Below are 68,568 nucleotides of genomic sequence, written 5' to 3' on the forward strand. Positions count from 1 at the left end.
CATTAACAGGGCAGTGGTGCAAGGCCCCAGCACCCGTTACGGTGCAGGTGAGAGGGAATGGCCCCGTGCCAGGGAGTGAGCTCCTGGCAGTGTCACCAGCACCGGGCATTGCTCTGCAGGTAGCAGGGACTGCGCAGGAAGCACTGGGCTCCACGCCAGCCACTGGCACCATTAGGGAGTGTTAGGTACTGGGAAAACACCCCAGCATCACCCATGAGGCATCACCTTCTGCATACCAGGGACTGGGCACTGCACTGGGCACTGCACTGGGCACGGGTCACCGGATCCCAGTCTTCCCCAGTGCTACGCCTGCAAAATCCCAGCCTGTCTCCACCTCCCGAAGCCCTTCCCGGGGGCGATGCTGAGCCATCCTGCCCCTGGCAAAGGGACTCGGTTGTGTCCCTGTCCCCATCCCCACCCCCATCGCACATCAGGGGTGGCAGCCCCTGTATGCCCCCGGCCCCAAGTCCATGTGAGTGGCAGTGGCACGCGGCTGTGTCCCCGTGTCCCGAGGGCAGGGAGGATGCTGGCACCGCGGGCGGGGTTGCCTGGGGCGCTGGTGTTCCGGCCATGAAAGGGGCCGGGGGAGCCTTGGCCGCGGTGACCATTCCCTGTGGCGAGCAGCTGGCAGAGCTCAGCCCTCCCCAAACTTCAGTGCTCCGGCCCGGCTGTCCCCCAGGGCTGTCCTTGTCCCACCTCAAACTCACTCCAAGCCACGGAGTGGCGAGGTCACATGCGTCCCCAGAGGACCCCTTTCATCAGCTTCTCCTCCCTGCCTCAGTTTCCCACCCATAAGGAAAGCCAGTGGTAATTCCCCAGGAGGAAAAGATGGATCCAGCCCCCCTCAGGCTCTGCCCGAAGCTGTGTGACTCCACAGGGACCATCTCAGCCTTGTCCCCAACCTTGTCACTGCCTGGAGTCTCATTCCCTCCGACGTTATAGAGCCAGGCTGTGTCCAGATGGCTCCACATTCCCTTTATTCCCATAAATAACCAGCACAGGCTCAACCCAGCCTGAGGGAGCACCGGTGGCCACCTCGACCCTGTATTTGGGGTATCCAGGTAGGGATCCTGCTCTCCCAGCAGCCCATCCTTGCTGCCTGGGGGCTCCAGGCCGGGGGCAGGCAGGGGCAGGCAGGTGAGGGTGGCTGTTTACATCCCTAATCCTCACAGCCAGCGCTTTCCTCCGAGATTACCGGGGATTAGGGGCTCGGGGGCTCCAGGAGCTCAGCCCGGGCTCTCCCTGCCCTTCAAGGAGCAGCGCTGAGCCCTGCGGGGGCAGGAGGTCACTGCCGCCATCGGCTAGGTGTTCTCAGCCCGGCACTGCTGGGATGAACTGGATGTTCTCAGCCTGGCCAGAGGGCACAGCCCGGAGCAGCCACCCACTCGCCACCGCCTCGCTCCGGTAGCCCGGTGCCCAGCGAGGCCGGGGAGCTGCGACCCGGGCTTTAAATAGAGCATTAAAAGCTGAAGGGATCAGCTGTGGAGCGGCAGGAGGACACAGGGGGCTGCACGTTCCTGGCCGGGGGATGACGCAAAGGGGAGCGATGGTGACGCCCAGGGAGGGTGGCACAGCTGGAGAGGTCCCTGAGGCACCCCGGGGTCCCTCGGCCTGGCAGCAGCAGCGATCCCAGGTCCTGGCCCGGCTGGGAAGTCTCCGCTCACTACCGGGGCCCAGAGCTCTATAATTACCATGGGAGGCTGAGTTATTTTGGGAAGCGGCTTCGCTGCTGCCAAAGCTTTTATTCCTCCAAACCAAAACAAGATGGAAAGAGCCCAGCCCAGGATGCTGCATCCGGCGGGCGTGGGGAGCTTAACCTCCTCGCTGCCTGCACTGGGGGCTGCCTGCTCCCCCTGCCTGCACCCAGCAGCACCCAGCACTGAGACACGGCCTGGGTTGGACTGTGGGGGTCAAAGGAGGGTCAGGGAGGAAGATTTGGGGTCATGGAGAGCACAGGGTGTCAGGCAGGCATGGGATGGGGCTGGGGGTCAGTCCCATCTCGGCTGCTGCCAGGTCCAGAGGCCACATGCTCGGATGCTTCCCTGCATCCGCCGTGAGAACCTCTATTTTTAGCTCTTTTTCTTGCAAGGGGTCCAGTTTTGGGGCCTTCCCAGTGTGGTGGCCGGGCTGAGGAATGCCATGTGCATGGAATGGAGCACCTCGCTGCTGCTCCCAGTGACACATCCCAGGGGACAAAGCTCCAGGGCTCCATCCCAAAAGCTACCAAAGGACAGGCAGAAGCTCTGCTCTCCACTCTCCAAAGCAGCCAAACAGACTCCTAGCTGGGAATAAACTCATTTTGCACAGCATGGAAAGGATGAGGCACCCTATGGTGCTCCCTGAGATCTGCTCCAGCACAAGGATGAGGTGGCTTGGGGGAATCTGTGGGCTCTGGAAACTTGGGGTGTAACTCTGCCTTTGAGCTTCTTGTCCTTGATCTGAGCCTGTGAGGGCTGCCTGTGCCTGGGTCACTCCCTGTGCCTGAGGCTTATAGGGCAGCCCACAGATCCCAAACCCACAGTCTGGGGTCCCCCAAACCCAAAACTCACGTCAGGGTCTTCCAGCTCCCCAAACCCACACACTGGGGTCCCCTAAACTCACCTGCCATGATCCTGCAGCCCCCCAAACCCACATGCCAGGGTCTCCCCCTCCTTGGGTTGTCTGTGGGTAACTCCTGTCCCTGGTCAGTGTAGGGGGGTCTGGGGGTTCTGAGGGTCCACATTCCCAAAATCTGGGCAGTGCCAGCCCCTGGGAAGGGTTTGGACATGGGATGAGCTCCATGGGATGGTGGCACAGCAGAGGGGACAGTGCCACAGCCATCCAAAGCCACGAGCCAAGCTGGTCCTACCCCAGGCTCCCTGCCCTGCCTGGGCTGAACCTTCCCACAACTCACCCCAAATCTCTCACAAAGGATTCACCAGCCAACGCTGCCTGGGGACCTGGTGGCACTGGGGAACCAGGAGCACCCATCACTCACCTCCCCCTCTGGAGTCCTGGCGGGAAGGGGGTTGTGCCAGGGCTGAGTTAGGACAGCAGTGGGACTGAGGGCAAGCTGCTTTTCCCATCAGAAGCAGCTGAGGTTTTCCAGAGCCCCCCAGCTGCCCCCTCCCAGGTCCCTGTGTCCCCTCAAGACCAGCAGCGGGGTCAGGGATGGGCCCCACATGTCCCCACTTGGCAGAGAACTGTATTCCCAGTGCTGTTTAGAAATGCCACATTTGCGTAGACCCTACAAAAACTGCTGGCAAATGAGGTAGGAATGTGTGTCCCATGGGATTTCCCTGCCTGGATTTCCCCAAGGACAGGGACCCAAAGACACCTGAAGAGGGACAGGAGTGGCAGTGACAGCCTTTTCCCCCATTCTTATATCCCACACCCCACTCTAGTTAAAGGGGAAATTGAGGCAGGCAGGTACCAACCCCTCCCCGTTGGCCTCAGATCCCCACTGGGGTTTTGGGAGTCTGGATGTTCTCCATGGAGCCACCAGCTCCTGGTGACATGTGTGACCCAAGGAGGTGGCTCCTATCCCAGCCCAGGCTGCAGAGGGGGGACACAGAATTGTGACAGTGACACCAAATCATGGAGAGATGGCTCAGGCTGCACCGAACCACGCCAAGCCCCTGGTCCTGAGCCAGAGGATGGATCCTATACCAGGGGACAAGGTGGCTCTGGGGACAGGGCCAACCATGACAGACACCCTGCAGAGCCACGTGCCAGATGCAGGATGGGGGATCAGAGGGGTGGAGGATGGGGATGATCCCAGGATGGCTCAAAGCAGGGATGGGCTGGGGTGGCTCCAGAGGATCCCAGAGCCATCACCTGCTCACCACTGGAAAACTCCCATGTGGGGGTGAACCTTCCTGTCGCCAGAGATGGGGAGCAGACCCCAAATCCCCATGGAGCTGGACACCCCAGCCAGACCCCAGTGACCCTTCTCCATCCCCACACATCCCTGTGGAGCTGGGTGTCCTGATCAGACCCCTGCACCTCCTCTCCTTGCACATCAAGCCTCACGAGGACCCTCTGCCTGTCACCCATCACAGGATGTCCCCAGGGAGGGTCCCTGCAGCACCAGTGCCCACCCTGCCAGTATTCTGTGAGAACCTGCCCTTCTTCCTCTCCTCTGGAGCCCCAAACTTCCCCACTAGGAAGGTGACAAAACCATGGCTGATGGTTCATAGCTGGAGCTGGAGCTCTCAGTGTCCTTACCAGAGGCACTGGTGCCTTTGGCCACCTGTTTGGTGGGGACACCTGGCTCCCCACGTGCCACCATTCCAAGCTGGGGTCAGGTGCGGGCAGGACCCTACCAGGGACATCCCTGGGTGGGCACAGAGTGGGATATGGGGGGGACAGTGGATGGGTCCTGCTCTCCTGTGGCAGCAGGGAACTGGGGACCATGGTGCTTCCAGGTGTGATGGCCACAGGGGGTCCTCACCCCAATGTTCTGGGGCAGTGAGTGTCCTGCTTCCAGAGCAAAGACCTTTGGTGAGGTGTCACCAAGGGCAGTGTGGAGTCACCAAAGGCAGTGTGACAGCCCCGTGACACCAGGCAGTGTTTGTCCCTGTCCCCCCTGAACAGGCAGTCAGGAGCCACCCCAAGAGGGGCAACAGAGCCACTGTCACCACATCCCCCCTGGTCCCTCCAGGGCAATAAACCATGAGATTTCCTGATGGGAGTTCCAGCCTGGATCCTGGGATCCCTTCAGGTTCCTTCCCCAGCTGCAGCATCACTGGGGACATCCTTGGGGACATCCCCCCAGCCCCGTCCCTCCCCTGTCATTCCCCCACGAGCTCCTTGGGTTCCAGCTCTTCTCCTGCTTCCAAAGCTCAACATAGCTCAAGGATGGAGATTTCCAACCCTGGGGACCCTTATTTGGTTCAGGAAGCTGACAAGGACAGAGGGACAGCATGGACTACCACAGCATGAGCCACTCAGTGTCTCCTGGGGCTGGATTTACACCAAAGGCAAAGCAGCTCCATGGCACCAATGGTCACACAGCTCCGTCAGCTGCCTGTCACCACCCTGGGGTGACAGCGGGCATGGCCGCCAGGCCAGGGAGGGGACACAGGGCTTGGGGACCCTGGTGACACAGGCTGGGGGGGGAGGATCCACAAAGAGGTGGGGACAGCACGAGGGGGACAACAGCAATGAGTGAGGGGTGGCTGCCACCACGGCCGGTGCCACCGCCCACCCTGGGCAGAGGGACCATCCCCTCCTGCCTCAGTGTCCCCAGGAGCTCCTGGCCCCCCCGGGGGGAGGCGAGCGATTGCCAACAGGCCGGGCAGCGAGCGGAGAAGGATTTATTGACTCACGGCTCGGGGTACATCACAGTTTGAGCTCCCTTCCCGCCTCCGCAGAGGACGTCGCCTTGGACTTCCCGGGCAAAAGTGCGCGGAGAGGCTTCACAGTTTGATCCCTTCGGGAAAGCAGAACCGAGGCAGTGACAAATGGCAAACGCTACGTCGTATGAAAAAATAATACAAACTCTTCTCTTTAAATATCTTACAGAAAAATGAACCTGAATAAAGAGCATGAAAAGCACCGCGTGGCGCAACCCCCCCCCGGGGTAGGGGGGCTGAGATGAGCCGCAGCCCCACGGCCCTCTGGAGCACCCGGAGCTGCGTGGTCAGGGCTCAGCACGGGCAGCGGAGGCGTGGGGGCAGCAGGGACCGCTACGTGCCTGTCCCCACGCCATGGGGGCGTCCCCTGCGGCCCCCTCGCTCGGCCGGGGGTGCCGGCAGCCCCCCGAGCCCGGGGTGCCGGCGGGAGCAGCGTGAGGGGCCGGCCGAGGGCGAGGGCGTTGCTACGAGGGTGCCCTGGGGGGCCGCGGGGTCCCTCCTGTGTCGCAGTGCAAGTTCACGGAAAGCCAAGGCACCGCCGCGAGGCCGCGGCTCTGTCCGGGGGAGCCCGCGGGGCCCGGGCGGGGGCAGCCCCGGTGTGCAAAGGGGAGGTGAGCCGGGGTGGGGGACGCGGGGACGGTCCCCGCGGTGCGGCCGGCCGGGCTGGTCCTGGCGGTCAGAGCTACGGCGTGGGGGTGCCCAGGGCCATGCGGCCCCGGGGAGAGCCAGCTCCCCAGGGCGGGGCGGGGCGGGCGGCGGGTGCATCCGGGGACCCCGGGATCCGGCCCGGGGTGGGGTGGGGCAGCCCCAGGAGCGGCTGGCGCAGCTCCTTCTCCCGTGGCTGCAGAGGGAGCGGGCGGGGGGCTCTACCGGGGGGGCGCGGGCAGCCCCCCTTCCCGCCGGTGCGTCTCCCCGAAGGCTCTGTCCAGCTGCTCCAGCTGCGAGCTCAGCGGCAGGTGGATCTCCAGGTGCATGCGCAGCGTCTCCAGCCACTGCTCCAGCTTGGCGAAGGACGGCCTGAGCGACAAGGGGGACACGTGGCAGCTCGGCCGGCGCTGTCCCCACCCCGTCCCACGCCCCGGGGATCCCTCGGGGGTCTCCATCACCCACCGCTTCTCGGGGTCCAGGTCGCAGCAGCAGACGGCGATGGGGAAGAAGCTGGGGGGGCAGGCGGGGGGGCAGTAGCGCTCCAGGAAGCCCCGGACGTTGAGGCCGAAGTCGGTGGTGCGGGGCAGGTAATCGGGGTCAGCGCTCACCCGGCCGATGATCTGGGGACGGCGGGAGGGACAGGTGGGCTCAGCACCACGGGGGGACCCCAACCCCAAACAGGGACCCCCAAGCCTCAAGGGGGAGATGTCCAAGCCCCAGGAGGGAGTGTAAACACGATGAAGAAACCCCAATCCCAAGGGAGAGATCCCAACAGGGAGACCTCAAACCCAAGGGGAGAGGCCCCAACCCCAAGGGAGGGCTCCAAGCCAAATGGAAGAGGTTGCAATCCCAAGGGGGAGACTCCAAACACCCCAACACTACGGGGGACACGCCAACCTTGGGGGAGTGACCCCAAACACCATGAGGACCCCAACATCCACAGCAGACCCCTTGGGCACTTGCCTCGCACAGGACGATGCCGAAGGAGAAGATGTCCACCTTCTCATCGTAGCTCCTCCCTGCAGGGACAGACCATGGGGTCAGCCACGTCGCGTGTCCTGTCCCTGCCCCACCACAGGTCCCCTGCTTGGGGACACAGCCCTGGCTGGCCACACAGCCCTCACCATTGATCATCTCAGGGGCCATCCAGTAGGGGTTCCCCACCACCGTGTAGCGCTTCTTGCGGTCCGGTTTCTTCAGGTTCTTGAGATGTTCAGGCTGGTTCTTCTCGTCCACCATCAGCCGTGCCAGCCCGAAGTCAGCCACCACCACACTCTTGTTCTGGGGGGACAGGGAGGGGTGAGGCTTGGGGGAGACACACAGGGGGCCGAGGAGACCCCCAACAAGGCTGGGGAAGGACAGCACCAAGGTGGGACTCACCTCCCGCACCAGGCAGTTGTGAGAGTTGAGGTCACGGTGGATGATGTTCATGGAGTGGAGGTAGGCCTGCGGGAAGGGTGGGCTGAGAGCAGGGGCACCCCCACACCGTGGTCCCCCCACCCACCAGCACCCATCCCACCTCCCATCCCATGAGTGCACCCACCATGCCAGCGGCGATGTCCTTGGCGAAGCTGACCCGCTGGCTCCAGGGGTAGTGACTGTCCTGGGGGGCAGGAAGGGGAATTTGTAAGGGAATGGAAAAGGAAGAGGGGTCCCCCAGCACCACTGTGGCTATGGGATGTGGGAGAACTGACCTGCCCCCCAGTGCTCACCATGCTCTTGATGAGGCTCCTCAAGGTGCCCCCTTTGATGTACTCTGTGATGAAGTTGAGCCTCTTCTCCTTGTAGAGCACCCCAATGAACTTCAGCACGTTGGGGTGCTCCAGGCAGCGCATCACCTTCACCTGCAGGAGACCCCCAGCCCCATGTCTGTGACACCCCAAGGTTCCCACAACCCCTGGACAGAGCTACTGCAGCTGGGCAGGGCTGCACCCACAGGGCCCGGTCACCCCTCTCCTGGTGTTGTGCCCAGGTGAGAGCAGGACTGGACAGCCCCATCCCTTGTGTCCCCTCAACCTGGGGGACTGAGGACAGGGGACACTCACCTCTTTGAGGAAAGTCCTCTGCGTCTCCTCGTCGAAGCGGATCAGCTCCTTCATGACCATCACCTCACCCGTCTCCCGATGCGTCACCTGGTGAGGAACACAGGGACTTAGCCACCCCCACCTCTGGGGAAAGCACCCCCCTCCACCCCCAGGAGCGAGACTCGTGTCCCATCCCACCTTGATGGCCTGGCCGAAGCAGCCCTTGCCCAGCACCTCTCCGTGGATGAGGTCGGAGGGGCGGAAGATGCGGTGCGCTCGGGACACGACGCGCAGGGACTCGGAGCGCCCGATGTCCTTGCGCTGGGAGGCGGGAGAGCCCACGGAGCCTGAGCCTGGGGACTTGTCCGTGCTGCAGCTCCTCCTGAGGGAGACAGGCAGAGCTCAGCACCCAGGGGGGACCCGGTGGGAGCGGGGACAGGGGGTGGCCTTACGTGACGGCGCGCTGGCGCATGGCAGCAGGGTCCCCGCAGGGCGCGGGGGCCGGTGAGCGCAGGGGGCTGCACGGGGCGGGCAGGGGGCTGCCTGCCAGCCCTGGCTCCCGGCCCAGGGGCTCGTGGGGGTCGTGCTCGATGGTCAGCTGCAGCAGGCGGCTCGTCTCCTGGATCAGCAGGTCGATCTGCACAGGGAAGTGACAGTGGAGTGGGTCTGGGGACATTCAGGGAGCAGAGGGCTGGAGTGTGACGGGGGCAGCGTACCTCGTCCAGGGGGACGTGGCCGATGGGGGTCCCGTTGATCTCCAGGATGCGGTCACCCACGTGGATGGAGTTCTTCATGTCAGGGCTGATGCAGTCCGGGTCCACCCTGAGGGGACAGCGGGGTCAGACCCCCCCACACTGTCACAGGGGGTGTGCTGGGACACTTCTCACAGGGTCACACCCCTGTCACTATCACAGGGGTATGCTGGGTCACTGCCCATGGAGTCACACCCCTGTCACCATCACAGGGGGTGTGATGGGACACCGCCCACAGGGTCACACCCCTGTCATCATCGCAGGGGGGTATGCTGGGACACTGCCCATAGAGTCAGGACACTGTCACTGTAAGAGGGAGTTGTGTTGGGACACTGTCCACAAGCCATCCCCAGCCAAAGGGGAGGGGACAGGCTGGCATGTCCCCTGCGAGTCACCTCTGGTAACACAGTCACTGTTCCCACCCCTGCAAGATGGGGATGTGTGGACAAGATGCTCATGGGGTCACCCACTGCTGGCAGGGGACATGCAGACAAGCTGCCCTTGTAGGATGGGGACACAGGGGCACACTGCCCATAGGTCATCCTCGCTTGATGGGGACACGTTGCCATGGTTCCCATGAGTCACCCTCTGGCATGGGGACATGCAGTCATGGGGCCCACAAGTCACCCTGCTAGATGGGGACATGCAGGGACGTTGCTCGTGGGTCCCTCCTCCTGGACACACTGGCACAGTTCCCACGAGCCACCCCAACCACATGGGGACATGCATGGTACCCACCCCAGCAGATGGGACAATGCCAGCATGGCCAGGAACACACCAGCACAGTCCCCACAAAACCCCCGTGCAGTTGGGGACATGCCACCACAGTCCCAAAAAGCCACCCCTGAACAACAGTGACACCTCAGCTCCATCCCTCCTCCTCCCACCCCAAAAAGCGTCCCTGGGGTGGAACCCAGGGGCAGAAGGGGTGTGGGATGTCCAAGCCCCGGGGAGGGTATGAGGGCAGAGGGGACAGGGGTGCAGAAGGGGATGAGGGCAGAGGGGACAGGGACGCACTCTCGGACGCGCACGGTGCGCGGGTGCTCGGTGCCGCAGCCCTGGTCGATGGAGACGGAGAAGCCGCGCTTGCCGTCGGAGCAGGCGGGGATGGAGACGAGGGTGACGGTGTGAGGGATGCGGGACGCCGGGGACTCCGGCAGGATCTGCTCGATCACCGGCGTCACCACCATCTGGTAGTAGCAGTGGCCACTGCAGGGACAACAGCAGGAGGGTGGGTGGGGGTGCCGGGGGACGTGTCCCCCCAGTGTTCCCCCAGCCCAAGACGTACCAGTAGAGCTTGGAGCGCTCCACCAGCGCGTAGGTGTCGCCGTCCCCGATGAAGGCGCGGCAGTTGAGGCAGCTGAAGCACTCGGGGTGGTACTTCTGCTCCCCGGCGACCTGCAGGCAATGCCATCAGCCCCGGGACCTTGTGTCCGGGCACCGAGGGTGGGACTGGGGCTCGGATGGGGCTGGGAAGGGCAGGCTGAGCCAGGGTGGTGGGGACAGAAGTGCCACCAGGCTGGGGGTGGCTGCAGGAACATCTTCCCTGAGCCTCCCCCTGCACCCCCCAGCCCCAACATGACCCTCCAGGGTCCCCCTAAAATGCAGAGGATGCTCCTGCCACACTCAGTGGTGCTGGCGGTCTCTGCCCCCTTCCCACCTGTCCCGCTTTCCAGGAGCTCAGCTGTGAGACAAGGCTCCATGTCCCACCCTGGGGACCCCTGGGGACACCGTGGTGCTCACCATGACCACCCCACAGACCCCGTGGTGCTCACCATGACCAGCCCCTTGGTGATCTGCTCGGAGCAGCCGTGGCACAGCTCCCCAAAGCGTGCCCAGTAATCCTTCTTGCAGTACAGGCGTCCATCCTTCTCATAGTACTGGTGGGACAGGGAGGCCCCACACTCACAGCACCTGCAGGAGGGGACAGGGACCCCCTTGTCACCTCGTCCCCACTGTCACCCCGGGGCACAGCCAGTGCTCACCCACCCCAAGGCTCTCTAGCCAAGCTGTTTCCCCCGCTTCCTACGTGGCTGCAGGGCCACTGCATCAATGTGTCACCATCCCCAGGGTGGCAGCAGGTGACAGCAGGTGATTCCAAGGGTGACAGTGTAGGCTGATGCTGCAGGGACACGTGGGGACACCGGGGTGGACAGGGCAGGGGACGTGTGGCAGGGAGAGACACGGGCAGGGAGTGCCAGCCCTGCATGGATGTGCCAGCCTGGACATACACACACAGAGGGATGTGCCAGACTGGTGACAGACATGCCACCCTGGTGACAGACATGCCAGCCTGGCACAGACACACAGAGGGATGAGACAGACTGGTCACAAGCATAGCAGCCTGGTCACAGACAGAGGGACATCCCACCCTGGTGACAGATACACAGAAGGGCATGGGGTCCCTCTATCCATGACTAGGGTGACACACCAGTCTGGTCACAGACACACAGAGGGACAGCCCATCCTGGTCACAGACCTGTCACCCTGCTCACAGATGTGACAGCCTGGTCACAGGGTTACAGAGGAACATGTCACACTAATCATGGACAGAGGGATGTCCCACCCTGGTCACAGGTACACAGAGGGATGTGCCAGCCTCGTCACGGACATGACGCTGTGGTGACAGATGTGCCAGCCTGACACAGACACACAGAGAGATGTCCCACCCTGGTCACGGACGTGCCAGCCTGGTCACAGACACACAGAGGGATGTCCCACCCTGGTCACAGACATGCCAGCCTGGTCAGGGATATATACAAGGACGCGCCAGCCTGGTCACAGATACACCGAGAGATGTCCCACCCTGGTGACAGATGTGCCAGCCTGGTCAGAGACAGAGGGACGTGCCCTCTTGGTCACAAACCCCCTACCCTAGCACAGACAGCCAGAGGGACAAGCCAGCCTGGCCAGGGACATGCCAGCCTTGGGACAATGCCCAAGGGGCACAGGGGGTTGGGGAGCTGCTCAGGGCCTTGTTTGGTGGTGCAGGGGGTGACAGCAGCAGGGTGTGCCCGGGGCTGCAAAGGGGGCTGTCAGTTTTGGGGTGCAGGGGTGCACACCAGGCTGGGCAGGAGGGGACAGGGGGTACCAGAGAGGATTTGTGAGGGAGTGTGTGAGTGACTGGGCAGGGGCAGAAGGGGGGCTAGGGAGGATTTTCTATAGGGGGATGCTGGGAGTGCTGAATGGGTACAGAGGATGGTGTAGGAGGGGTGGGGGCTGGAAAGGGGAGTTCCTTTGGGGAGGGTTGAGGGGGTGCTGGGGGTGCTGTAGGGGATTTGCTGCAGGGGGCTGTAGGGGTGCAAGGGATTGCAGAGGGGGTGCTGTAGGGGATTTGCTATAGGGGATTTCCTCTAGGGGTGCAAGGGATTGCAGAGGGGTTGCATGGAGAGCTGTAGGGGGGCTGTAGGGGTGCAAGGGATTGCAGAGGGGATGCTGTAGGGGATTTGCTATAGGGGATTTCGTCTAGGGGTGCAGGGGATTGCAGAGGGGGTGCTGCAGGGGGGCTGTAGGGGTGCAGGGGATTGCAGAGGGGTTGCATGGAGAGCTGTAGGGGGGCTGTAGGGGTGCAAGGGATTGCAGAGGGGGTGTTGGAGGGGATTTTCTGTAGGAGGGCTGTAGGGGTGCAGGGGAAGCTGCAGGGGATTTCCTGTAGGGGATTTGCAGTCAGGGATGCTGCAGGGCACGGGGGTTGCTGCAGGACACGCTGCAGGGGGTTCCAGGGGGTGCCTGGAGACTGTCGCAGTCCCCCCCCCGTCCCCGGCCGCGCAGGTGGAATACCAACCAGCGGTGACGTCACGGCGCGGAGTTTCCCCACCCCATGACGTCACCGCGCGAGGACTCCCCCGCCCGATGGCGCAGCAGAAACCTCCCCTGGGCTGGGGGCGGGGGCGGCGATGGGGAGGAGGGGGAGGAAGAGCAGGAGGGGGAGAAGGAGAGGGAAAAGGAGGGGGAAAGGAGGACAAGGGGAAGGGGATGGGGGAGAAAAGGAGGAGGAGGAGGAGCAGGAGGAGGAGGAGAAGGGTAGAGGGAGAAGAGGAGGATGAAGAGCAGGAGGGAGAGCAGGAGCAGGAGGGAGAGCAGGGCGAAGGCTTTCAGCGAGCCCAGCGCTGCCGGAAGCCGGTCACCCGTGGGGGGGACCGGATCCAGCTGCGGCCCCGCAGTGGCTTTACTGGGGACGATGGCCTGGGAGGGGGAGCCAAGCATGGGGGACACAGGCTGAGCCCCCGGGGGTGCCTGAGGTGCAGAGCCCGTCCTGACCCGCTCTCATCTCAATCCCATTCCCGCTCCCACTCACTTGGCTCCGGCGCTCAGGACGCGGCTCTTCGTCAGCACCGCCGCCAGCATCCTCCTCCACGGGACAGGGACACACCCCGGGGACACCCTGGGCACCCCCAGCCCCACAGGGAACCCCGTCAGGTCCCGGGCACCCCCTGCGCCCCCCGAGCCGGGCCCTTTCCCCTTCTCCTCCTCGGAGCTCCCACGGCTGGAGCGGCCGGGAGGGCTCGAGTGAAAGAGGAAACGGGGAGGGAGGGGGGCGGGTGACATCAGCCACGCGCACCCTGTCACCCGGCAGGAGGGGACAGCGGGGGACAGGCAGCAGAGCCTCCTGCCAGGCCTGGCCTCAGCTGGGGCACCCCCCCCACGGGTGCCAGGAGCCACAGCCACGCTCTGGTGAGTGACACCGTGACAGCCTCACGCGTGTCCATGCCACGGCCAGAGCAGGGGGGAGCACCGTCCCTGTCCCTGCAGAGCCTCCCACTGTCCCTGATCTCGGTGTCTCTAAGGCCATCCATTCCAGTGTCCGTGACACCATCCATCCCACCATCCCTGATGCCATCCCGCCGTCCCTGATGCCATCCATTCCAGTGTCTACGACACCACCCATCCCGATGTCCCTGATGCCATCCCAGCGTCCCCAACGCCATCCCGATGGTCGCAGTGCCATCCACCCCCGTGTCCCCGGCGGGTCCCACCTGAAGCAGTCGGCATGCCAGTCAGCCTTCAGTGCCTGCAGGTACTGCCCATCGTAGATGCCCTGCCCGCAGCTCGCACACACCGGCAGGTCGCTCCCTGCACACAGGGGGACACGAGGGGACAGCGCTGTCACCCCACCGGCCAGTCCCAGCCGCCCCCAGCAGCACCCGGGATTAAATCCCTCTGCCCGGGGCAGTGAACTCCATCCCCCACCCATTGATCCCAGAACGGGTCAAGGTCGTGGCACCGATGTCCCCAGGGCTGGGACAGGGCAGGGGTGGGATGGGGGCACATGGTGGGGGCAGGATGGGGGCAGAGGGTGCAGGACGGGCACAGGGGACACGATGGGTGCACAGAGTGTAGGGAGGGTGAAGAGGGGCAGGATGGGTGCAGGAAGGGATACAGGGAGGATGGCAGGGTGTGGGATGAGTGCTGGGTACACGGGGGGACAGCAGGATGGGTGCTGAGGGGTCCTGAGGGACAGAGAACGGTGCAGGATGGGTGCTGCGGGATAAATGGGGGGACAGAGAGTGGTGCTGAGGGGTCCTGGGGGACACAGAGGGGTGCAGGATGAGTGTGGGGATGCAGCATGGAAAGGACACAGGGGTGCAGCAGCAGTGCTGGGGGTGCAGGGTGCATGGGGCAACAGAGGGGTGTGGGATGGGTGCTGGGAATGAATGAGGGGACCCAAAAGGATGCAGGATGGGTGCAGAGGGATGCAGGGGGCCACAGAGGGGTGCTGGGGGAGTCACAGTGCATGGGGAGACACAGAAGGGTGCAGGGTGGCTGCAGAAGTCGTGAGGGTGCAAGTTCTCAGGGTGTGGGAGAAGGGATGAGGGGTCCAGGGAGTGCAGAGGGGAAGGAAGGCACAGCAGGGATGTGGGGTGTAGGAGGAGATGCAGGCTGGACAGGGGTGCAGAGGGAGATGTGGGGTGCTGAGAGGGTGCAGGCAGGGATGCAGGCTGGGTGCACAGGGGGAAGTGCTTGAGAAGGGGTGTAGGGGGAGATCTGGGGTGCAGAGGGGAGAGCAGGCTGGGTGGCACTACAAGGAGGGCTAGAGTGGGGATGGAGGCTGAGCAGGGGATACAGGGAAGATTTCAGGGTGCAGGGGGGATGTAGGGTGAACGGGCTGCACAGGGACATTTGGGATGTAAGGAGGATGCAAGCTGGATGAGGGGTGCAGGGGGATATCAGGGTACCAGGGGGATGCAGGCCAGAGGAGCAATGCAGGGTGGGATGCAGGAGTGATGTGGGCTGGGAAAGGGGTGGAGGGGTAGATGCAGGGTGAACAGGGAGCACAGGGGGACATTTAGGGGTGCAAGGGGGATGCAGAATGAACAGGCACTGCAGGGAGACATCTGGGGGTGCAGTGGAGGATGCAGTGGGTGATGCGGGCTGGATGAGTGAGGGGTGCAGGGGGTGATTTGTGGGTGCAAGAGGGACGCAGAGTGGCTGGGAGTGCAGAGGACGTGTGGGGGGCACAGAGTGGATGTAAGGTGCGGGAGGGGGGGTTCAGAGGGCGATGCAGGGGTGCAGGGCGAGGCAGGGGGGCTGTGGGAAGGTGCAGGCTGGATGGGGGTGCAGGGGGACGTCGGAGTGCAGAGCAGTGAGGGATGCAGTGAGGGATGCAGTGAGGGATGCAGGGGGTGATGCAGGGGGTGATGCAGGGGGTGATGCAGGGGGTGATGCGGGCTGGCTGAGGGGTGCAGGGGGGAGATGAAGAACGAGCAGCGGGCGCAGAGGGACATTCGGGGATGCAGGGGGGATGCAGGCTGGGTGGGGAGCTCAGGGGGCATGTGTGGGGGTGCGAGGGGGCAGGATGGAGGCTGCCGAGGAGAATGCAGGGGCGCGGGGAGGATGCGGGGCTGCAGGCCGGCGGGTGGGTCCGCTCGAGTCGGCCTGCGGGGGTCTCGGGGCCCGAGGCCGGGCGGAAGCGCTGAGTCAGGCGGGGGGGCTCGGGGGGTCACGCACCTTCGTCCTCTCCCATAGGCTCGTCCCTCCAGGTGCAGCACAGCAGCATCAACCTCATGCAGCCGCGCTGGCCGGCGCCGCGCCGGGCCGGGCCGTGCCCTGTGGCGGTGGCTGTGGCTGTGGCGGTGGCGGTGGCGGTGGCGGTGGCGCTCCCCTCACGGGCACAGCCCCGCTCGGGCCCCCCCGGCCCTGCCGCTGCGGCTCGCGGGAGCGACCGCGGCGCCTGCACCGCGCATGCGCGGCCCCGGGGGCGGGGAGGGGCGGGGCCAGGGCAAGGGGCGGGGCCTGAGCTGGACCAGTGATGGGGCGTGGTCAGATTATGGGTGTGGTCAATGGGGCGTGGTCATCTTATGGGTGTGGTCAATGGGGCGTGGTCTTGCCATGGGTGTGGTCGGTAGGGCGTGGTCGCGGTAGGGGCTCGCGGGTGCACATCGGGCGCGGAGGGATGTGGAGCTCTCAGGGTGATGGGACCATCGTCACCCCCTCCTGACCATCACGGGTGTCCCCACTCACCATGGTGTCCCCAGCTGTGCCAGGCCACTCCCATGGGCAGGGCATGGGTGTCGTCTCACCCGCCACTGGCCATCACGGGTGTCCCAACGTGCTCCAGGCTGTCACTGTGGTCAGGGCACAGGTGTCCCCATCTGCCCTGGACTGTCACTCTGGGGCATCACATGGGTGTCCCTCATTCCCATGCTGTCACCATGAGATAGAGCATGGACATCTCCCTCCATCCCCAGGTCACCACCATGGCAAGGAACATGGACACATCCTGTGTCCCTGCTTTCTAACTGTGGGATAGGGTATGGATGTCCCCTTTGTTCCCCACACCGTTACCATGGGCCAGTGCATGGAGGTACTGTCATCTCCCAGGCTGTCACCAAGGGCAAGCACAGCCCCTTTGGTCCTCAGGCTGTCACCAGGGGACAAAGCATGGACATGTTCCTGCAGCCCCAGGCCACTGCTGTGAGTCAGAGCACAGACCTTTCCCTGGGTCCCAAGGCTGTCACACTAGGACAGGGCAGAGATGTCCCCCTGACAGCCCAGGACATTGCACAGACCTCCCCCTGGGACCACAGCACTGTGGGAGAAGACATGGGCAGCTCCTGGGTCCCCAGGCTGTCCCCCATCTCTCCCGTGTGTCCCAGGGCCATGACCATGCAGTGGGACAAGTGACATCCCTGGACCAAGGGCCCAGCACGTTTCCAGGCTCGTGCAGTGCCACGGGTGGGGTTGACCCCTGCATCTATGCCACCGCCACGGGGAGGGGACAGGGACATGAGACACGGGATGGAGGCAGAATCCTTTAAAAACTTGTCCTTTATTAGTCTGTCAGAAGCGAGTCCCTCTGTATAGGGCGTCCCACCCAGTTATAGCAAAGTGAGCAACGTGAAGGGACCGAGCCCCTCCTGCCCGCGGCCCCCCCCAGAAACCGGGGGGAGAGCGGGGAGCGGGCTGGGGGCCAGGCTGCCGGGGCCATCCCTCCCCGCACTGCCCCCGCCGCCGGGATCCCCTTCCCTCCGTCCCTCCCTTCCTCCAATGTGGGGTGCCCCTCATCCTACCCCCCCCCGGGGGTCAGCTCTGGGGCTGGGGAGGGGCGCGACAGCCCGGGCCCCCCCAAATCCCGCAGAGAGCGATAGCACCAAGGGGGACGGCTGCTCCCCGCAGTTTATTCCGCGCTCCCTGCCGGGACCGAGGGGCGGGGGGGACGGACGCTGCCGGGGAACGCGGGGTCCCTCCGGAGAAAGCGGCCCCGGGATGGATGGGGGGGTCCGGGGCTTGGGGAGGGGATGTTCTCAGCTTTGCTTCGGATTTACATTCTGGACCATGCAGTAGCACCAAAGTTCATGAGGTCATCGGTGACGGAGCGTTACTTCCGCTTCCTCCCGCAGTACTTCCCTGCTGCGCAGCCCACGCCGCCTGCGATGGATGGGGATGCTCGGGATGAGCTCTCCCTGCAGCCCCACAGCCCGGCCAGGGAGGGGAGAAGGGCAGCGGGGCGGGAGCAGCCCCTGGGAGCGGGGGCCGTGCTCACCTCTAAAGCCCAGGGCACCCAGGGCTCCTCCGTAGGGCTTGGGGGGCTTCCCTGCGGGGCGAAGGCACAGCGGGGTGAGCCGGACCCCGTGGGGACACGGACCCCCCCACCCCAAAACGCCCCGGGGGGGCGATGGACACTCACCACCAAATCCCAGCTGGCCGCCGACCCCACCTGAAAGGAGAGCGAAGCCCTCAGCCCCCAGCAGGCACCCCCAGTTCTCTGCCCCGCACCCCCAGCCCAGCCCCGGAGTCCCTCCCCGGTCCGTGTCCCCGTGAGCCGGCCGGACACCGGCTCAGGGTGTGTGCTGAGGTGCCGAGCCGAGGCTGATACCTGGAAATATCGGTGACACGCCGAAGCCGGGAACTCCAACCCCTGGGGAGAAAGCAACAGCCAGTGACAGCCGGTGACAGCAGTGCCACCCTAGCCTGGACTGGGCACATCCTGGGCTTGCATCCCTTGCTTACTCCAGGGACAGGAGCTGGTGCAAAAGCCACTGTCCCCATGCTGGCAGCCCTCTGGCTTCCCCGTGCTCTCCCAGGCAGCCGCGTGGCCAGCAGGGAATGGCAGCAGCGTGGGGTCAGCAAGCAGCGATGAGTGTGACAGCAAAGGGGACACACTCCCACCCCAGCCCCAAACTGCAGCACTCATGTGGCTGCAGCACCCCAAAACCTGCGCGTGGGAGAGCCCCAGCGAGGGTGAGGAGCGTGAGCACAGCCCTGGGAATGTGGATGGGGACAGGGACTGGAGTCACTCCTCCAGCCCCTCTGGCTGTCCCTTACCTGGCTTGGGAGGTTTCCCAGCAGCTCCTGGATACAAGAGTCCCATGTCAGAGAGGGGCACCAGTGCAGCCCCTGCCCGGACTTGCTGCCCCAGGGCCACAGCCCAACCCTTCAGGAGGGAGCCAGAGGGTCCCCAGAGGGGACTTGCATTTCCACGTGTTTGGGACATGGTACAGTACCATGCCCTGTTCCCATGGCATGGGCGAGGCTGGTGCTATGGCCCTCAATCCCTGCTCAGCAACAGCATTCCCTTGGGATCACACCCTGGCAACAGGGCAGGTGGCAAACATAGGATGGGGCACAAGGCATGGTGACAGTGTGGGGTGGAGCTGTACTGTGAGACCAGGAGGGGACAGAAGTCACCTCTAGACTCCCTTTCCTCTGCTGGCACACCTCTGCTGCTCCTGCAGCCCAGCCCTGGGGAGCCCCCATGCCAGGACCAGCAGCACTCACCGAGCCCACCAACTCCAAGGCCACCAACTCCGAGCCCACCGACTCCGAGACCACCTGTGAGGAAGAGCCCAGGTGAGCACCAGCAGGGACAGGCAGTGGGACAGTGTCTGCTCACCCAGTCCCAAGCGTGTCTGTGCTTCCTGGGGCAACCCTACTCCCTCCATGCCCAGGGGGAGCATCACAGTGCCTGCATACCTCTGGGAAAGCATCCCTCTGCCTGCCCATCCCTACTCCCTGAGCCAGCCCCTGCCAGCACTTACCTGGGAGGCCACCAACCCCTGGGACTCCAACCCCGGGAACACCTGCCAGAGAGACACCATTAACCCCTGTCCCCCCAGAACCTGGCACCCCCAGCTCAGAGCACCCCCAGCCAGGGCCCAACCTGCTGGGGTGGCCCTGGCACCCATGCTGGGAGTCCCCAGCACCCATCTCACAGCACCCAGAGGGGCTTCAGCCCCTGCATGACACATGCAGAACACTGTCCCCAGCGAGTCCAGGGTGGGGGGATAGAGGTGGCACTTTGCACCCATGGGTGACAGCACACCACTTTTCATGCCTGGGCCATCGGGCACCGTGGGCACGCAGGGGACACGAAGAGAGGTCAGCACCCTGATGGCCACAGGAGGAGAGTGCTCAGGGACAGTCCGAGGTGGCCCTGTGGCAGGGGGCAGGGGTACGTACCGAATTTGGGAGGTTTAGCACCAGGCTGCACCCCTACTTGGGGGATGCCTGCAAAATGAGTGAGGACCCCACAGTTAGGACAGTCACCCCTGCACCCCTTTCATGTGCCACCACCCTCCATCCCACCCTGCCACCCTTCCACGTGGCTCAGTGGCTTTCAGCATTCCCAGCCACCACTGTCCCCAAGCAGGGTGTGACAAAACATACCTGCCCCGGGGAGGATGCCAGTTCCAGGTACTCCCACCCCTGGCACCAAGCCGGGCACACCACCAACGCCAGGCACCACTCCAGGCACTCCGCCCACGCCGGGCACCGCGCCTGGCACCCCAGCACCTGTGGGAGATGGGGGTGAGGCAGTGTGGGGTGAGCCCCTACTCATGTGGGATGATGTGCCAGGCCTGGGGTGCCCACCACCAGCATCCCCTGGACCAGTCTGTGCCACAGCAGAGCTAGCAGGGAGACCCCAGATGTCCCCTGGGTTTGACCAAGGGACTCCCCAGGCAGACTCACCGAATTTGGCTGCCTTGGCTGCTGCTTTGGCTGCTGCTGCTGGACCTCCGACACCTGGGCAGGGACAGCAAGGGGGGGTCAGTGACCCTGGGGGGTCCTCCCAGCAAGCCTGGGCAGAGCCCATCCCTGAAGCCTTGTCTGCATCCCCCCAGGGGACACCACTCTGGTTCTCCTCAAGCCTTTCCCACCCCAGAACTGTCCCCACACCAGCCAGGCTGTCACCACCAGCCTTCCTCCTCCTCACCTGGGACACCTCCAACACCAGGAACCAGGCCACCTACTCCAGGAACAAGGCCACCCACGCCGGGAGCAAGGCCACCCACGCCAGGAACAAGGCCACCTACACCAGGAACAAGGCCACCTGCTCCTGCAAGGAGAGAAGGAAGGACTGAGGCTTCAACTCAGGAGGAAAGGTGGTAGAAGGAGTTAGATGAGAAAGCATGGCAGGCTGGGGGAGGGTGAGGGTGCATGGATAAATAGGTGGATGGGTGGATGGTGGGTTGGATGGATGGATGGATATGAGGCTGGATGAGGAGTGGTTAAAATGATGGTGGGATGGATGGTGGGTTGGATGGATGGATGGATATGAGGCTGGATGAGGAGTGGTTAAAATGATGGTGGGATGGATGGTGGCTTGGATGGATGGATGGATATGAGGCTGGATGAGGAGTGGTTAAAATGATGGTGGGATGGATGAATGAATGGATACTGAGATGAATAGGGAGTGGTTGAATGGATGGTGGAATGGATGGCTATGAATGAGATGCAGGAATGGTTGAATGGATGGTGAGGTGGATATGTGGATAGATGGATGAATATGTGGATAGATGTTGCGTTACTGAATGGATGAATGGTCGGAGGTACAGATCGATGGACAGAGAAGGGACAGATGGACACTGAGGTGGCTGGTGGTGTGGCTGGGTGGGTAGAGCGGGTGTGGATGGACCAATGTATGGGAAGGTGTTTGGATGGTGAACTCGAACCCTCCATGGGGCTCAGCTCTCTGGAGAGCAGCCCTGCCACAGCCAGAACCCCATCCCACATTCAGCCCTACAGGGAGCTCATCCCTCAACCGACCCTGAGGGACCCTGGGCACTGCCAGGCCTCAGCCCCAACAGAGGAGCAGCCTGGGGTGGGGATGAGCAGGACACAGGACACGTGGGATAACCCCGGAGAGATCCCAGCTTACCGTACTTGGCTGCTTTGGCGGCTGCTTTGGCAGCGGCTGCCGGACCTCCTGGGGGACAGGGGAGTGACAGGATCAGGACGTGTTCAGCCAGCACCGCTGGGGACATCCGAGCATCCCTTGGGCACCGTCTCACCTGGAACACCGACCCCGGGCACCAGACCGGGCACACCGACACCGGGCACGCCTACTCCAGGAACCCCGACACCAGGCACACCGACTCCAGGAACACCGACACCGGGAACGCCAACACCAGGAACGCCGACGCCGGGAACGCGTCCTGCTCCAGGACAGAAGTTCAGGGATGTGTCCGAGGGGGCAGACTCCACAGCAGGAATCCCACTGACTTCCACAGCACTAGGGTGTCCCCCCTCTCCTGTGTGCCAAGCCCCTCCTCCCTCCCGGGGACAGCCGGTGGTGACAGTAGTGACTCACCGATCCCTGCTGCTTTCGCTGCAGCCTTGGCTGCGGCGGCTGCTGCTGCTGGGCCACCCACTGTGGGGACACAGGGGACACAGTCAGGGCACTGTTGAGGTGGGTGTCACCCCACCGGCTGGTGACAGCCCATCTGCTCACCTCCAACACCAGGCACGACACCGGGCACAACACCGGGCACAGCACCGGGAACGCCAGGCACACCAGGAACGCCTGGGACACCGGGAACTCCAGGAACTCCAGGAACACCAGGAACGCCAGCGATGCCAGGAACGCCAGCTCCTGCAGAGAATGAGAGAAGAGGAGTCAAACCTCAACAGCTGAAAGGTGGGACCTCTCCTGGCTCTGCTTTGGGCATCATGTCCCAGAGAATGGAGCATCCATGGCCTGGTGGAGGAGAGATCCCAGTGGGGCAGGGAAGGAACAGTTCCCTGTACCACTACACCCGGTTGGATGCATTTCAGGATCCCACCAGGTTTGGCGGACAATGACCTCGAGCCCGACACATCACTTACCGAATTTAGCTGCCTTTGCTGCTGCTGCTGCCGATGGCACCCCTGGGGACAAAGGAGACAGGGACCCTCAGCCACCATGGCTACACAGAGCCGGGCCATGGGGACAGGGCTCCTGGAACAGTCACCTGCCACCCCGGGGACACCTGCGACGCCGGGCACTGCCCCAGGGACACCTCCAACTCCAGGTACCAAGCCAGGGACACCTCCCACGCCGGGCACGAGGCCAGGGACACCTCCAACACCGACACCAGGAACACCAGCACCTGCAGGGAACCAGAGGGGACAAGTCAGAGCTGGCTGCAGGAACAGCTCAGAGGTGGCACCTGGCAAGGCTCTGTCCCATCATTGTGCTCCAGGGGGACAAAGCATCCATGGCCTCATCCAGGAGAGTTCCCAGTGGGCTAGAGCAAGGATTACTAGACCCAGGTGGATGTGTTTCTGAGCCCCACCAAGGTTTTGGAGAGCAGTGACCCTGGGACGTGGTCCCTGTGCCCTAATGGCAGCAAGGCTGAGTCCCCGGGCACCAGATCCTGCAGCAGGTCTGCGGCTGGAAAACAAAATCCTAGAATTCATTTTAAGTCTAAACCCATGAGCTGGGGCTCATCATTCACACCCACAAAGCAGCCTGGGGAAACCCGAGAGAGGGAGAAGGTCCTGCCCTGGGGATGGAGCCCAGGCCAGGAGGAGGAGCTGGGAGCTGGGCTGAGCATTTCCCCATTCACCCTCAGGAATGATCCCAAGGGACATCCCCTGGGCACCCCCGGGTGTGAGGGTGGGCAGGGTGGGCAGGGCAGGCAGGTGTCCCAGCGCTGGGCTCACCCCGCTCAGCACTTACCGAACTTAGCTGCCTTTGCTGCTGCTGCTGCCGATGGCACCCCTGGGGACAAAGGAGACAGGGACTGTTAGCCACCATGGCCACACAGAGCCGAGCCATGGGGACAGGGCTCCTGGAACAGTCACCTGCCACCCCGGGGACACCTGCGACGCCGGGCACTGCCCCAGGGACACCTCCGACTCCAGGTACCAAGCCAGGGACACCTCCCACGCCGGGCACGAGGCCAGGGACACCTCCAACACCGACACCAGGAACACCAGCACCTGCAGGGAACCAGAGGGGACAAGTCAGAGCTGGCTGCAGGAACAGCTCAGAGGTGGTACCTGGCAAGGCTCTGTCTCATCATTGTGCTCTGGGAAGCAGAGCATCCATGGCCTCATCCAGGAGAGACCCCAGCGGGGCTGGGCAGGGATCAGCCCAGTGACGTCTTGCCAGGAAGTCACCAGCACAGGGACCACCGTGACCCTCATCCTCACAGGGGCCCAGGATGGTCCTTGTCACAGGGCCATCAAGCCTTACAGCCCAACAGGCCATGGAGGAGATGTAGTTGGGGCTCCCCAGTAGGGGTCTGGGAGCCTGGGCACTGGTCAGACTGGGCAGCTTCCCAGTGCAGTGACAGCCTGGACCTGCTGGTACACATTAGTGCCACAGGGACAAGCACCAGGTCACTTCTGCAAGGGCTGATGCCAGAGGGCTTTGTCCTCATGGGCTCTGCTCAGCAGAGACAGCTCAGCACAGAGCACCCACTGCTGAGTTCCTCCCTGAATCCCTGAATCCCATCCTTCCCTGGGCTTGTGGGGAGACTTTTTGGACAATGTATAGAAGAGATGGACATCAGCAGTTTAACTCTGAAAGGAGAGCTGCCATCAAACATAGCTCCACATGGAGATTCCCGAGGCTCCTTGTGGAGATTCCTTGGGATCCACAGCAACAATGAAGGAGAAGGTCCTGAGACCTGGCAAGGAACCTGCTGACTCTGTTTTATGGAAAACATGGACCCCTAATGCTGTGTGGTGCTTCAGGACTAATTCTGCCTCCTCCCTGAGCTGTTCTTCAGACATTCCTGCTGCTTGGCCATGTCCCTTGTCCCCACTGGAGCTCCTTGGAGGTGATTATACCTGATGGTTCCCATCATCCCACCGATTCCAATACATTCTGGAAGGCAGTGACACTGGGCAGGAGCCCCTCTGGCAGGGATCTCTGCCCTAATGGCAGCAAGGCTGAGCCCTTGGACACCAGATCCTGTGTCAGGTCTGCTGCTGGAAAACAGATTTGGTACAAAATCCAAGAATTCAGATCAAATCCAAAGCCATGAGCTGGGGCTCATCGTACACTTCCATAAAGCAGCCTGGAAAAACCCTGGAAAGGGAGAAGGTCCTGCCCTGGGGATGGAGCCCAGGCCAGGAGGAGGAGCCGGGAGCTGGGCTGAGCGTTCCCCATTCCCCTCAGGAGTGATCCCAAGGGACATCCCCTGGGCACCCCCATGTGTCAGGACAGGCAGGGTGGGCAGGGCAGGCAGGTGTCCCAGCGCTGGGCTCACCCCGCTCAGCACTTACCGAACTTAGCTGCCTTTGCTGCTGCTGCTGCCGATGGCACTCCTGGGGACAAGGGAGACAGGGACCCTCAGCCACCATGGCCACACAGAACCGGGCCATAGGGACAGGGCACCTGGAACAGTCACCTGCCACCCCGGGGACACCTGCGACGCCGGGCACTGCCCCAGGGACACCTCCGACTCCGGGTACCAAGCCAGGGACACCTCCCACGCCGGGCACGAGGCCAGGGACACCTCCAACACCGACACCAGGAACACCAGCACCTGCAGGGAGCCAGAGGGGACAAGTCAGAGCTGGCTGCAGGAACAGCTCAGAGGTGGCACCTGGCAAGGCTCTGTCCCATCATTGTGCTCCGGGGTGCAGAGCATCCATGGCCTCATCCAGGAGAGACCCCAGCTGGGCAGGGCAGGGATCAGCCCAGTGACTCTGCCAGCAATTGCCAGGAAGTCACCAGCACAGGGACCAGTGACCCTCATCCTCACAGGGGTCCAGGATGGTCCTTGTCACAGGGACATCAATGGTTTAACCATCAAAGGAGAGCTGCCATCAAGCATGGGATTTGCAGTGATTATGATGGAGAAGGTCCTGGAGCCTGGCCAGGTACCAAGTGCTGGCTATGCCTTTGGAGTAGCACGTGGACCCAGCCACATGTGAAGACTCAGGGTCACTTCTTCCACCCCCCTGTTCCTGAGCTCCAGGTCTCCCTGCTGCCTGGCCATGTCCCTCATCATCATTGGAGCTCTTTGGGGGTGGTGGTTATACCTGATGGATCCCACCATCCCACGGGATCCCACTGATCCCACCAGGTTTTAGAACCCAGTGACACTGGGCAGGAGCCCCTCTGGCAGGGATCTCTGCCCTAATGGCAGCAAGGCTGGGTCATTGGGCACCAGATTCTGCAAGACGTCAGCTGCTGGAAAACAGATTTGGTGCAAAAACCAAGGTTTCAGATCAAGTACAAAGCCAGGACTTTATACCCACACCCACAAAGCAGCCTGTAGAAACCCTGGAGAGTGAGAAGGTCCTGCCCCTGGGATGTGGCCAAGCCCATTAAGAGTAGCCGGGAGCTGGGCTGAGGGTTCCCCATTCCCCCTCAGGAGTGACCCCAAGGGACATCCCCAGCCTGGGCACCCCCATGTGTCAGGGCAGGCAGGGGTCCTGGCACTGGGCTCACCCCGCTCAGCACTTACCGAATTTAGCTGCCTTTGCTGCTGCTGCTGCCGATGGCACCCCTGGGGACAAGGGAGACAGGGACCCTCAGCCACCATGGCCACACAGAGCCGGGCCATGGGGACAGGGCACCTGGAACAGTCACCTGCCACCCCAGGGACACCTGCGACACCGGGCACTGCCCCAGGGACACCTCCGACTCCGGGTACCAAGCCAGGGACACCTCCCACGCCAGGCACGAGGCCAGGGACACCTCCAACACCGACACCAGGAACACCAGCACCTGCAGGGAACCAGAGGGGACAAGTCAGAGCTGGCTGCAGGAGCAGTTCAGAGGTGGCATCTGTCATGGCTCTGTGTCATCATTGTGCTCCGGGGGGACAAAGCATCCATGGCCTCATCCAGGAGAGACCCTAGCGAGGTAGGGCAAGGATTACTAGACCCAGGTGGATGTGTTTCTGAGCCCCACCAAGGTTTTGGAGAGCAGTGACCCTGGGACGTGGTCCCTGTGCCCTAATGGCAGCAAGGCTGAGTCCCTGGGCACCAGATCCTGCTGCAGGCCTGCTGCTGGATAACAAAACCCTAGAATTCATTTTAAGTCTAAACCCATGAGCTGGGGCTCATCATTCACACCCACAAAGCAGCCTGGGGAAACCCGAGAGAGGGAGAAGGTCCTGCCGTGGGGATGAAGCCCAGGCCAGGAGGAGGAGCCGGGAGCTGGGCTGAGCATTTCCCATTCCCCCTCAGGAATGATCCCAAGGGACATCCCCTGGGCACCCCCGTGTGTCAGGGCAGGCAGGGTGGGCAGGGCAGGCAGGGGTCCCAGCGCTGGGCTCACCCCGCTCAGCACTTACCGAATTTAGCTGCCTTTGCTGCTGCTGCTGCTGATGGCACCCCTGGGGACAAAGGAGACAGAGACCCTCAGCCACCATGGCCACACAGAGCCAGGCCGTGGGGACAGGGCTCCTGGAACAGTCACCTGCCACCCCGGGGACACCTCCGACGCCAGGCACCAATCCGGGGACACCTCCGACTCCAGGTACCAAGCCAGGGACACCTCCCACGCCGGGCACCGCCCCTGGAGCTGGAGGGAAGCACAACAGTCAGACCCACCACAAAACCTGCACTCTGCCACTGGTGGGGACATGGTCTGTGCCATGGTCACAGGACACTCTGGAGCACCGGCTTTGTGGTTGGCTCCTCACACGTGCTAAGGCAGCTCCTCAGGGAACCTGGGATGCACCCGGGATTTTGATTCCCGGCTCCCTACACCCGGCTCCTGGCCACCCAGGATCTTGAGGACTCCCAAGGTCCCCCAAGGCTGTGGCTGTACATCCCAGCTGCCCCAGGGCTGCCACGTTTTCCCAGAAAGCTCCAGTGAGTGGTTTCCTACTCCCTTTTCTCCTACAGAACAGCCAAGGAGGGGAGCAGAGGAGATCTGCATCGCCAGGAGCATCCCTGCACTGGGGAAGGACAGCTCAGCACAGACACCATGTCCTCAGAGACCCTGCTGGCAGCTGGCACAGCAAACCCACATCTAATGTAGAAACCGCGTGTGATGGGGATGCTCTGCCCCGTGCCAGGCTGCTGCATCCCGAGGGGCCCGGCAGCCCTCAGTCACTGCTGGAAAAGTTGCTGGGGCCGGGCCAGGGGGCTGGGAGAGCACCCCAGCGGTGGGATAGGGGCTGCTGGGGCAGGTGGCATCGATGCACAGTTCTTCCCTGTCCCGAAATCCGAGGCAGCACGAACTCACCAAGAGCTCCTGCCTTCGCCGCCGCCTTCGCCGCTGGTCCTCCGACTGCCGGGATAGCGGGAGAGAGTCAGGGGTGTGGGATAAGGGAAGGAGACCCTCCCCGAGCCCCAGGGCACAGCCCTCTCATCGCCTCACTTCCAACTCCTGGCACGCCGACTCCGACTCCGGGTGCGACTCCCGGGATGCCGCCGACGCCGGGCAAGATCCCAGCTCCTGTCGCAGGGCACAGAGAGCACGGTCAGCCCAGGATGCGGGGACACAGCCGGCACTGCCGGGGCTGGCAGGGATGGAGGGAGGCGGGGAGGGGAGGGAGCAGCTCCCTGCTGGGAGGATGGGTGGTGTTTGTGCCACACAGGGCCACTCACCGAGTTTAGCTGCTGCCTTCGCTGCTGCCGCCTGAGCTCCGACCCCTGCAGAGGGACACGGGCAGCCGCTGAGGTCCCCAGAACATGCCCACCTCAGCTCCCCCACCCCACAGGGACCCTGGGGACCGGGCACTCCTGCCAGCATCTGTCCCCCTCTCCTCTGGGAGGTGATGCTCCCTTCACTCTGTCCCTGCGGTCCCCAGACAGCCGGGCAGTGCCCCACACCCCATCCGGCCAGCAAAGTGACAGGGTGCCCGGTCCCCTGCCATGCCCGTGCCAGCCCCCATCCCGAGGCTGCAGGCTCGGAGTGTACCTGTCCCGGTGGGGTATCCTGCCTTTCCTGCCAGGAGGCCGGCTCCTATCCCGCCGGGCCTGAGACCTGCAATCACAACAGAGCGGCAGGGCCGGGTCAGGCACGGCCGGGAAAGGACAAGGAGACACACAGAGCAGCTCCCTCGGATCTCCTCCCACAGGCGCCGGAGGATGCGAGGGGATGCCAAAGCTAGCTCCTCCCCACTTGAGATCCCAGTTCAACTATCCCTGTCTGGAGCTGGAGTGACTCAGGATTTGTCCTATGGATTAACATCTCCCAGCCTCGCGGATGCCAGGAGAGTCGAGTTGCTCCCAGGCAGGTCCACAGCCGTGGGCAAGGCACGTGGTTCCCAAGGGACCTGGGAATGGGATGTCCCTCATGCCACCCCCAGGGTCGGTGGCCACGAGGTCACGGCAGCAGGACACACAAACTCACCACAGGGCAGCTTACCATTGGTGTAGGGCAGTCCATAGCCACCTGGGGACGAGAGGAGAGGAGAGAAGGGGAGGTTAGCACCTGGCTGCTGCTGGCTGTGTCCCCTGTGCCCCACGGCGTGGCCCCGCCCTGCCAGGGCTGTGCAGCACCAGCCCCAGGGGCTCCTTCCATGGTGACAGTGAATCCTCCGGGATACAAACCCCCGTGGTGGAGCTGGCCCAGGAGATGCTGTTCTCCCTCACCTTGGAAGCAGAGACTGAAAGCGCCGCCCCCTCTGAGCCCTGGCCGAGGGCTGTGGCGCCTGAAGCTGGCTGTGCAGGAGCCTCCCGTGACCCTGCTCCAGCGAGGGGTCCCCCGGGAGCCCCACGGCAAGAGCTGTACCCAGCTGGCTGCGCCCTGGCCAGCTCCAAAGGAAAGGTTTTAATTGGAATCAGGGCTTGGGAGCCTCGGCTGAAACGTGACCTCGTTAGGAGGTCGGTGCGAAGGGCTGGGGAGGGATTACGAGCTGGAACATCGAGGCCAGGGAAATGTCTCCTTGCGAAAGAGCCGGATCCCAGCGCTCGGAATGGCGCAGGGATGCCCCTGACTCAGTGGGGACCCTGGGCTGGGGAGCCAGCGGCTCGCAGCTGCCATCACTGCTGGCAGCAGCCCGACGCTGCCACATTCCTGCTGGGGACACCTCGAGCTGCACGCAGGGTGGGGGGTGTCTCCCAGCGAGGGGGCCGTGGGCAGGGAGGTGGCTGTGTGCAGCCAGGATGGAATTACTCATGGCACAGCATCTCCTCGAGTGCCGGATGCTGTCCCCTCCCAGCAGCCAGCATGTGGGGACCAGATTTCCCTCCATCCTGCCAGGCTCTCCCATGGTGTTCCACACCAGCATGGCGGTGCTGGAAGGCTCACAGGGAAGCTCGCAGGGAGCTGTGCTGGGTTTCCCCCACTTTGAGAGCCACCCTTGCCCATCCTGGGGCACCTTATCAGCACCTTGCTCCCCCTGCAGCTCTGAAAGGGGTGACCCTCACAGAGATGACCCCAAGGGCCAGGAGTCCAAGCCTTGGGTCTCCAAGGGTTTTGCTGGTCTAAGTCCAGCTCCACACCACCCCCAGCTGGGTGGGAAAGCAGCCCCTGCCTTGGGGTTGTGCCCTTGGAGGTGTCACCAGCACTGCCATGGGGACACACTGGGAAAGGCTCTGCACATACTGATGTCACCCAAGCACAGCTGGACACTGGGGAGTGCTCCCCATCCCTACAGCATCAATGGGACCCTGATCTTCAGCCACCTCCAGCAAGATGGGTGACCCTGGGGCCACCTCCTGAGTGGGGACAGCACAGGAGCAAATCATCCAAAGAGATGACTTTCCACTGAAAATGTTATCTATCCTGCTGTCCGCTCATCCCCTCTCAACTGGGACCTACTGCAGCAGGGACAGGACAGGGGACACCCCGTGTGTGACAGTCCTGGATCCATCTGCAACATCAGCACAAGAGTCTCCACAGCCAGCATGATCTGTCCCTGCACTGCCAGCCTCAGGCCTTTAGAGGTGACACACTGACCCCAGGAAGGTCTGGGGTGCCAGGTGAACCCCAGCTGGGGACGCCCCCACTGTCCTGCTGGTCCCTGCACCCACAGGGCTCCCTGGCCATGGGGTGGGTGTCCTCCCCTGATGGATTTGGTGAGGGCTGCCTGGGAGGTGGGTCAGGCTGGATGCCTGTGGGTCACCAATGGATGGAGCCAGGCACAGCTGGCAGTGTGTTCTGCACCCTGGGCACCCCAGGAAAGGCAGTTTAGGGTTGGGATCCAGACAGGATCTGCCAGCAGCAGGGCTGAGTCTCCTTAAGGATCATAACTCTGCTCTGCGGGAGGAAACTGGAGCAGGTCAGAGATTCCTTCCACTGCTCATGGCCACAGGCCCTGCTGGGGGGAAGCCGGCAGAGCTGCCGGGGCTGGAGCCAGGGTGGGATGAGCCAGCGTGGGATGTGCTGGGCTGGGATGTCCTCCCCTGGCCAAGGCTCTCCTGCCTCCAGCAACTTGTTTGGGTGAGTGGGGAGATGCCTGTGGGTCTCCAGTGCCCTCCCCAGCACCCCAGGGATGGGGGCCCTGCCCGGATGTGGCTGCCATCCTCCTCCTTGGGATACCCTGGGGAGCGCTGAGGTGGCAGCATGGCCCCTGGAGGGCACAGAACCTGCCACTGTCCCTCTGTGGGCACAGCAGAGCTGGCACCTGGCACAGGACTGGGAGGGGAAGGTGACCGGGGCAGCCCAGGCTGGGAAAGTAGTGCTGAGCTCCCCGGGATGCCCTGGGCTGGGGCTGAGCCTGGTCTAGAGGGGCAGTGAGGATGCAGACCTGCCTGGAGCCCCCCTCGGCTACAGCTCCTGCAGCTGGGACACCTGGCCCAGGTGAATGCCCAGCACAAGCCCAGGAGCCACAGAAACCACACTGTCCCTGCAAGGGCTCTGTCATGTGCCAGCAGGAGCTGGCAGGGACATCTCAGGGTGACCTGGCCTAGAGCATGTTCCCAGAACCTGACCCTTCCTACCTTACAACAGCTGGAGAGAGGCACCGCACTGACCACATGAGCAGGGGGCAAAACCAGGGGCATCGCCCTGGGGCTACCACAGGCAGGGCACAGCAGAGCCCCTGGCTCTGTCCTGCTATCCCAGGGCCAGCACGGGCACTGCCAGGTCCAGGGGACCCTTGGGCACCGCGCCTCGGCCCCGGGGAACGGCGGGTCCTTGTCCTGACACTGCTGGGCATCCTTCACCTGCAGCCCCGCTGGCTGTGGAGCTTACCTGGGAGCTTAGGAGCTTTGATGGGATACCCCAGAGGGACACCGGGCTGCTGACCTCCAAAACCTCCCAGTCCTGCAAAGCCAACAGCAGACTCTCACCTGGAGCCCGCGCCTCGGCTGCCACCAGTCCTGGAGGGAGAGGAGTGCCCCAGGGCACCCCAGGAGAGGAGAGCGGGTGGCTCGGGAAGCCCTGAGGCATCTTCTGGTGTGGGGAGACCATGGCTGTGAGGAACAGGCTTGGGAAGGAAGAGAAGGACAGGCAAGAGAGACGGGACACTCACCAGGGATTCCTCCAAAGGCTCCAACTCCTAAAAGGAAACACAAAGACACCTGTGTGAGCCCTAGGCTGCTCCTGGAGGCCTAAATTAGCCTGAGTGGGTTCAGCTGCAGGTTGGCTTCACTGCCAAGTGCCCTGTAGGGCTGTGATCTCAAAGGATGGGCTGGGGGGACTGAGCTGGAGCCAGGACTGAACCCACCCCAGTGCTCCTGGAGGCTGAGGGGACCTACCTGGGGCTTTTGGCTTGACTCCAGCTCCAGTGGGGACTCCGGGCAGCACCCCAACGCCAGGGAAACGAACACCTGGAGCAGAGACCAGAGGGCTGAGCCAGAGCCTCGTGATATTACTGGTGCCCAAGGCCCTCACACCCAGCTCCCAAACCCCTGTCACCCATCCCTTGTCACCCAGGGCACCCTCATCCTCGGGGCCTTGCTGGGACCACCCTGTGCCAGCCTGCCTGCATCTCCAGCTGCCAGGAGGGGTTTGCTCCAGGCTGGAGCTGCCTGAGGAGCAGATTAGGAATCTGCAGGGAACATGGCACTCAAGGGGGTGACAGCAAAGCCCCAGCCAGGCCTGGGCAGTGCTCTCTGCCCTGGTGGTGCTAGGTGGCCTGGGGCCAGCTGGGGCTCTCCAGCCCTCCAGGGGCAGCAGACAGTGTTTTGGCCTCGCAGTCATTCGGGTTGGATTTTTGGGTTTTGAGTTTCCTTTTGGTTGGGTTTGGTTTTTTTTTTTTCCCCCTCTTACAAATGTCTTTCATTATAACTCGAGCATTTGCAGACATGGAAAAGACATTCCTGACCAGCAACACTCGGACAGTGTCGAAACATCTTGTTTTCACAAGTTTTCCTCCCCCAAATTACTTTGCACTGAGGAATTCCTCTCTCCCGCCACCTCCTCCCCCTCCTTCCCACGCCGCCAGCCCTGGTGGCTGTGCCAGCTCCTCTCCCGGTGCTGCTGCCGCCTGCTCCCGCCAAGCTTGGCACGGGACGGAGGTGCCGGGTCCCCCCTAGCCTTTGGCACGGTGCAAATGTCACTGTGACCTCTGCCAAGGGGTTTGGAAACTGTAAGGGAGCAGCGGGAGGCAGGCGGGCGGCAGGGCAGGGTGCTCTGCCCACGGGGGGTGCTGGCAGGGTGGGGATCCTCCAGGAGGTTGGGGCGCTGCTGACAGGGTGGGGATCCTCCCGGAGATTGGGGTGCTGACAATGGGGTGGGGATGCCCCAGGAGGTTGGGGTGCTGCTGGCAGGATGGAGATCCCCCAGGAGGTTGGGGTGCTGACAGTGGGTTGAGCACCCCCAACTCACCTGCGCCGGGGAGCACGCCGCCCGGAAAAGCTCCAGGAATCCCAGCACCTGCAGGCAAAGAAACGCAGGGATGAGGAGCCGGCTGGAGTCGCTCCCCGCCCCGGCCCCGGCTCCGGGGCCGTCACCTACCTGGTATTTTAGGGGGTTTCCCTGCCGCGCCAAGGCCGGGCTGCACCGCGCCCGGTACCACGGCACCTGCGGGCAGCAGAGACCCCTGAGCCCCGGGCTCCTGCCCACCCCGGGGACAGCTCTGCCCCAGGCTCGGCTAGGCTGGGAGCGAGGGGTATTTCCTACCTGTGGGGACCCCGAGGCCACCGGGACCACCAATTCCACCCACGCCTCCAATGCCAGCACCTGGGGGCATTGGGAAGAGCGGTGTACCAGGGGGAGGTGCCACCGCTGGGCTACGGGTGGCCAGAACGGGGCCAAGGAAGGGACAAGCTCAGGAGGGCTCTCGGGGGGCAAAGAGGACACCCTGAGGCAGTCCCAGGGGTGTGTGCCCCGTATGGGCACAGGGACCAGACAGCTCTGTGGTCTCTGTGAGCTCCTGGGGGCTCCTGGGGGCTCACTTTGGCCAACTCCCCCTACCTGGGTCCCTCCGAATCACTGGGGGGCCCAGTGAGAGCATCAGCTCCTGCCTGCAGCCCCCGGCTCCATGGGGAAATCTGTCCTGGCCCAGACCCCCGGGGACACCAGGAGTCCCTGGGGGTGCCCAAGCCCCGCTGCTGCCTTGCCCAGACCCCCCAGCACTCACCAGCTTTTGCAGCAGCCTTGAGCGCCGCGGCCGAGGCGGCTCCCGGGAACACCCCCCCGGGAAAGGCACCTCCGGGGAACAGCCCCGCAGCACCTGCGGGGAGAGCAAACCGGCGTCAGCATTCCCAAAAAACAGCTGCCAAGAGGGTGTGCTGCCCTCCACGGCGGGCACGGGGGGTGGTGAGCTGTGGGGCTGCGTGGCAGTGCCAGGGCTGGCGTTAGGCTGGGCGAGGCGGCGTTAGCAGGCACTGCCCTGTCCTGCATCCCCTAAATTCCTGCTCCCATCCACGTCCCACCTGGCACACACGGCACCTGCCAGCCCTGCTGTGGGTGCTGACAGCCCTGGAGCCTCTGGCTGACCATCTGCAGGCACTGTCCCTCTGCTGCAGGCCCTGCAGGGACCCCAGTGCCTCCTGTCCTGCGGGGTCACCCCACTGTGGGTGATGCCATCATGGTGTGGCCCTCAGGGCTGCCTGTTGGGTGGCTGCAGGTCTGAGAAGGGCACCCAGCCCGGATGGGACCCACCCAGCAGGCTATGGAGAGCTATGGGGACAAGGGACATGCTGTCCCCAAGGTGGGTCTCTGGGGACATGGCCTCGGGGGTGGCCCAGAGCAGGGCTGGGCGGTGCTGGGTGCTCACCTGGCTGCAGGCCAAGGGGACCAAGCCCCCCAAGTCCTCCGACCCCTGGAAAGAGAAGCGGGGTGAGGAGCAGCCCAGGCCCAGAGGATTCCCTGGGGCACCATCCCCATGGGACAGGAGCACGGCCCAGGGACAGACCCAGGGACAGGCCCAGGGACAGGTGACAAATGTCCTCACCAGCACTCAGGCCCTGCATCCCATCCCCTTCTGCCTCACCCACCCCCCACCCTGCCGGGCCGCGAGGGGACGGAACCAAAATGTTTATGGCTGAGGAATGAGTCCCTGGGTCTCCGGCCAGCTCTGCCTTCCAACATCTGGGGCTCATCAGCCCTCGCTCCCTCCAGGCGCAAATTCCAGTGCCGCTGGCTCCGGGCGCGGACAGCGCTCCGGCTGGGCCTTCGCGGCCGCCCCGCGTTTGGTTTTAATTACGCCGAAATAAAGGGCCTTGTTTTTCTTTCCACGAGCTGAAATCCGAGCGAACGGAGGCTGCCGGCCCCTGCCTTGGGCTGCAGCTCCCACTGAGCAGCAGGGCTGGCTCGGGGGGCCGGGGGTGTGGGGTGTCACTGCCCTGGGCGCAGTGGGGACACCTGAGTGGGCATAGAGGGACACCAGGGTCTGCCTAGAGGAGCATCTCTGCGTGGGGATCAACAGGCACTGGGCAGAGAGTGCCAGGACAAGGGGGAATGGTTTGAACCAAAAGAGGAGAGATTTAGATTCAATGTTAGGAAGAAATTCTCCGTTCAGGGGGTGGTGAGGCCCTGGCACAAGTTGCTCAGAGAAGCTGAGGCTGTTCCATTCCTGTCAGTGTCCAAGGCCAGGCTGGATGGGGCTTGGAGCAACCTGGGATAGTGGAAGGTGTCCCAGCCTGTGGAAGGTGTCCCTGCCATGGCAGGGGGTGGGACTGGATGAGGTTTAAGGTCCCTGCCAGCTCAGGCCATTCTATGATTCGGTGATCTCCCTTGGCCCCAGATGTTGCACATTCAGTCCCTGCTGCCCCAGGCTTGGTGCCATCCAGCTGTGCATCTTCCAGCTGTGCATCCTCCTGCCAGCATCTCCCCTCTCTCCCGGTGATGTCCCCTCTCTCCAGCATCCCTAGGCCACGCAAAGCCCAGCGTGGGCTGCAGGAGCTCCTGCAAAAGCTGCTCAGCCCCCATAGCAGGCGGGCAGAGGCACTGCCAGCTTCCCGCCAGGACTTTGGCTCCTGGCTTTGCATCTCCTCCAGGAGCTCTGGCGCAGCTTTGCAGGCAGCAAGCACCCCCAGAGGGTGGTTTGGGGGTGCTGGGGGCAGAGGGCAGCGTGCCGAAGCAGGGGGTGAGGGAGGGAGGCTCCTGGAGGCTGTGGCAGGGTTAGTGTGGCAGGGCAGGGCTGGGTGTGCCTCGGCCAGGGGACACCCCTTGGCCACGTGGGAGCAACATGGGGGCAGCAGTGGTTGGGAAATATCCCTGCCACTGGCGTGGCTGGAGGTGGTGAGAGCCAGGGAAAGGCTTCTTACCTGGTTTGGGAGGTTTTCCTGCAGCCCCGAGTCCTAGGGGAGAGGGAGCAGAGAGGGGTCAGAGCCATCCTCCCTGTGAGTGTCCCCAGGGAGGGGACACGTGTGGGACAGGGACACGTGTGGGACAGGGACACGACAGACCCCCTGCCCAGCACCAGGCAGCTCTGCTGGACATCCTGCCCTGCTCCCCAGCCCAGCACAGCCTGGGCAGAAGTCTCAGCACTCACCTGCTCCCAAACCTCCAAGTCCAGCACCTGCGAGCAACAGCACAGTCTGAGCACCCAGCACCCCTGGGAGCACCCAGCACCCACCCGGGGGTCCCTGGGGAGGGTCACAAGGGTGCAAGGGGATGGGCCATCCCCCCTGGGATGTCCCCAGGTCACAGGCTGTGACCTCTGAGCAGCTCCCGTGGGCAGGGCTGGGCAGGGTGTGGGTGCCAGCCCTGGGCTAAGGGCCCCCAGGGTAGGTCTGGCACTGCCCCAGTCCTGTCCCCACACCCTGGAGCTGATGCTGAGTCCATGCTGAGCAGCCAGACAGGTGTCCCCATGTCACCTGATCCCAGCTGGCAGGTCCCCAGCCTTCCACGGTGTCTCAGAGGCATTCAGGGCCCCTCCAGGCACCTGACCATGCTTGCAAACAAGGTGATGTCCCCTCCCAGAGGTGCCTGGGTCCCCTTACCTGGGAAAAAGCCTGCTCCTGGGACTCCCCCTCCCGGGATAGCACCAGGGACCCCTGCAAGAGAAGAGACCCTGGTTAAAACCCTCCCAGGGGACAAAGGCAGGGGGTGGGGGGCAGTTCCTGGGTTCCCTGCTGCTCCCTCTGGAGGGGTTAGGATGTGGAGAGCAGCTCCCTGCCTTCCCTTGCATCCCTGTCTCCCCAGAGTGACAGTGGGGACAGGGCTGGGAGGTGTCCCCGCTGGAACCCAGGGGTGGCACCTGGGAGGAGGTGTCAGCAGGACTCAGTCCTGCACAGGAAGGAGGGACATGGGGCTGGCTGCTGTCCAGCTCTGCTTCCCAAATCCTGTCCCATGGCACAGCCAGGGCTGTCTCAGTCACCTCCATCCTCATGTGGCTCTGGGGGTGGGTCCAGGCATGGCCACACATGTGGGGCTGTCCCAGTTTGTCCCCAGGGTCCCTGCTGGTCCCAGCCAGGCCTGAGCATCCTCTGGGGCTGCCCAAGGATCCTTGGATGTGCTCTGCCCACTGAAGTGCCAGTGGGAAGAGCCAGCTCAGGCCATCAGGGCTAGGGTGACAGACTGGGGTGACACTGCTGAGGCTACAGAACCTCCCTGGCATCCCTCTGCCCATCTGTGTGACACTGATGTCACCACCCAGGTGCCAGCACGTGCCAGGGCATCTCAGCTCATGCTCAGAGGCCACAAGAAGGATTTTAGCTGGTTTGGATGCTGGCAGGGGAGTGTCTGCTGCAGGTCACGAGGTTGTCACCCCCAGCTGGTCCCACCAGGGCCATGGCTGGGCTGGGGGCTTGCAGGTGGGTTGGGGACACAAGGGGACTGCAGTGCAGAGGGAAGCTGCACTCCTGGCACCGGGGGAGGGGCTGTGGTGGGGTTGGCAGGACAAAGCTAGGCAGGGGGGCTGCTGGCTGTGCTGCCACAGGGGATGGGCTTTGGGGGGGACAGACACCGAGGACCCTGTTGGGGTGTGGCTGGGACATGAGGACCTGCAGTGGCCTCCCAGCACCCCTGCCAGGCTGGGGGGGACCCAGCAGCCCTGGAGTGGGGTGGATGCAGTGGCACCACCGAGGGGCTGGGCAGTGCCCAGGGGGTGGGCAGGTAGTGCCAGAGCCCGAGGGGACAGGCAGGTGGCAGGGCTGGCACACCAAGGGGAGGAAGGGCACATTGTGCTGCACATCTCCATCGCAGATGTGGGGCAGACTCTGGGGATCCCCCCTGGCTGTGCCCCAAACATGCTCTGCCCCACCAGTGGCAGGGATGAGGGTGTCCCCTGGGCCCTGCTCACATGTCCCTCACCCTGGGCAGCAGGGATAGACCCCCCAGCCCCTGCAGAGGAACACTGGGGTGCACTGGGGTGTCAGGACACACCCGTGTGGGACAGCAGGGTCAGGCTGTGTGAGCACAGGACATGTTGGGACACCAGGGGCAGGAAAGGACATCCCACAGGGATGGGGACAGGGATGCAGGGAGAGGAGCCCTGCCAGGGCCCATCACACAGCCCCAGTGTCCCTTGGACAGGGGGGGACACGAGCTCAGCCATGGCCCAGCCGCTCTCCCCCGCTGGCCCAGCCCAGCCCGGCCCCCGGCCAGGGGGTGACAGAACAGCTCCTTTTCCCGGCACATTCCCCGCCCACACCACCCCCCAGCTTGGATAAACACAACCCCAACTCCTTCCTCGCTTCCAAACAAACTCCAAGTGTCTGCACGCCGCCAGCTCTCCCCTCCCAGCCCCACTGCCACTGGGAGCCAGTGCCAGGGGCATGGCCAGGGACCTGCACGGCACAGCCAGGGACTGTCCCCCACCCGGGAGGGGATGCTCAGCCCCCACTGTGCTGCCCAGCCTCAGGCAAGGTCCCTGGTGCTGGGGTGATAATGGGGTACCCAGGCTGACCTCCCCTACCCCTCTGTCACCCTGTGCCAGTGCTGCCTGATGGACACCCCCGGGGAAGCTGGGACAAGGCAGGATTTCTCACAGTGTCCCTGTGTGGGGACTCTAGACATGTTCAGGTGTCACCTCCCCACAGCTGCCAAACCCATCCCTTCATCATCATCATCATCATCATCATCACTCTCCTGGGGCACAGGAAGTCCAGGCAGGAGGATCCCACTGTGGTGACACTGTCAGTGTCCCCTCTCCAGGCATGCCCAGGCGCCATCCCAGAGCCAGGACACTGTGCTCATCCCCTGGACACTTTTCGGGAGGATTGCAGAAGATGTGCAGGTCCATCTGCCATGTCCATGCCCAGATCAGGAGCTGGAGGTGCTCAGCAAGGCCTGGCTGGAGATGGGGTGGCTCAGAGGCAGTGGGCTGGGTGGCTGGGTGGTGGCGCCTTGTGGCCTTGTGGGGACAAACCTTTCCCTCAGGAGCTGTCCCTGGCCAGCTCTGCTGCCAGGCACGGCTGGATCTGCACTATCCTGGAAGCTCCTTCCCAAGCTGCTCCCCCAGAGCCCAGCTCGGGGCTGTTCCCTGCTGCAGGCGCTGCTGGGGTAGTCTCTCCAAATCCCCCTGCATCTCCATCCCTCCCCCTGGCAGCACCACCGAGCACAGGTGCTGGTGACAGCCCACACACGGTGACACTGTGACCACACTGGGCCATCTCTGTCTGTCCTTGCCCAGCCTCAGGGGCAGCAGGTCCCAGCCCAGTTTGGGGTCTGCATGCTCCCATTTGTCCTCTCCACCCATTCCCTTGGCACATCAGGGAAGGGGAAACTGAGTCAGCAGCTTCCCAGCACTGGAGGAGCTCTGTGCTGCCTCTGCTCTGAGCCTGCCAGGACCCTGGGAAGGGGATTTTCCTGGGCTCCCAGCCTGACTCCCGTGCTGGGCTGGCTGTGAGCCTGCATCCCACCCCAGGGATAGCTTCTCAATCCAGGGGCAGGAGAATTCACACCCACTGGTGCAGCCCCAGCTGTGGTGGGGTTTGAGCCTTGGAGGTGCTCAGGATCTGCTGTGGAGTCTCCTTGTTTATAGGAATGGGATGTTTTCCCCCCACAGCTCCATCCACAGGTGTGGATATCCGCGCTGCTCGCTGCCGGCGCTGCTTCCGATCCCCTTTGGATCAGCTGCACCATTTCTGGCTGCACCACTGCTTGCACCTCCCGTCTCAAGCCAGAAATGCAGAGGATTTCTCTGTGCCAGGGGCTCTGAGACCAGGCTGGAGAATCCACCACAGCACACCCTCGTGCCTCACCCTCTGTCTGCGCCCGTGGGCACTCGCTCCCAGAGGAGCCTCAGCGCAAAACCACCAACATTTCCCCTCTTTCCTCATTCCGCTGTTTTCTTTTTCTTGGGAGAAAGTTATGGAAACATTCAGTCTCCAAGCGACTTTGAAGCTGTGCTGCATCCCGGGCCGAGCTCGCTGGTAGCAGCTCGGGGGGAGCGGGGGGGCTGCTGCCGAGGTCTGGCTCCTCTCCAGCCCCCCTGAAGCTCCAGCTTTCATCTCCGAGCGCTGGCAGACGAGCTGCACCCTGCCAGTTGTGCGGGGAGGGAGCAGCCCCAGCAGGCCAGGCGCCGGCTGGGAAGGGGAGATGCCATCCCAGCCCCGCCCTGGGGACTCGGAGTGTCCTCGGAGCGTCCCCATAGCACCAGGCTGGGTGCCAGCACACCTAATGCCTGCCCCGCTGCACCCACCAGAGGTGCTCCCCGTGGGCCTGGGACCTCCCCGGGGTCCCTCTTGTCCCTCCTGGGGGTGTCACTGCTGGGGGATGTCACTCTACCCAGGAGGGGATGGATACCCCAGATGCTGGGACAGCCTGCAAGTGGCACTTGTAGGGAATCACCTTCCCCATACAGTGACATGTGTCTGGCTCTGCAGGTCCCCACGGTGCCAGCACAGCTGTGGTCCCCGGGGACAAATCCCCCGGGGCTGATCCTGACCCACTGCTGAGGGTTTCCTGAGTGCTACCAGCTCAGCCCCGTGCCACTGCTCTGAGGGGACAGTCTGGGTATGAAACCCTCAGCCCTGGGATGTCTCAGGGCTCCCTCACCTGCCAGGCTGGTTTGGAGCTGCACAGGAGGATGCTGCCCTGAGCCCTCTCCACCCAGCACCCTGGGATCCCCTTTCACCGTGCCACCATGCCTCTGTGCCAGCTCTGTCCCCTGCTGCAGTGCCAGGAGCAGGGCTGAGACACCAGGCTGCAGAGACACTCCATGGCAGAACCTTCTCCGGTGTCCCACCAGCACTGGGACCACCTCCAGGGTCAGCTCACCTCCTCTGTGAGGAGGCTTGCTTCCCAAACCAGCAAACACCCCTGGGATCTGAGGCTGGAGTGTGGCCAACAGTCCCAAACCACTGGGGAACTGCTGCAGGGTCTCATCCGGAGTCCAAAGTCCTCCAAAGGCTGTCCCAGCTGGCCACGGCTTGAGGGATCAGAGCAAAGCCACCAGGGCTCAGCAAGCCAGCGTGGAGCATCAGTGCTGGAGATGGAGAGTGCCCGGGACTGAGCACATCCCACCCAGCACCCTGACAGGATCAAGCACCGACAGCAGCTCCCAGCTCGGGGGTCCCACTGCATGTACAGCCAGGCACGGGCAGATGGAGCTGCTGAGGACACTGCCCTGGGTGACAGGTGGCCCAGCCTGCCTTCGGGATCCTGCCGCCTCTCTTCCTCCGGTCCTCAATCCTTTCTGTCTGACGAGCCCCACATGACAGCCCCGACACCAACTCCATGGCCGGTGGTGGCTCTGCCCATCACATGCTCCCCGTGGCACAACCACACAGCTCTCTAGAGGTGACTGTCCCCTCCCTGGTGATTCTGTCCCCTCCTCACAGCCCTCTGCCCGGCTTGGACTCTGAATCTCTGCTCAGCTTCTCGGCCTGAACCTGAAACAGGGGCTGGTCACCTGGCAGGCACCTGCTGTGATGGCCGGGCTGTGTCGCACGCCTGGGACACACACCCTGCGCTGACCAGCCTCTGTCACACGGCTGGGACACAGACCCTACGCTGGCTGTCACCTCCCCTCGCCATGTGCCGCACCTGGTGTGCGCGGGCTGGGGTGTCACCCAGCCCTGGGGCCGCGCTGGGACAGGGACCCGCCGCTCGTGGCAGCAGCGCGGTGAGGGCGGTGTGAGGCTCCCCCGCAGCCCCAGCCTGCGGTTCGGGCGGGTCGGGCAGCTCTGCAGCTGCAGCAGCCCCGCGGCTGTCACGGCCACACACTGAGCAGCAGCTCGCACACAGCGGCCGCGGGATTCTCCCACCCACCCTCAGCTCCCGCTGCCATCGCACCGCGGGGTGACAGCTGCCACCTCCGCCGGCCCCACTTGTAAGTCCCGTGGGAGTTCGGTGGCCAACCCTGCTGTCCCGCCTGCGTGTTCCTGAGCCTTTCGTGCCTCCAAGCCTCTCATGTCTCCAAGCTTCTCGTGTCCCCAAGTCTCTGCTGTCTGCTGTCCCCAAGCCTCTCACAAGGACGCAGCCCCTCGCAGCCTCACCCTGACAAGTGCTCGGCGCAGCGGTGCCGTTCCCGACGGCCCCGTGTCACCAGCCTCGGCGACATCCCATCCCACCCGGGCACGGCACACGCCACTCGCCGGTTTGAGGAGCAAAGAGCCCTCCGCGGAGGTGGCACCCGGCTGGATGCCCACCCGCCCTCGGGGGTGTCCCCAGGGCAGGGCAAGGCGGGTGGCTGTCCCCGCTCCGGGCCGCGCAGCCGGGGGCAGGAGAAGGGCTGCCCGGAGGGTGGGGATGTCGCAGCCCCGGTGCCCTCGGAGGGTCCCCGCAGGAGCGGAGCGAAGCGCTGGCCAGGGGGCCGGGAAGGAGCCTTTCGTTCCTTACCTCCTTGCTGAGTAGCCGGGAGGATGGAGAGGAGGAGGAAGACTCCGGGGAGGAGGGGTGCAGCTGCCTGCCTTGCCATCTCTTGAAGCAATGCCCCCGTGCTCCCGCGGGCTGTGTGTTTTATCCCAGAGCTGCTTAATTGTTGCTTCCAAGGATGCGAGGGGAAGGGGAGGGGGGGTGAGGAGGGAGGGGAAAAGGAGCGGGAGAGGGGGGAGAGAGGCACAGGACACTACGTCATGAGGAAAGGCCAAACACACACGAGCCTCTCCCGCCGATTGGGCTGCCTGCTCGGGGAGGGATTTTTTTTCCTTTTCCCCTTTTTTTTTTTTCATTTTTTTCTTTTTTTTTTAATTCCTCGCTGCTCTCTCCAAGCCGGCGCGTCTCTGCCAAAAAAGCTGGAAGAGGGGGGCAGCTGCCAAGGCAGGCGGTGGGGGAGGACAGGGGGACTTCGCCCACCGGCACGGGGACCACGGGGGTTTAGGGTGACGGGTGGGTGTCGCATCGCGGCTGCCACCTGAGGGGTCTCGCATCCCGGGTGGCACCGGGGGGTTTCGCATCCCAGGTGGCACCTGCCCGAAAGGGGAGTGGGGGGCAGGTGGGGACCGACGGGTGAAGGGATGGGGGTGTCCGGAGGTGCAGGCGGGAATTCGGGGGGTGCCGCTCCAGCCGCGGGGCGCGAGGGAAGGGACAGGCCCGGTGCCCGGTGCTGTGCCCGGTGCTGTGCCCGGTGCCAGTGCCCTGTGCGCGGAGGGCGGATCTCGGTGCTGGTACCGTTGCCCGGTGTCCGAATCCCGGTGTCAATGTCCGGTGCCCGGTTCCGGTGTCAATGCCCGATGTCCGGATCCCAGTCAATGCCCGGTGCCCGGTTCCGCTGCCGGTATCTGGGTCCCGGTGCCCGGTGCCCGTATCCTGGTGCCGGTGCCTGTGCCCAGACCCCGGGTCCCAGGTCCCGGTGCCGGTGCCCCGACCCCAGTGCCGGTGCCGGATCCCGGTGCTGATTCCCGTGTCCGCCGGCGGTGGCCGTTAGGTGGCGGGCGCGGGGTGTGCGGCCGCCGGCCGGACGGGAAATCAGGGCATTTTGCAGGAAAACGTGCTGCCGGGCGCCGGGGGTCCCCTCCAGGCCAGGGGTGTCCTGGGGACACGCAGCGCCCGGCCCGGCCGGGGCTGGTGATGGACACGCGACCCCCAGAGCCCGGGGATGAGGGGGGGTCTGGTAGCTGAGCTGGGCTGAGCCTCCTCCAGCCCCAGTACATTCGGGGACTCTGGGTTCCATCAGCTCCGAGCCCAAACCCTGCTGTCCCCACTGAATTCCTCACCCCTCTTTTCGTGGGGCTTCTCTGGCCAGGTGTCGGGGTGGCAGTGAGTTAAATGATGGGATGAATCATAGCATGGTGGAATGGTTTGAGATGGAAGGGACCTTCTAGACCATCCAGTGCCACCCCTGCTATGGCAGGGACACCTTCCACTAGCCCAGGCTGCTCCAAGCCCTGTCCAACCTGGCTTTGGACACTGCCAGGGATCCAGGGGCAGCCACAGCTTCTCTGGGCACCCTGTGCCAGGGTCTCCCCATCCTTACAGCCAAGAATTTCTTCCTAATATCCAATCTGTCACTCCCCTCTGTCAATATGAAGCCATTCCCTGTGTTCTGTCCCTCCATCCCTTGTCCAAAGCCCCTCTCCAGCTCTCCTGGGGTCCTCAGAGCCTTCTCCTCTCCAGGTGAACACCCCCAGCTCTCCCAGCCTGGCTCCAGCCCTTGGAAGATTTTTGTGGACTCCTCTAGACTCCCTCCAGCAGCTCCATGCCCTTCTGATGTTGGGGACCCCAGAGCTGGATGGAGCACTGCAAGGGGGCTGGAATAGAAGGGGAGAACCTGTGTGGATGTGAATGAGAATCTGCAGGGTGGACGAAGTGCAAGGAATGCAGAATAACCCTGTACAGTGCAGGTCCAACACAGCCCCTCCCGCCCGTGCCAAGGGCTTGAGATGCTGCTCATGCCGGTGCCTGACTCCTCACCAGCCCAAACCTGCTGGGAGCGAGAGCACATGCACGGAAATGGCCTGTCTGCACCCCCAGCCCTCCATTCCCCAGCTCCTTCCACCTCTGCGGAAATTGGCAGCCAATTATCAGCAAATCCACCCGGTTCCTCTCCGGCTGCGCGAGGTGCGAAGGCCCGACCTGGGCGCGCGTTTAAAGAAGTGTGAGCTCAATCCACGCTCGGCACCAGCCCTCCGGAGCCTGCCTGTCTGGCTTATCTCAGCTCCCACTTTATTTTAGGGAAAGTGCTGATGGCTGCGGCCGCAGGAATTCCGGGAGGTGGAAATTACGGAGCGTTTTGCCCTCCACACCCGGCGCTGGGTCACGCCAAGGAGATGGGGAGGGGGGGCTGTGCATGAGCCCCTCGGTGGGCTCTGCGTGGAGGTGGATTTTCTATTCACCCGCACAGGGCAAAGGGTTGCGGGCTGGGGACACGGGACACGAGAGAGGGGACGAGCATCGGCGGGGACAGCGCAGCCTGGCTGGCCCCGTCCGTCCGTCCGTCCCGCTGGCGTTGCCAGGTGATGTAATGCTTGAGCGAAAACACAGGCGGTCGTTAAACACGAGCTCCCCGCTCCAGAGGAGCGACGCGGGAGCAGATGGATGCGGGGACCGGCAGCTTTGCAGCGGTTCCAGCAGCCTCGGGGCTGTGATGTGGCCCGCGGGATGCACCACCCTGGCCGGGTGATGCATCCTCGATGCGAGAGTCTGCAAAACATGCGGGGAGCGGCGCTGGGAAAGCGGCCTCGCTGGGAAATCAGAACTGGGGCAGCTGGCCGGCTCCGAGCAGCTCCCAGCCCTTGCCAGTGGAACGGCTCTGACTTTTGAATGCGTGTTTTGTACCTAGAAAGAATAGATGTGAGGCAAGATCTCCCCGCCCCTGGCACTCGCGGCGGGGAACGGAATCCAAAGGCTTTGTGATTTGGCCGGAGCGCTGCCCGAGCAGCCCGCGGGGACGGGCTGGGAGAGTTCCCCCAAGTTTGCGAAGTGTCGGGAGAAGCTTGCGGGGAAGGCACAGGTTCGGTACGGTCTGACGGGAAAGGGGCAAGGCAGGAAATGCTTCCCGTGAGGAAAAGCGGGGTTTGCTGCACAGTGCGATATCGGGGTGAGAAAAGCCACAGCGAGCACCTGCGGCCACAAGCTGTACGGCATGGGGGGTTTCCTGGGAGCCGTGGCACTCCGGGAAGGATGGCTGCTCCCCCCTCGGCGGGTCCCACCTCGGTGACAGGTGCAGGTCACACACACTTCCCCCAAACGCTGACATAGTTGCTGGGGGAGATGCCAAAGAGCCTGACGCTGCTGTGACACACGCGGGGAGCCGTCCCGGGGGTCACACCGACGTGCAAAACACAGAAATAAACACCCCTTTGCCATAGCTACGAGGAGCCCCACACCTGGCCGGCCCCCCGGACCCCAACCCTGCTCCGAGCGCTGTTGACAGCGTTGTCATAGGGAACGGCACAGGCGGGGTGTGCCGGGGCTCTGCGGTGCCTGCGCCGGATGCGCTCAAAGGAAAGGTATGTGCGAGGGGCAGGTCACACCACCGAGTGGCCTCGTCACCGTCCCAGGGAAGCGGAGTATTTGGGTTTGGAACGGCCAAACTCACCGGGATGGTGGCGGCCTGAAGTTTTCGTTCTTCATGAGTGTCTCTGCTGAGCAGGTGCTCCGTGTTTGGGGTGTGTGCCAGGAAAGGCTTCACCCGAAGCACCAAGGGACAGGGCAGCTGCCTCTTTCAGTGCTGAGCATCCTCATGTTTTCCTGCCCTGGTTCAGATTATCACCCCTGGAGATGCTGCAGAGAGAAATCTCCAAACTAGAGAGACTGTCTGAAATGGACACCTCTGTCAGTCATCCCAGAGAAATTCCTCCCAGGACACGGGGCAGGAGGGTTGTGGGGCACAGACAGGGCTCTGTGGTACCTGGCAATCAGGGCAAGTCTCTGCTCAGTGCTATGTTCAGCAAGTGAAACCTTTTTGTCCTGCCAAGTTCCCCACTCAGAGGTGTTTTCACCAGCCCACCTCTGTCCCTGTGGCTCTCCTGATGTTAAAACACCAAGGATCTCTGAGTGCTCTGAATGTGCTCTGGGGACAACATCTCCATGTCTCCCTCCCCTGTGCATCCAATTGCATCCCCCAGCACCTTCCCTGGGGGAGAACATTCGACCCCCACGTGCAGCCCATGCCACAGCCCCACAGGACAGCCATGTCGCACAGGCCTGGGGCAGCCAGGGAGCCATCCTGTCCTTGGTGTGAGGCTGGAAGCCACCACAGACACATTCCAGTGTCATGGGCAGGATCCTCAGATAGAATCCTAGAATCATGGAGTAGCCTGGGTTGGAAGGGACCTTAAAGATCATCTGGTTCCAACCCTCCTACCCCCACTTGCTTGGAGCAACTGCCGGGTTGCTCTAAGCTCTGTCCAGCCTGGCCTTGGACACTCCCAGGATTGCATTTTCCCAGCTGTCCCTGTATATTTGGTGCTGGGGTGTTTCTCAAGGCAAGAGGAGCACTGACAGCACTGCAGGGGCTGTTTGAGGAGCAGGGGAGCTCAGGCAGCCCCTCCCTGCCAAGTCCCATTGTCTGTTGGGGTTGATGGCTCATGTGACCCCAAGCACATCTCACCCATCCTTAACTCCCCATGAGCTCCTCTCTCCCTGGCAGTCTCTGCCTACGGTTGTTATGGGAAGAGGTTTTGCCAAGACAAGGATGCTGCTTGGAGGGACCAGCTGGAGCTGCAGCTGGGGGTGATGGGGGCAGTGCTCTTCCTTGATGGACCAACAGAAACAGCATCACCCTCCTGGCACTCCAGAGCAACCTGAGATCTCTCGGGGATATTCATCATTGGAGACTCTTTGTGAGGAGAAGGGGAGACACCTTCCCCAGCCCCTGGAATGGCCTCTATCCCAGGTTTCTGTTTTCTGCCAGGCATGAACAACCAGGACCAGATTCATATCCCCTCCTTGGTAACCCATCCCTCTCCTGTCCCCCCACAGTGCTCTCCTTTTCAGTCTTTCCACCAGTTTTGGTGCCTGCTTCTCCCACCCTTTGGCCCCCTAAACCTCTCCTGTATCCATGACCCCTACACTGCAGGTCACACTTGGCTGCAAGCCCTGTTCCAGCTCTTCTTGCCTCGGTCACAACCATGTTTGTGATGTTGCCTTTTCTGCAGGCTTTTCCTCTCTCACCCTGTCCCCTTCCCTTGTGGATAACCAGCTCTCCATGTTCTGGGAAGACCTACGGATGTGACCCGTGAGGTTGGGATTGTGCTGTAAGTGGTGCAGCCCTGGGACAGCAGTGATGGGATCTCCATCCTTGGACATGTTCAAAACGTGCCTGGACACAGCCCTGAGCAGCCTGACCCAGCTTTGGAGCGCTCACTTGCTCCAGGGCTGGGCTGGGGACCTCCAGGCATCCCTTCCAACCTAAATCCTTCTATGATTTATATCGAATTCTCTTCGGTATTTCTGCAGTTCTGGGAAGCCTTCAGTGATGTATCACTGAGCGGCTCTGATCTGACTCTGGCCAAGGAGGGATTTAGTGGTCCTGGCTCCGTCCATCTCATTCACATTGTCCTTCCCAAGGACAGCTGAACATCTGCTGCCCATAGGTAACTCCAGGCCGCTGCTCCCAGCCTGGGTGTGAAACCTCTGCCTGCCTCCATCCCCGGCTCTGACCTGCCCTCGGAGCTTTCAAGTGATTGTTTTCATCCTTCTCCCGCTGTCTGGAGCGTTCCAAGCGTTGATTAAAAGGTACCATCACTGCAAAACGTGCTGTGCCTGAGTGGCTGCAGCTTTCAGCAAGGGAGACTCAGCGTTTACTGGAACGGCCAGCACTGATTCCCTGCCAGATGTCAGCTCCGACCCCCAGCAGTTTCGGCAGCAGATCCGCTTAAAAAACTGGAAGATTCTTTTGTATTCTCCGAAGAAAGGGGAAAAAAGCAGGGTGTGTTTATCATGGAGCTATTGCTTTCCACTGCCTGTGTGCTCTGCAATGGCCAGAGTGTTCAAAGAGACTCTCAAACCTCCTTTGTGCAGAGAGCAGGGCTGGAAAATCTCAACCCAGAAGGGGAAAACCGAAGCAAACCATGGGCAACCAAGCACTGAGATGTAACTGGTAACACTCAGCCAGAACATGAACTTTAGACACTGCCTGTGCTCCAGTTTGTGTCTGCAGCACAGAGGGGCCCTGAGGAAAAGGCGGTGGAGCTCTATTATCTCACAGCCAGATCCTTGTGGTGTTGAGGGGAAACATAGAGCAGGCAGGGCTGGGCTGCCTCCCTCCCCTCCCAGTGCACCCTGCAAATGCCAGTCGATGGCTCCCAGAGCCCTGATAACTCGGAGCATGACTCACAGACCAAAAATCAAGAGCAGGGCTTCAAATTAAGAATTATTAAAACAAAAAAAAAAAAAGAAAGAAAAAGAAAAAAAAGAAAGAAAGGAGAAAAAAAAGCACATATTGGGTAGTTTTTTTTGTCCTCTGCTTTTTCAGCCGTGAGGTTTATGCCTCCGGCTTTTCTGTGCATTCAGAAGGGCTTAGGGTTTGCCTTTCAGCAAAGTGAAATCTGAGCCTCCCCCAGGCCCAGGGCTCTGGGAGATGGGGATTAGAGAACCTGAGAGGCAAGTGATGCATTCGCTGATGGCAACAAGGCTGTGCATCCACAGAGATGTTCTTTCCCCAAAAATCCCCTGCTGTACAGGGAACTGTAACTCCCCCCAGATGTTGGAGGACACCAGTCCTGCTTTGAGGTGATCCAGAGGCTCAGCCATGGGGTGACCTTGGGATGAGTCCCCTGTGCCAAAATGCTTGTCAAGATGGAGGTCTGGCTCAGCAGCCACCTCCAGCCTCCTTGTCTGACTCCCAAAGAGGCACCACATGTGTGATTAAAAGCCCTGCAACCCTGAGATGTGGAATTTGGTGATTTTTTTGCTGGAAAGTGACAGAAATTCTGCCAAAAGCTAAAAAAGTGCTTTACAGCAGGGCTGCAGCTGGGTACATCCATTCAGGCTGCTGCCAGGTCTCTCTGCCACTCTCCCAGAGCTGCCCAGAGAGGCAGTTTTCCCATTATTTTGCCCCTCAGGAAAGCACCTGCTGCTGTGGAAGGTCATTGTCCACAGCTGGTCTGGTTCTGCCCTGGCAGCTGGAAATGTCACTGGAATTGAATGGCTTTAATGAAATAACATGGAGAGGAACCTGGGGAAGTGGTGCAGGAGGTCGTGGGGCTGGGGACAGCCAGGCTGGGGGGTTTCCACAGCAATGTGGGTGTGGGGACAGGAGGAGAGGGTGGAGGGGACCACGGAGTGGGGTGAGAAAGTGGCTGGGCCAAGGCAAGGAGAGCTGGAACATGACTTGGAGCCACATGGTGTGACCTGCAGCAAGGGGGTCATGGATACAGGAGAGATTTAGGGGCCAAGGATGGGGGGAACCAGGGGACAAAACTGAGGGAAAGATGGAAAAGGAGAGCACTGTGGAGGGACCAGAAAGGGACGGGTGGTCCAGTGTTCCAGAGCAGTTACCAAGGAGATGTGGATCTGGTCTAAGATGGGAGAGTGAGGAGAAGAGATCAAACACCCAGTGGGATGGAACGGATCAACTCTTGCAGCTGGGAAAAGAGGGAATGAGAAGAGTTGAGACCTTGTTCCAGACACAGCAGATGGGTCAGGGGCTGCTCAGGGCTGGTGACAGCAGGCAGAGGTGATGGTGGCATGGGAACCCAAAAGTCCCTGTGTCACTGACATCAGAAGTGGCAGCTGTGACAGAGCAGAGCGGCAGGGAGGTCTCATCCCAGCACCAGCCAGGATTCCCTCACACCTCCTGGTGCTCCTGCAGAGCTGCATCCCTGCAGGACTCTGCCAGTGCATTTCTGGCCATCTCTGGGCCATTCTTCTCAAGTTGATGCTGTTCTTCAATCTTCCTCCCCGAGCAGCAGCAGCAGCAGCAGATCCTCCCTCAGACAGGCTCTCCCCATCGCTGTGGGGCTGTTTGCCAGCACTGGTCCTGCTCTTCTCCAGCACTGCCTGTGCTGGGAACATCCCTCCCGACACACCCCAGCCTGTTCTACCCTCTGAGGGATGGGGTGGGAAGGGGGAGCCAGGTCACCACCAGCCTGCAGCCCCCCACATCTCCAGGTACAGGTACCGGGAGGGATCATGAGGAGCTGCCCCTGTATCACTGCCAGGGGTGTGTGAGGGACAATCCAGAGACTCTTGTTGCTGCATCCTCCCGGAGACTGAGGAGAGAAACACTGCTGGGGGAGAGAAGCCCCTTGGTTTGGGTGATGTACAGCCTTTTTGGGGCCGTTTCACCCAATTTCTTCTCTCTCCCCACCATCCCCACTCCAGGTCTCATCTCCCCAGGGGAAGCCGTGCCTTTGTCCGTCTGCAGGGGCTTGGCTCCTCTCCTGAGCAGCCCTGGGAGCCGCTGCCCGGTGCTGGCAGGGCTCGGCGTCCCGGTTCCCAGCGGCGTGTCTGGGCTGGGAGCAGCCGCGGGGCTCAGCCCCCGGGGGCTCGGGCGCTCGCTGCGCAGTCTGGCAGCAGCTCCGGCACAAGCGCAGCGCTGGCCCTGCCCCAGCGCACGCTGTTTCCTCCCGGCAGGCCGGCCAAGAGGAGTCAGCTGAGGACAGCAGCCGAGCCGGCAGCGCAGGCAGCCTGGGTAAGGGGGGAAAGGAGGGCTGGGGTCGGTGCTGGGCAGTGCCAGGGAGAAGCTTCTTGAAGGGCAGTGGGGATTTGGGAATTGCTGCCCTGGGGGCTGCTGCCGGATGCGCCGCTCGTCTCCTCCTCCAGGTTTTGAGGTGTGTCTGGTTCCGTTCTTTGCCAGGCTCCATCAGCAGCCTCTGGAAATTGGGGTTTTTCCCTGATGTCAGAACTCTCTCGCTGTCAGACAAACAACCCATTACCTCCAAATCGTCTCTCTTGCGCAACAATCACTACATTTTCCTCCCAGCTCCCAAGTTTCACCTTCTGCCTCGAGCGATGCCATCTCCATCCCTCAAATCCTTTATTTCCCAGGCTGCACTGTCCTCTCCTTTATTCCCAGGCGCAGGGGGCGAACAGAGGCCATCCCTCCTGCCTCCTGCTGCTGCCCGCCGCTGTTTGAAGCTGCTGCTCCCCGTGACGGGAGTGCCCTGGCACCAGCCGTGTGCCAAAACCAGCCACTGTTTGCCTCAGGGATGGGCAGGGATGGAGGGTTTGAAAGCTTTCAGGTTCACCTCTGCGCTGCCACCCACATCCCGTTGCCCGCGGTGATGCTTTGGCTCAATTCGGCCAGTTAAGACGTCATTTGTAACTAGCACATGGATAATGTTTCTATTTAATTAATGACTCTTCGACTGCAGAATGTTGCCTCGGGCCAGGTGAGCCGCTCGCTGAAGAGGCTGCAGACAAAAAGTGCATTGATGAAATACTTCACTGTTTCGAAGGAAAATTTGGGGGATTTTTTTTTTGTTCTAGCACGGAACTGGATTGTATTGCAGGGCTGAACACATAAAGCCAACCCAGGCATTGCATTTCAGGCTGAAACAGGCATTTTTCACTCTGAATCCAGATTATTAGGAATTTAGTTTTGGTTTCAGAGATAGAAATCGCAGAGATACCGGGTTTAGGTAAAACTGGTGACCATCAGGCTTTTAGCTCCATTGGAAATGCTTAAGGAAAGTGTTTCCCAGTCCCAGAGGTGCTCCAGCGCTGGCTCTGGGGAGCTCCAGCCTGATCGGGTGAAAGCACGGGAAGTTGTGTGGTGGCTTCAGGAAGGTCCCCAACAGCCCCACGCGTGCAGAGGGATGAGAAACCCACAGCAGAGGCTGCAGGGCCAAAGTCACCCCACTGCTGTCGTGTCACGATCCGGGGGGATGCAAAGAGCAGCCGAGCACAGAGACAAAGAATAGGGGGATACTGGAGAAGCAGCAGTGACAAATGAGCTCCCCCGGGGGTGCCGCATGAAAACATCCTCCGGATCAGCATCACTTTCACGAGACAGAGGTTTTCAGGATAAATCTTTTCCCGGGGAACGGCCGGCCAAGCCGCTCCGGGGCTGGGCTGCTGGGAGCAGGCAGTGCCCGCGGAGATGCCCAGCATCTGCCGCAGGGCAGCACCGCGATCGCCTGGCAGAGGCACGGGCAGCTCTGCCGGCTCGCCCTGCCACCCCTGCTGGAGCTGCTTTTCCTCGCAGCACTTCACAACTCAGCACTCTCGAGTTAATTAGAGAACCATCTGCCCCCTTCTCGCACATCATAAAAGCGTGTTTAAAGCCGGGCGATAAAAGGCAGCATTAGTCTGGGTCACTGCAGGCTCCCATCCCGGCGCTGCCCCGCCTGCCGCGCTGCCTGGCCAGCGCTCAGACCAGGTGGGAACGATGTTTGAGTCCGTCTGAACTTGCTCTCCTGCCAGCTTCCTTGAGAGACTCCCAAGTATTTCACAGCTCTCTCCCAGGCACGCTTTGTTCTCTAACAGTCTCCTACAGCCTGTCCCTGCTTAACTCTCCTGGCTCCCTCTCGCTCCGGGTGCTGAGTTTCCTTCTCCCAAAAGAAATTTGGGACCTCGCCTGGTGCCAGCTCGTGCCGGTGGCCAGCAGGTCTGTCCCTGGCTTGGTTTTCAGACGGCTTCGGGCTTTTCCAGGTGGCCGTGGACAGTGCAGCCCCTGTCCCCTCCCTGGGGCACACAGGGTGCAGGATATGTCCCTGAGAGTGGCTTTGGGCACATCCTGGGGGGCACGGGAACACGGGACAGTGAGCACACAGTGACAGCTGCTCCAGCTGCACCCTTGCCCACCACTGCAAACATCCAGAGATCTCCTCTCCCCTCGCCTCTGCCTGCAGGACACGTTTCCCTCCCATCCTGGTGTGCAGAGCAGAGCAACTCACCAGATGTTTCATGTTAAAAACTCCCTTTTCCTCCTTTCTGCTTTCTTTAAAGAGTCTCAGACGGGAGGTGAGGACCCTGTCTGCTCTGCTGAGGACCACCTAATCTGATCAGGTCCCTTCTGGCACGAGGCACATCCAGGCTGCCATCAACCCCACATTTGAATATTGAGATGGAGTGCAGCCCTGGGCACGGAGCCACGGAGCAAATCGGGTGAGCAGAGAGCTGTGGAGCTGCACTAGCAGAGCCTGCAGCATCCTGCAAAGCCACGGGGCTGTTCCCAGCAGCCCAGCGTTGTGGGGAGTCACCAGTGTTGTGGGACAGTGTGGCCTGAGGAGGTCACTGGGAATGGGGACCTGGTGACCATCTGGACAGGGATCTGAGCTGAGGGGAAAATCCCTCTGGCTGCTCCCCAAGGAAATGTTTGTGCCATTGGGGAACAGACCTTGGGGAGGATGCACCCCACATAGCCCCTGTGTCCTCTGAGCATGGAAGGATGGGGGGATAGGAACATCCTGCCAGTCCATGCTCCAGGAAGCTGGGATTGGAGAAAGGAGATGGCTCTGAGAAGGTGCATTCAGTGGCTGAAGAGAGGGAAAGTCACAGAATCACAGGCTGGCTGAGGTTGGCCAGGACTCTGCAGGTCATCTCCTGGACACTTGGGACACCTGGAGCCAGTTGCCCACGGATTGTGTCCATTGGACTGTGGCCATGGCTCTGAACGGGTCCAGGGGTCACTGTAGGATGGACAGTGGGGAAGAGCTGTAGCCTGGGACATGTCAGAAAGGGGACACCATCCCCTGGTTGGCTGGAGCCAATCCTCCTTGTCCTGTGTGGGGCTCTCAGCAGTTCTCTCCTGCATGCCTGTGGCACCTTGACTTCCTTTTCCTGTCACACCAGCAGTGTCTGGAGGAATGTCCCCAGGACCAGGAGGAATGTCCCCAGGACCAGACTGCTGGGGAGGGCTCTGGGCAGGGGGACAGGGTCTAGGACAAGGGAAGGGGGACAAGGAATGAGGAACAAGCAGAGCCCCAGCACGTTCCTGGTGTTCCCACAGCCCCTTCTGACACGGATTTCAGAATCTCCAGGGCCACTGATGCCCCCTCCCAGCACAGCCGAGGAGGCTGGGGGAGAACTGTACACTGTGTCCCTGCCAGCCTGGCACCTGGCACGCTCCCTGGCTCTGGGACAGCCCTGGCTAGCTGTGCCTGCCCAGCTGCCTGGGAGCTGGCATTCCCGAAGGATGCTGGGCTGTGAGGCAGAGGGCCCTGGGCTATTTTTGCTGTGCTCAGGACTTTGCCCCCGCGTTCCTCTTTCCTTGGGCTATGTTTAGACAACTTTGCAGGACACACTTGTTCCCACTCCAAACCCATTTTTCTGCATGACTGAATCCCCAGGGGAGAGAGGAGCAGGTGAAAGCCAAGGCAAGGCTCTCTGTGTGTGCCTGGGCCAGGTGGTCAGCATGAGCAGGGTTGCTGTTGGGCTTCCCTGGACTGAGCAGGGCTGTCTTGCTCCTCTCCCAGTGGATTTGGGTGCATAATCCATGTCATTGCCAGTGCTTGGGGCATCCTATCATGGATGGAGTTCTGCAGGAGGATGGGCTGCAGACTCTGGCCACCCTGTGGCCATTGCTCTTGACCTACCCTTGGAAGAGCTCAATGGAGAGCTCAGGGATGCATCTCTCCTGAGCACAGGGGCTCTGCTGAGCTCATGTCTCCTCCTTGGACATTGCTATGGCTTCACAGCCAGGTGGCCAGCTCTCCTTGCTCCTGAGGCCTTGCCAAGTGGCGTCACCTTTCAGGGAGACAAGTGTTAAACCTTCCCCTTCCTCCCCTGGCTCTGGCACCACTCATCTCCGCGGTGCCTGAGTGGGGAGCTTATTAAGTGAGTATGAACATCCTTGAGTGTAATCCACACGCAAATGCAAAGTTAAATTGAAACCAGAGGATGCCTTTAGCAACACGATTTATTGCCATTAACCCTTGGGTGACACCAACTGGACCTCCCCTGCAGTGCCAGGAGGAAATGGCCTTGAAGGTCCAAGCCTGGCCTGGAGTTTGGGCATGGACAGCTGTGGCCACAGCTGGTGCCTGTGGTGCATCTCCAGCTGCCAAGCCCCATATCCAAACCCAGGAGTGCACCAGGAGCAGGTCAGGCTGCTGATGTGCACAGCTGGAGGTCAGCAGCATCCCAATCCTAGAGCACACCCTGGGATGGTCTCCTTGTGCACCCAGAAGGGCTCCCTGCTGCCCTGCACCCACTGGAGCCCCTTGGGGGCCTCTTTGGTGGAACTAGGAGAAAGCCACCTGCCCCAGATAGAAGTCCCAGCACACCTTGCTACATTCTGGGGGAATCCACAGAGGATGCCCTGAGATTCCTCCCTTTGCTCCAAGCTGCCCATGCCGAGTGCTGGAGCCCAGAGGAGGCACTCAGATGTGGGGCCACATTTGACCCTGGGGGTGCAGAGTCCCCACAGGGACAGGGAGAGGATGGACAAGGCAGATTGGAACATGGCAGGAGAGGGGAGAGGGCTGAGGAGAGGAGGGGAGATGGAGTGGTGGTGCAGCTGGGCTGTGGTGAGTGAGGACAGAGCACTGGGCTGTGCTCAAGGATGGAGTGAGGGACAATCCCATGGTTGCAGTGACAGGCAGGGCCACACCAGCCTGTGCTCATCCACCTGCTGCCCTGGGCCAGCCCTGCCTGTCCCTCCTTCAGTGATCTCCTCCTCCCCAGCAGTCTCTGCCCTCTGCTTTCCCACTCACTCCATCCTTCATGTGTTTCTCCAGCCACCCCTTCCCCACTCACCAAGCCAGTGATTGGCTTCCCCTGTGGATTTCCCCAAAATGTAGCAAGGTGTGTTGGGACTTCTATCTGGAGCAGGTACTTGGTCACCAGAACCACGCTGGGACCACGCCGTGCTGTTTTCCCACTCCTACTCTATGCAAACCCCTCTTTGCATCCCAAAAGCCTGCCTGGGGATGGGATTTCTCCGAGGCTCTCAGCTAGCCCTGCTTTCCCTGCCACACTCATGCCAGCAGCTGCACGGGATGTTGGCAGCAGGCAGAGTGACCTCAGAGCTGGTCTGAGCTCTCCCATTCCAGGCAGCACAGGCAGCTGCCAGCGGGAGCCAAGGTGCACGAGGGGAAGGCTTAGGACATGGTTGGCAGGGCCAGGGCCACCCCTGCTCCAAGAACCACAGAAATATGTAAATGAGGAACTCGGCCCCTTATTTATGAGACTTTGCGATTCATTTTTCATTCGGGGAATGCGAGCGAACGAAAATATGAAATATTTCTCCGATGACACAGTTTCCACCCAAGAAAGCACATTCCTTGGAGGCGATGTGCAGCGGCATGGGGGCCACACGGGACCAGGCTTGGGCCCTGGGGCTAGCTGGGCTTCACCAGGGCTGCAGGCTGAGTCCATGGTGGGACAGCAGGGAAAGCCTTGGTGGACTGGAAATCCCTTCTGGGGTGCTGGAAGGGCCAGAGCTGAGGGCAAGGGACAGAGATCAGCTGGTCTGAGGAGGGAGGAGGAGGTTGCACCTCATTTACAACCAGAGCAAGGATTCATCTCCCTTCTGCCCACTGAGAGCTGATCTCCTCCTCCCAATAGCTGAAAAATGCTCGTTCTGGAGGGGCCTGGATTTCCAGAGGATGTCCAAGTGTTCCCATTTATTGCCTGAACAGCTAAAATTCATTACTCAGCTGGCTCCTTCAGGATGGCCTTTCCCAGGTCAGTGTTTCCACGTCCTTCATGAGCCCCAGAGGGAAAATCCACACTAATAAAATCTCTGGATTCAGTATCCACACGATGTCATGGGCCAGACCTCACTGCCTCCCAGCAGCATCAGTACCACAGACCCAGCACACTCCACGTTATGCTCCTGCCTATTCCCACATTTCATTCCTGGAAAGTTTGTTCCAGCCTTTAGCTTCTCCTGGTCCTGAGGCACCAGAGGTGTTCTCCACCAGCCTGAATCCTTCTGTGACTCTTCCAGCAGCATCCCCCAGCAGAGCCCCCAGAGTGGGATCCCCCCAGGCTCTGCAAAGAGCCCTGCCAGTCCCCTGAGACAGGGACAGAAGACTCCTGGGGCTCCAGAGAGCTGTCCCTGGTGGTGGCTGAGGATCCTCCACTCCTGCTGGGGCTCTCCAGTCCACACTGACTTATTCCCATGGGAACTGTGCTGAGCTGGAGCCAGTTCCTCTTGGGGGTGGGTTTGGCTGAGGCCACCCCTGGTTTGGTTCCCTGGGGACATCACCATCAGCCATCACCCTGTGATGGTTGAGTTGTTGTCACAAGAAATGTGATGTATTTAGGGTGGGACCATCCCACAATCACCTTTAACTTTCACTCTTCTCCCCTCACACTGACCCCTTTACTGACCCAACCACAGAGTCTGTCACTATATGCACCTTGCCAAGGTCCAGCTCAGCTTGGCTTCTGGCAGTTTTCTTTTCCATTGGGCGCTTCCAGCTCCTCAGACCCACTTTTCCCTGAAGCTTTGCCTGGTCTCTTTAAGCTCTGCTCATTCCCACTGTGAATTTAATGGGCAAACCACTGCTGTGAAAGGTACCACAAAGTTTTGTACCTTTGCCTTGAAAATCCTCTCATCCTCCAGCACCTTCAGCCCCTGGGCTCTTCAGCTCAGTTGACTTGAATCCCTAAAAATCTCCCTGATTTTTATAATACGGGAAAGAAGAATCCTCCACCTGCCCTGCTGATCTGGCAGGGGTTATCCTTCAGTCTGATTTAGATGAATCCTACGTGGCCAACGTGCACATTCCACAATTGGCTTCTCCATCGTGTCCCCCCGACGGCAAAGTCCAAGTCTAAAATAGCAAATTCTGGAGCCATCTATCAGCTGCCACATCCCAGAATAGCCAGTAGCATTTGCTCTCCAATCTATATCTGGAAGTGAAAGGCTCCCACTGTGACAGGAAGATTTATGAGCAGTTGTGATCAAGGGACATGTGCAGACTGCGCGCTCCGGGGCCTAAAAAGGACTTGGGCACAAGTGATGGGAAAAGCCCCCTGGGGCTGTGCTGGGCTCCTGCTCCACAGGCTCCTGTGAGCCCAGCTCAGCCAGGACATCTCTGCTCAGGGTCTGTCTGTCTCAGATCCTCAGGGAATGGGGACAGACTCCATCCAACCCACCACTTTTTCTCCTTGGTGACTCCAGCAGCCTCCAAGTGGACTTGAGCATCACTTTCTGTCCACAGCCTCCTTTTTCCAAGTTGCAGATCCCAGCCTGGAGGAGCCACAGTGCTCTGGATGTGCCCATTTCTCTGCACAGTGCTGGAGACACCAAAGGCAGTCAAACCTCACCACATCAACCCTCACAGCCCTTTCATCCGAGCAGGATTCTGGAGCATCCCCACTGATGAATTGGCTTTCTGCCTGGCACTCCCCATCCTGGGGGTCATCCCACGCCCCTCACTCATCCCTTGTGTCCCCTCACTTTACCAGGTGTCCTGTGAGGAGCTCCACGTGCTCCTGCCACGGCACACACCTCTCTCCATGGGTTTGGCCTCAGCTGAGAGGCTCAGTTTGACCTTCTTGATGAGCCCTGTCCTCCCCTTAACCCAGCCCTGCCCAGCCCCTCATCCCAGCCCTGCCCAGCCCCTCATCCCCTTGGGTATTGTCCTTGGTTGACCACACTATGACCAGGACCCTGGAGGTGACTCCAGTCACAACCGTTTTTACCCTCCCAAATTTGTCCCTTGGTGGGACTTTGGGCTGGGCTGGCCATAAAAAGTGACATGCTGGGGTGAGTCCCGTCCTCGCCAGGATGGGAAGGGACTGGAGCACACAGTGCATGAGGGGACAATGAAGGATTCATCACTAAGGAACTCTCTAATTGCTGTTTTCAGCTGCCTAATGAGTTACAAAGACAGAGCCAGACTTTTCGCAGGGGTGTGAGGAGAAGGATTCAGGGGCAGCTGGCGCAAGTTGCGACGAGGGAAAATCCAGCACGAGGTGAAGAAAAAGAAAGATTTGCACAGCGAGGGTGAAAATCCTCTTTGGAGATGTTCACATCTGGCCTGGCCAAAGCCCAAAGCCACCTGGTCTCTCCTTGGAGCTGGCCCTGCTCTGAGGCGGCGATCCCTCCCTGCCTGCAGCTCCGTGCCATACTACGATGTCCTGCAACACACGGTCCTGGCTTTCCTTCCAATTCAAGGAACGTTTTTCCCCAAACATAAACAGTCTGCTCCTTTCAGGGAAATCTGCTGGCCTCTCTTCAGAGCCAGGGAGCCACATCGCCGGTTATAGGCCGGCCATTGATTTATTGGTGTGACCACGGCCAAGTTGGACAGCGTCGCCGTGCCGAGATCCAGCATCCTCGAAAGGCAGGAGAAACCCGGGCTATCAGCTTGTCCATCTCATCCTAATCCAGCGTAGGGCCTTCACAACCACCAGCATAATCAGCTCACAGATGAAAGCCACTGGGGGAGTGCATCCATCATTGTTAGGCTGATTAGAGCTAATTCACAACATGTCTGTTTTCGGGAGATTGTGTCTTTTTCTCTGCCTCGCTTCCTGTTTGCAAGCAGACTGCAGCAGTCTTTAATTAATTGTGGCTTCAAATTATGCCGGCACTTCTCAGGGAATAAATAAATCTTCCCCGAGTGAGTGGGCTGTTTTGCAGGGAAGGCACAAGTCGGAGGGGAGTGAGGGGTGTCTCTGTGCCTCTGTCCCAAAGCCTTGCCCTGTGCCAAGGCCCAGGGCTGACCTCCATCCCTCTGGAGCTGAGCTCTCCTGTTCCTTGGCTGTTCCAGGGCTGGTCCCTCTCCCGCTCGTGAACGGACTGTACAAAGCATCTGCAGCCCAATCCCGATCTGCCCAAGGAATCCAAGTGAATTTTCCTTGGGAATTACTTTCACTACTTGCTCCACTCTTGCTGTCAGAGGGCCATGAGAAGTGATTGCCATAATGATGGTTGAAATCCAGTTTCCCTTCTAAGCCTTTTTTCGTGTTATTTAGAGCTCAAATCAACTCTTTTTTGGTTGAAAGTTTCCACTCTTGGGTTCAAGCCAAAAGCGGATTTTTCAAGAAATTGGAACCGACTGGGTTCAGTCATTTCTGAGTCACACACATGGAAAAATACACATTTCCCCCTCGTGCTCCACGGAGACACTTTGGACATGTACGACTCAAAACCAGCTGGAACAAGAGACTTCAGACTTGGCTTGTTTGAGAGTCCACACTGAGGTGTAAAAATCACGCCAGGTTTGGAGAAGCTCACATTGGCATTTTCACACTTCCCTCCCCGAAAGAGCCGTCGAGTGGTGTGCAGTGGGCAAGAAGACACTCTGTTCTCTCCCCCGTTGCTTTACATCGCTCTCTCCAATGGGATAATCCCAGGGGATTAGCATTTAAAGTAATGAATGTTTAAAGTTAGCAAGAGAAGAATTCCAGCAATGTTCAATTCTTCCTAAGCCCCTTAAATGGAGCCGAGCTGAGGGGGCCTCGAACAGGGAGACATCAGTCAGCTCCCGATGTCCAACGGAGCAAACACAGGGAATGGGTCCTTCCTCGAGCCAGGACAGACACAGGGACTGTCACCCCAAGTGGCCCAGCAGCTGGGACAGTGCTGGTGTCCCCAGACTGGGGATGTGGGGAGCAGTTTGCTCTGTGGCATTTCCGAGGGTTCCGTGCGACTCGCTGGGACTGAAGCATGGCACAGGCGAGGACAGAAGCCAAAGTCTCAGCCACCAAACTTCTAACCACAACTCCCTTCTTTCTTCCCTAAATGAATTAAGTCAAAACCTCACGAATCTCACTGCTGGAATTCTCTGCCTTCCCCTCCTCGAGGCAGGGAATGGGCATGGAATGAGGAGTCACCACGAGACACCACCAGGGCAAGCAGCTCCCAGGAGAAGTGAGCACACTTGGCCAGATGGGTGGTGTGTGTTTCCCTTTTGTGCCCAAAACATCAGCTGGGGGGATCAGTTCTCACCCCAGCCCACAGCTGTGGGGCATCTACTGCTGTGTGGCCATGGCAGAGGGTTTTCCCTAAGGAGATGGCCAAGGAAGACTCTAGTTTGAGGATTTACCAAAAAGCCAATTTTTGGAGGCAGGTTCCTGGACTCAGGGTATCCGGGATACCCAGGATACCCAGGATGCCCAAGGTGCCCAGCGTGCCCAAGGTGCTCAGGGTGCCCAGGATGCCCAGGATGCCCAAGATGCCCAGTGTGTCCAAGGTGCCCAGCGTGCCCAGGGTGCCCAGGGAGCAGAAGGACAGCTGTGTCCAGAAGGACAGCTGTGGCCCACAGCCTGCCCAGTCCCCCACCGGGTGTGGGTGGTGTGGGGCAGGGAGGCGCCTGCCCAGGACAAGCCCAGCGATCCCTGGGGAGCAGGGCTGCGATAAGCCGGGTATTTCACACCCTTCCCTGCCAAGGAAGGGTGGAAGTGGGAGGGAGAGGCCAGGAGGTGCAGAAGGGGCTGGGAGAGGAAACCAGCGGCATGAGTCATTGCAGCTGATGGGCAGGAGACCCACAGGAAACGCCTTTTCCCCTGGATAAGGTGCAAGGGACAAGCTGGCACCAACCCCCGGGCCCAGGTTGTCCCCAGCTGGGCGCAGGGCACACGTACAGGCAGCAGAGCCACATGGGGACAGTGGAACAGTTTTATTCAGCTCCTGATGTGCTGTTCCAGGGCTGGGGGGTTCCCTGCAGCATCCCCTGTGTCCCCCAGCAGCCCCATGGCCAGAGAGCACCTTCAGCCCTGCTGTGCAGCTGGTACCTGAGGAGTCTGGGCAAGCTGGGGCTCTCCCCATGTGTGCCCTGCTTTGGGCAGGGTGATGGTGATGGTGATGGCCCAGCAGAGCTGGAGATTCATGGAATCATGGAATGGTTTAGGCTGGAAGGAAACTTAAAGCTCATCCCATTCCACCCCCTGCCATGGCAGGGACACCTTCCACTAGTCCAGGCTGCTCCAAGCCCTGTCCAGCCTGGCCTTGGACACTGCCAGGGATCCAGGGGCAGCCACAGCTTCTCTGGGCACCCTCACAGTGAGGATTTTTTTCCTAATATCCAATCAAAACCTACTCTCTGTCAACTGGAACCCATTCCCCATGTCTTATCACTCCAGGCCCTTGTAAATAGTCTCTCATCTTTTCTGTAAGTTCCCTTCAGGAACTGGAAGGCCACGATCAGATCACCTGGAATGCTTCTCTTTTCTGGGCTGAACAATCCCAGCTCTCCCAGCCTTTCCTCTCAGCAGAGCTGCTCCATCCCTCTGATCATCCTGGTGCCTCCTCTGCCCTTGCTCCAACAGCTCCATGTCCTTCCTTCTGTCCTTCCCAGGGGACAGAAAGGACAGTGTCCTCTGACTTCCCCAAAAACACCTGTAAAAGGATGGAGCTGGTGCTTTGGAGCAGCTTGTGGAAATCCTGCCCAGTGGGTCACCCCAGGCTCATTCCCAAACAAAGCCCCAGAGAACAGCCCCAGGCAGTTCAGATGTGGAAGCAGAGCAGATCACACTGCCCACCAGGGCTCTGCAGCCCCTCTGTCCTGGGCAGACACCTCCTCCAAAGGCTGGGGGCACTAGGGACACCCCCTGGTTAAATCCCTGGATGGTGACAAGGGTCCTGAGTGAGCAGATGTGGCAGCCACAGGAATGTCCCCAACACCACACGGGGCTGAGCTGGGGCTGCCTGGCCTTGGCAAGGCTGAGCCTTCCCCACAAGCTGCCATGAGCTGGACAGTGGCTTTGGGCCACTGCACAGGACATGCCTGTCACCAGGATGGAAATGCAGGCTTTGACATGAGCAGGGGGTGAAGGCAGGCAGGGAGGGAAGCTGGGAATGGTGGGTGATGCCAGCACAGTGACCCTCGGAATGTGGGATCAGCCACTGCTTGTCCTGCTGTGGGACATCTCCACTGCCCCATCTCACTTCATTCCACACCTCATCACCTCCCGACAAAGGCACTTCCTGCAGCTCCCTGGCCAGGACAGAACCCCAGGGGGTGGGGAAGGGGTGATGGAAAAAAAATGTGGGCAGAGCAGAGAAGATCAGGGGGGAAAGCAGCTGGCCCAGACTGGGATTGGAGCAGAGCTGCTGCCCACACTGATGCCCAGGGATGCCCACAGGGTCTGGGAGAGCTCCTGGGTGCTCTGCCATCCCACCCTGCCCCAGCCCTGCCCCTGGGCACTTCCACACTGGCAGAGCTGCTCCAGCTGCTTTGTTCCAACAGCTTTCCCTTGTGTTTAACCTGACTTTCCCCCACTAGAACTCAAGCCCATTTGATATCCTGTCTGCCACGAGAGGAGAACAGTCTGTTCCTTCCCCTCTGGAGCTGTTTTATATCTTTGAAAGGACCAGCAGGGCTGCCCTTGCCAAGGCTCTGTGAGCACCATCCCGATCCCCAGAGCTTCTCACCCCATGGATAACACCCTTTTCCCTGTTTTCCTCACCCTGCCAGGAGCAGAGGCAGCAGGAGCAGCATGGGCAGTGCCCTGGCACCAATCCCAAGGTGCAGCCTCACTGCCACCCTTGGGTCACTCCAGCAGAGCCCAGAGTGGGTGCTCAGAGTGCCACACACACCCCAGAGAGGGCACAGAGGGTGTTTGCTGGAGAACACCCCAAAACATGGCATTAATGGGATGGAATGGCTCGAATTCCCCACGGCTGCCAAGGCCAAAATCTCTGGTCCCTGCAGGCACAGAGCAGCATCCAGCACCAGTGGGGTGTGGGGAGGGATGCTGGGGAATGATGCTAAACCCAACAGCCACCCAGGAATGGCCCCTGAACACAACAGGTCTCTAGAGCTTGCTGTCAAGAGCTGGCCTGGCTGTCACAGCTCCAGGAGAGGGCTGGAGGTGAGCATGGGCAGAGATGTCCCTGTGCACCCATAGGGATGTCCTTATGCCACTGTAGGGATGTCCCCTTGCCCCACAGGGATGTCCCCGTGCCCCCACAGAGATGTCCCCATGCCCACCTAGGGATGTCCCCATGCCCACCTAGGGATGTCCCCATGCTCCCATAGGGATGTCCCTGTGCCCCCATAGAGATGTCCCCATGCCCACCTAGGGATGTCCCCGTGCTGCCATATGGATGTCCCCATGCCACTGTAGGGATGTCCCTGTGCCCCCATAGGGATGTCCCCGTGCTCCATAGGAATGTCCCCATGCCACCATAGGGATGTCCCTGTGCCCCTATAGGAATGTCCCCATGCTATCATAGGGATGTCCCCATGCCCCCCCAGGGACGTCCCCATGTCCCATTGGGATGTCCCCACAGGGATGTCCCTGTGCCCCCATAGGGATGTCCCCATGCTACTGTAGGGATGTCCCTGTGCCCCATAGGAATGTCCCTGTGCCACCAGCTGCAGCCTTGCTCGCTGGCCTCCCTTCACAGTGCCAGGGGACAGAGCTGGGGTGAAGCAAAGCAGGGCCAGGCTGGGGCCAAGCAGGGGATCAGCAGGCACAGTCCTTAGAGCTTTTGGGCTTTTTCCACCAGAGGGTTTTGGGGCGGGGGGTGTTTTATATCTCGATTTTTTTGGAAGGGTTTTGGTTTGATTTCCTCCTCCGCCAAGCACTAAGCAATCGCTCTTTCCCCCCTTGGCAGGAGCTGCCTGTCTCGTGGTGTTGACCTTGGCTGGGTTTGCTCTGAGGCTGGAGCAGACTCACACCATAAATTCCCTGTCTTCTAGGAATCCAGCATGGGAAAGAAAAGAAACGCAAAAGAGAAACGTGGATTAAAATATTTTGCATCTTAGCACATAACAAAGGGGGGCTGGCATCGAGCAGCGGATGACTTCCTCGAGCTGAGAGGTGTTACATGGACAGCCCAGGCAGGTTTGGGTGCTGGGAGTGCCAGCACCCCGTGGCACCCACGTCTGTCACAGGTGGGTGGGGCCAGGAGCTGCCCTGTCCCTAGGGAGAGCCATGGCAGGGGTGGCACTGTCCTTGGGCACACACAGGTGAGCACTGAGCACCTCTCGTGTCCCCATCACACACCCTGCTGGCGTTTGGGGCAGCAGGAGAAGATTTGCAGCACCCTGAAGGGCAGGAACAGCCTGAGTCAATGCCACCCCATAGCCCCAGGATGTGGAGGAGAGAGGACACTTTTTGGGACAAGCCCTGAGCCAGGGAAGTCCAGGGTGCTGCTGGCTGTGCCCAGAGAGCCAGAGGGCTTTGAGGCCAGGCCATGATACCTAAGCAGCCTGGGGCAAGGTGTCAGGGTGTCCCCAAGGGTGACTGTGTCCCCTGCACAGAGGGTCAGGACTCCAGCACCCTGCCAGGGCTTGCAGAGCCTGATGGCAGCCTGGTGACTCAAAAACCCAGCTGTGATCCCTTCCTGCCCTGCTGTCCTCTGGATATCAGTGAGCACATCCAGCAGGGAGAGGACAGGGACACCTGAAGGTCCCCCAGGAATGGAAGGACACCTGGAGGTCCCCCAGGAATGGAAGGACACGGCCACAGGCTGCTGGCAGCTTGAGAACTGACAGGAGATAAAATCCGTATTTCCACAAAAGAGAGAGAAGCTTTCAGTGTATCCCAGTGCCTGGGAACTCTGCAGAGCTGGGAAAGCAGGACAGGCAGAGCCCACCCTGAGGAGGGGTCCCGGGGGGCTGAGAGCCATGATGCAATGGGGAGAGGAGCAGTGCTGTGCTCGGGGAGCAGCTTTCCATCTCCTGCGCTCCGGGAACGCCAAAGCACCGTGTGTCTGACGCTGGGAAAGGGCCCCATTTCCCAGAACTGTAACCTGCTCTAAGCCCAAGCAGCTGGAAGGAGGCCCTGAGTCCCCCAAGCGATGCTTCTCATCTCTCCTCAAACACTTCCCAGCAGCCATCCCCACTGCCCAGCCTCGGCACAGCTCACTCCTGCTTCCCCAGAGCTTCCCAGCATGGGGAAAGGGAGAGCTGTTAAACTGAACAAAGCCTCCAAGTGGGCTGGGAGGAAGGAGGAAATTGATAAGGATTGTGGAGCAAAAGGGTCACAGGGAAAAATCTGCGGGTGGCAAATTATAGAATCACAGAATGGTTTGGGTTGGGGGGAAATTAAAGCCCTTCTCATCCCATCCCCTGCCTGGGCAGGGACTATCCAGGGATACCTTCCACTATCCCAGGTCACATCCAAGCTGGCCTTGGACACTTTCAGGGATTGTGCAGCCACAGCTTCTCTGAGCAGCCTAATCACAGAGTGTCCTGAGTTGGAAGAGACACACAAGGATCTAATCCAAGTCCTGGCCCTGCACAGGAGGCTGGGTGGGAAATCCCTTGGGAGCACAACATGAGAGGGTCCAACCAGGAATGCTGTAGGAAGCTCCTTCCTTGGGGCCTGCCGGTGCAGACACCTGTGCTGGCTGTGCACATTGTGCCACACATTCTGCATCCTCTGTCAGGGGCTGTGCCCTGCTCTCCACCCTCACTACCCATTCCTGGGCAGCAGGAACAGACCAGGATGTCATCCCACCCTGCCCTTGGGATGGGCAAATGGGGAAAAACGGTAAACCTGAGAGGGATGCAGTGTGACAACCTGCCCCCTGCTCTTTGTCGTGGGCAGGGAGTGGCTCTGGGGCATCCTGGCAGGAGGGACAGCAGCACCTGTGGGGACTGCCCTCTCCAAGGCTTTCATCCATCAGAACGTGGCTGGGGTGGCAGGAAAGGAAAGGAGACTGTGGAACAGGGAACAGCAGTCCTAGGCAAAGGGCTTGGAGGGGGCTGTGGGGTGGAAGGTGTCTGGGTAGCTCCATGGATCCCCTGCATGCAGGCAGTGCTGCTGAGGAGCCCCCAAGATGGGGACACTGAGGCACAGGGAAGGGAGGTTTGATCCCAGGGAAAGAAAATGGGATAGCAGAGGCCCTGGGCTCTGTAGAGCAGTGATGGGAGGAGGGAGGTGGAGGATTAAACGGGACCAAGGAGAGTGGGAGTGATATGAATGGTGCCCTTGAGCAGCTGTGCAGAGACCCTGAGCCCTGCTGGAGCACCAGCTGTGAGATCCTCTGCAGCATCACCTTCCCCAGCAGCACAGCTGGGATTCACCCAGCGGTTCATTCCCTCCCTGCTTCCCAAAGGATGATCCCCCAGGGCGGTCCTGTGGCCGTGAAGCAGGGCTGGGCAGCACAGCAGGGAGCTGAGAGGTCCCTCCTCTCTAGGGTGGCCAGGACACCACTCCCCCCTGGCCAGGGCAGGGTGTCCATGTCCTGGTGCTCCAGGCTGCAGCCACAGGTCAAGCACTGGCCTGGGAAGTGCTCCTGAGGGACCCATTCCCATTCCTGCTACCACAGGCACCCGCCCGCCTAAATCCTCCCCATAAATTTTTCAAGCTCCATCTTGAAACCAGTCGGGCTATTTGCAGGGCTGGCAGCACGCCAGGGTTTGTAGTTCACCAGCAATGTCGTGTTTGTTTGTTTTTTTAATCTGGGCCGGGGCCAAACTGGATCCTCACCAGGGTTTTTTGAAGTTTCCGGTGCACCACAGCCTTCCCAGCCCCACAGCTGCTCGGTGAGTCGAAGCCTTCAGCTCCTTCCAGGCTCACACCAGCGGGAAGGTGATGTGACCTCAGCTGTGACAGCACCCAGGGCTCTGAGCAGCATCCCAGGGGTGTCCAGGTGACCTTCCCAGGAGCTCACCAAGGGGCTCCCCTTTCCATGGTGCCACAGAGGTGCTGAAGCCTTTGGAGATGATTTTTGACGAGGCTGTTGGGCTGCAGTTTTGGGTTCAGGGCAGGTTTTGGCCCTCGCTGACCCCAGGAGAGGCTGTCCCAGGGTTGCCTTGAGCAAGGAGGGGATGGTTCCCCTGGCTGCAGTGTAACCACGTTCACGGCCAGCTGATAGCCATCTGCTGCTCTGCCAGCACTCTCCTCCAGCCTAAATAGCTCTGATCCCTCCTGCTGTTTACTCCCAGCTGTATTTATAGACCAGCTCTCTCCCAGCCTTCATTTTCCTAGACTAAACAAGCTCAGCACTTTCATCTTTCTCTCCTAAAACTAGCTCTCCTTCCAGCCTGCCCCACTTCTGCCCAAGGAGCCTCTCACATCTCCTGGCAGTGCCCACTCGATGGCACAGGGACAAGCCAGTCCCTGCTGTGACCACCCTGCCACCAGGGACTGTCCCTTCCGAGGCCACACTGGTGATTCCTGTGTTCCCACACTGCTCTTCTGTTCCTCTTTCACCTTTCATGGACACCTCTGGGGGAAGCTGTGCAGATGCCTGACCTTGCCCTAATATTTCTCCCATCCCAGCCTTTCCAGGCTATTTTGCTCCTTCTCTGTGTCTGTGATGCTGGCCT

At 61.3% G+C, this 68,568-nt stretch overlaps 2 protein-coding genes across 4 annotated transcripts; both read right to left on the reverse strand.

Moving 5' to 3' along the window:
• Nucleotides 1–5,279: 5,279 nt before the first annotated feature.
• LIMK1 (LIM domain kinase 1) lies at nt 5,280–15,934 on the reverse strand. Of its 3 annotated transcripts, XM_085078223.1 has the most exons (18): nt 15,840–15,934; nt 15,709–15,809; nt 13,737–13,833; nt 13,058–13,144; nt 10,536–10,674; nt 10,049–10,158; nt 9,778–9,969; nt 8,725–8,830; nt 8,461–8,645; nt 8,207–8,390; nt 8,030–8,116; nt 7,697–7,828; nt 7,528–7,587; nt 7,365–7,430; nt 7,109–7,265; nt 6,948–7,003; nt 6,447–6,604; nt 5,280–6,353 (listed from the first exon to the last, which is right to left on the reverse strand). In XM_085078223.1, exons 2-18 carry the CDS (start codon nt 15,764–15,766, stop codon nt 6,203–6,205), a joined length of 2,025 nt encoding a protein of 674 aa, XP_084934349.1. In that variant the 5' UTR covers nt 15,767–15,809; nt 15,840–15,934; the 3' UTR covers nt 5,280–6,202. The 3 variants fall into 3 exon arrangements, with proteins under 3 accessions (XP_084934349.1, XP_084934348.1, XP_084934350.1); XM_085078222.1 differs by having other exon boundaries at nt 15,709–15,933; XM_085078224.1 differs by lacking the exon at nt 13,058–13,144 and having other exon boundaries at nt 15,709–15,932.
• Nucleotides 15,935–17,010: 1,076 nt separating this feature from the next.
• On the reverse strand, nt 17,011–42,622 carry ELN (elastin). The gene is given in 40 exon segments (XM_085078090.1): nt 17,011–17,628; nt 17,744–17,794; nt 17,888–17,917; nt 18,077–18,118; nt 18,979–19,032; nt 19,239–19,280; nt 19,660–19,707; nt 19,867–19,992; nt 20,170–20,223; nt 20,414–20,536; nt 21,359–21,406; nt 21,492–21,635; nt 21,791–21,850; nt 21,932–22,072; nt 22,306–22,347; nt 22,431–22,568; nt 23,141–23,182; nt 23,266–23,403; nt 24,697–24,738; nt 24,822–24,959; nt 25,887–25,928; nt 26,012–26,149; nt 26,721–26,762; nt 26,846–26,950; nt 27,620–27,832; nt 27,985–28,029; nt 28,298–28,363; nt 28,748–28,774; nt 31,520–31,591; nt 31,800–31,826; nt 32,026–32,097; nt 33,098–33,145; nt 33,227–33,292; nt 33,392–33,451; nt 33,852–33,944; nt 34,491–34,535; nt 35,983–36,015; nt 36,210–36,236; nt 36,661–36,714; nt 42,446–42,622. Coding segments are annotated over 40 exon segments (2,907 nt in total). The 5' UTR covers nt 42,525–42,622; the 3' UTR covers nt 17,011–17,578.
• Nucleotides 42,623–68,568: the final 25,946 nt, after the last annotated feature.

Source organism: Lichenostomus cassidix, chromosome 19, assembly GCF_008360975.1.
Source record: "Lichenostomus cassidix isolate B80296 chromosome 19, HeHo_3.0, whole genome shotgun sequence".
Classification (NCBI taxonomy): domain Eukaryota; kingdom Metazoa; phylum Chordata; class Aves; order Passeriformes; family Meliphagidae; genus Lichenostomus; species Lichenostomus cassidix.

Coding starts and splice junctions, on each gene's coding strand:
- LIMK1 (XM_085078223.1), bottom strand. CDS start 15,766: ATGAGGTTGATGCTGCTGTGCTGCACCTGGAGGGACGAGCCTATGGGA. Junction 7,829..8,029: donor AGAGGACTTTCCTCAAAGAG/GTGAGTGTCCCC, acceptor GGTCTCCTGCAG/GTGAAGGTGATGCGCTGCCT. Junction 7,588..7,696: donor GGAGCCTCATCAAGAGCATG/GTGAGCACTGGG, acceptor CCTGCCCCCCAG/GACAGTCACTACCCCTGGAG.